Source organism: Haemorhous mexicanus, chromosome 6 (assembly GCF_027477595.1).
Source record: "Haemorhous mexicanus isolate bHaeMex1 chromosome 6, bHaeMex1.pri, whole genome shotgun sequence".
NCBI lineage: Eukaryota > Metazoa > Chordata > Aves > Passeriformes > Fringillidae > Haemorhous > Haemorhous mexicanus.
This window is the reverse complement of record NC_082346.1, coordinates 40,746,954-40,818,169: the sequence shown is the minus strand read 5'-3', so window position 1 is coordinate 40,818,169 and position 71,216 is coordinate 40,746,954. Positions and strand designations below refer to the sequence as shown.

Genomic DNA, 71,216 nt, shown 5'->3' with positions numbered 1-71,216 from the left:
CATCCTGTCAAAGAAAAGGGAAGGGTTGGCTGTCAAACAGTATCTTTCAGATTTAGATTTTTTTTTTTTTTTTGGTAGGGGGGAGGCAGGTAAGCAAACCAAAACACAAATAAATACAAATTTGTATTTGTTTGTCTATGTAGTTTTGAGTACCATAGTACTTTCCATTAACCTTAAAATTAAAAAAAAAAAAAACTGAAAAAAACCCCAACATTGATAAAATAAGAGCTGCTGGGATTACTAGGAAAAATTAGTAGGAAGAATTTTGTGACAGGTGACTTCCTGCTAATAACCCCTTGCACACAATGCTGTGGAAGAGAGAGAGGTGAAAAAACACTGCTATGAGCACTAAGGCCATTTAATCCTTAACATGGGAATGTATTTCTGCTCTTTTTCCCTCCCTAGATTCATTTTATGTTCCCATCAGAAGGTTAATTGTGTTAACAGGAGTTACAGCCACAGGGGAAAGATGTGATTGAATGCTGAGTGCAGTTTTAGCTGATAACCTCCGAGTGAGTGAAAGGGCACAAAGAGGGGTTGATCTCCTCTAAAGGGGTTGTCAGTCATTCAGGAAAAAGTGCAGCTCTGGGAGAAACAGCCTTATCTCCCAGGACACGAAGAAGAGAAGCTATCAAAATAATCATGGAGCTACACTCATCCCAGGCTCTGTGGCTGTGGCTCTGACACTGGAGTTAAGTGAGAATAACAGGCTTTTTTGTGTATTTGAACAAGCAGACCCTGACTTGATGCACATTCTTGAAGACTGATTAGATTGCATGAATATGTATAATTAACAACAGACCCCAAATAATTATAGTTCTAAAAAGGTGGCATGAAATCTTGACATCTTTTAGCTTGATAGCACAACTCCTGTTTGCTGGATTGAAGATATGATTGCTTGCCAAGGTTTTAGGTAAGACTACCTGGGAAATCTTTCAGACACATTTACACTTAATCAAAAAGGTCCCTAAAAGGGTCCTTTGTATGAAAAGCAAGGCATTCTCTCCATGCCCATGTCTGAACTGATCCTGCTAGGATTTACAGGAAGTAGCTTGGAGAAGAAGGGCTAGTGGTTTTTAAGATTAAATATTTGCATAAGCTGTAGTCGATGAGAGTGGACATTTGTGGAAATGTTTGCCCTCATAGAGACAGGACAAAGGACCAAGGTATATTTCAGTGCTAGAATACAAGCAGTGAAGTTTGTGTCTGATTTCTCAAAGGTGCACTGGAAAGTCCAGACACAGAAAGCCTTCTCCTCCTTTGCACTCCAGGTTTACCTTAGAAATGTCTTGTGAGCACTCCAGAAATTGTTTTAGCAGCTGTTACCAGCTGAATTGCAGTTGTCCTTTTCCACCTCGTCAAAAATGCAGCTGCTTGTCCAGTTAAAGCCATAATGTAGCAATGCAGACCTGCAACAGAGAAATAAGCAGTAGGAAAAAAAAAAACTTAGATTTTTGTTTAAGATGCCCAAGTATAATCCTGACCATCTTTTCCCCCAAAGCATTTAAGTGCAAAAAAGTTCTGTAATATTAACATCCACAGTGCAACTTGAACAAAACAACTAAAAGGCTTATTGACTTGGTAGCAGGGAAAGCCAGTTTGAAATATTTGATCCTATCACCAGCTAAGCAAGTATGTGTAAAGTGTAAAGCCTGCACTTGTTGATTTCTGAGATAAAAATCAATAAAACTGTCCATAACCTATAACTCTTTGGTTTACCTCTCCATAGAGATCAAAAGAGAGTAATTAGATTTCTGCCTGACTAGCAGGGGTAGAAAACTGTTTCATTTTGGATCAAAACCTTCCCAGTGGATTACACCTTCTATCCACTGCCTATCAACACTTAACAATTGCTTCTGTATTTGACTTTGACAGAACTACCAGAATGTTACTATCTAATTTTCAGTGTAGTTGACAGAGGGCTTGGATGCTTTATTCTAGTGTCAGATTATAAAATTAATTCTTCTCACTTCGTATTTTACATTTTTACTCTGCCTGGTGCTTTGTAAAAGCCAGCCTTGCTAATGTGATTAATAATTAAAAAACAAAACTACAATACCCATCCTACCTCTAATTTACAACAACCAAAAAACCCTTTATCTATTATTGATGATCCAGCCTTTATATTCAGATATCACTCTAAACAAGCAGTTGTCTGCCTTGGATTGTCTTTGCATTTCATATTCAAATGAGGTGGACGCTATTGCATATATTTTCATTTGATGACATTTTAATATCACCAGATGCTATTGCCTGCCCAGGAGATAACTGTTCCAAATACAGCCTTCTTCCCCCTCTAAGCACAGGTGATATTAGGTGATGAGCAGGAAGCAGGTCATCCTTTAAAATAACATTTTATAACACTTGTTACTATCACGGTGTTCTTGCATCTTAACTGTGTTCTTGCATCTTAACGGTCCAAGAGTCCCTGTAATAATGTTTTTTTAAAGAGAAATGTCACTTTGCATTTTGATCTTTCTTAACTAAGCAGCTTTTTGTACAGGCTGAGAGCATGAAATATAACAAATAGCACTCACAACAACTTCATGTCCTAGCTAGAGATAAAATATGCTGGAAAATGTGTGACAGTTGATGTTGCCTGTAATGAGCTGTGGTGATGGACAGATGCAATAAATTCATGCCCTGATGCAGAGGGCCTTGTCAGATGAAGTCCAGACCACAGTTACCTGAAGACTTCCAACACCTCCAAGTCTACTCAGAATAAGCTTTTGAGGACATTTTGCTTACTTATTTGCTTACAAGATTATTAAACCTCCAATTCTCACAGCTCTGAGCCTTTGGAAAATAAAAACTAGCCTCATTTTTAAGGAAGAACTGAAGCTTGCAGTATTTGAACCTGGCCACAAGACATGCTTGTACAAAAGTATTACACAAAGTTTGACCTCACCCTGAGTGTATGGATTTAGACTGAAGCTCCCAGGAGCTGGAACATCTTTTACTATATCTTGAGCAGGAAAAAGCACCCTAACCTCTAAAAAGGAAGGTACAACTAACGTTTTGGGGCTTTTTGCTGCCTGTGGTTTCTGTGTCCCTGCACAATGCTAGGACACAGAGAGAGCTGTTTGCAGTCTTGGAAGGCTTTTTTGTGCCACTACATCCTGACACCAAGAAAATCTTCAAATGGTGGCAGAACTGGAGTTAAGGTGGGTGCATTCTGGCACTCTTCTTCCAGCGCCCACTATAGAGAAATCTATGACAACTTCTATGAAAACAGTCTGCCTGACCCCTCCAGGGGTAGGACTCCTCCAGGCTATGGAGGAGGGTGGTGCAGTCAACTAGCTAGTCCAGGACATGTCTTGACATGCCCCATGGCCTTCTGAATGATGAAATCTCCTCTTGCTTGATCAAAACAGTTAAAAAGAGCACATGTCCCATCAGGGTTCACCCAGAGCAGAGCACAAGGGCAGAGACATCCCAAGCCTCAGACCTTACATCTACATTGCACGACGGGCTGGCATTGTGTTCATGTTCAGCAGCAAAACAGACATTTTCCTCTCCCTGGAAGACACACAAGTTAGAGCCCAGACCCCTGCTGATGTGGCTGTACTACTGCACTTCAGCTCAATCACACAGCCCAGGCTCAGGCAGATTTGGCACTGTGCCCCCCAGTATGAGACTAATAGATCCAGGACAGACCCAGCATCTCCACTGAGGGAGCTCTTTCCACTGCAAAAGTTTTGGGCGTTTCCACAGAGGGCATGCCTGCTCTCTGCCATGCCTGAAACGGGGACAAACGTCAGGGCTCACCCCCAAAGGCAGAGAAAGGGCTGCACTCTGTGCTCGGTGAGAATCGTGCTCAGCATGCTGTGTAACACCACCAAGCAGCAGGGAAATGCTCTGGGTTTGCAAATTCATACACAAGATGGTACAAATTGCCCCACTTGCTTTGTCCCTGCCCAGACTCACATCTGATCTCCAAATCCCAGCAGTTCTCACTGCAAAGGCCAGACAACACCCCGTCTGCCAAAGTGCTGTTCGTACACCTGAGCAGTGGGACCTGGTGGCTTTGAGTAGAGATGTGATTGTGAAATGTGGCAGCAAATATTGCTAACTTAAACAAACAGTTTTGAGAGTCTTTTCTTTAACCTCAGCATTGTCAACTGCTTTCCCTCCACTCTTCTCCATTTTAAATCAGATTCAATTCTATCCATGGTTTTATTTTTCCTTTAGCAAAATACCTCTTTATCCAATCTTTATCCTTCATCAGTTTCCATTAAATCCTGATGATATCCATTAGCATGAAAAAGAGTCATGCTCTATGCTATGCTATTTCTATGCTATATCCATTGAAGTGTTACACAGGTAGAAACAACATTATGTGCAGGCCCACAAAACAATTTCCAAGTGATAAAGCTGATTTAAGGTAGTCCCACCCTTCATGATGCAATTCACTGGTTTGACCCACTCGAGTGACAAAACTACCAAATCAAATGTTCATTAAATTGCTCCTATTAAAAAATGATACAGGTCTCAAAAAATAATATTTTTAGAGAGTTACCTCTTCATCTTAAATGTTATACTATCAGAATGGCTCAGGTGGTTAAACTGAACAAGGAACTCTTTGTCTATGTTCACCACTTAAGAAATCATTACACAAAACAAAGCTGCATTTTGCCGCAACGTAGATGTGCCAGAGGGATCCGGTCCTTAACTGCACACAAAGCCCAAGCCTTCATTCTGACCTTTTGAAGGGCATAAAATAGATACTTGAGGATGGGGGAAAGACAAAGCCCTTGTCCTCATGCCTAGTTTTAAGCAGTAGCTTCCATGTTTTGCTGAATTGGGAGCAGTGACTTAATTGTGAAATTATTTGTATTTGAAGGCAGTCATTTCATTAGGTAACCTTAGCACCTGAGGAGGACAGCTAAGTTAGAAGTGGCACTATATTAGCACAAAGCCATTATTCACCTGACATCTCTGGAAAGATGTTTGGGCACTTCATGTTCTCCCCATTGATTCCAATTTTGCTGGTGAGAGGACTATTCTGGGTCCTCATCAGTGCCCCCTGTTTTTCCCCTGCCTCATTCTGCTTTCTGCTCTAGAAAGGAGGCAGCTTTCTGTCTTTATTAAAGTCACACCAGTCAAGAAGCACTCCCTTGACATAACAGGCTGCAACATAACAGACTTGGAAGAGTTAGCAATTGCACCTTGTTCTGCAGTGCACCTTGCTCTCCCTCTGGCCAGCAGCTCATTGTGTGACAGGGACACACTGTTCCTTTCCATGGGTACCCAGCCTGGTGCTGCTGTCTGTCTGCCTCAGCCTCGCAGGCATAGGAATTGCACACAAGCTATTTCCAGGCAGGCAGTGTTCTTAGACCTTTCTCTATAGATGCCAATTAGAAGATTAGCGTCTTTTCTCTCCCCCTCTTTGCTATTAAATAGTCACACAAAAGCTGAGCTGACAAATTGCTCTCTCTATGGTGTGGGACAAAGACAGACAATAGATCAACATCATTTACTATACTCAAATCCTATTAATCAGAGATTAATGAGAACATGTCTGGGGGGGAGAAATTACCCAAACGCGGGCATATTGTCTTGTTACTCATGTAACATCTGCCGTGGCTTTACCTTTAGTGTCATGTCATCCTTTATCACATTGAAATAATGTTTGTTCCAGAAACATAATTATGATAATGGGTCCTTCCTTTAACAATTACTGAGGTACAGTAGGATTATATTTCTTAGCCACTTGGTTTAAAAAATAGATATCTCTTAACTATTTTCTGAATGCTTCTATTAGTCATTATCTGATTAGGGAAGATATGTTTATAGGCATTAATAGAAACTTGTTATTCTCATTATTATTAATTATAATTTTATTCATTACTTCTCTGAAAAAAAAATCTCATGTGCAGAAGTAAAGCTAGAGTTTAGCTTTTAGTTTTTACGCTTAGAAAATTATATCTGTTTTGGCTCCTAAACTACTGCTAATTTTTCATTAATTCACATTACAACAGTATTGGACCACGATGTTTGTTTTGAAAAATGTGCACTTTTCTAGCTATCTTCTTAAAATAATTCTATTGCTGAATTGCTTATCAATTTGTTCCCATATTTTCTCATCTATTGTTGCCATTGATAAGGAATATTGTTCAGGCCAGCAGCTTAGCATGTATAATTGCCTCAGAGCATTTCACTACTCAGCAAATCCAAAGTTTTGGGTTTATCTAATTAGAATTCTTTGCAACGATTCCTAATGTTATCCTCAATATGGAGCAGGATGTTTCACAGATAAATAGCAAAGCAATTACAGCTGTAATCAGCGGGCAGATAAAGAGGAACTGCATTCGACACGTGTGACCGTGTATTTCAAGAAATTATTTGGCCCTTGTTCGTCACGTCCCGAGCACTTGCCGGTCCCTGCCGGGCAGCCGTGCTGAGCAGGGCGGGCCGGGATGAGCCGGCACTGCGGCGCTTGCGGCTGTTTCAGCACCGCGGGGCGGGACAGCTCCGCACGGCAGCCGCGGGCTGCGCCGCCGCCCCGCCCGGATCGGAGCCGGCACGGGAACGGCCTCGGCATGGGCACGGGCATCGGCATGGGCTCCGGCATGGGAACGGGCATGGGCACGGGCATCGGCATGGGCTCCGGCATGGGCACGGGCATCGGCATGGGCTCCGGCATGGGCACGGGCATCGGCATGGGCGCGAGCCTCGCCGCCCTTCCCCGAGCCCCTGTAGCCGCCCCGCCAAGGCGGGCGGCGCGGGTCCCAGGGCCCCCCCGGCTGTTTCCCCTACGGAGGTCAGGAGCTGACCAGAGCGGGGAGGGCCCGGCAGCCCGCTAGATAAACACGATCTATATCTTGCAGCGCCAAAACGCCTTTTAAATGTGCTTCTTAATTAATCCCGGGATCTGCTGGTGCCACCACTGGGCTGGCTGCTGGCTGCAGCACCCAGCTCACAGGTGCCAGGCTCCCCTGGCAGGTGCCACAGCCATCGCCTGAGCGCCCAGCATCACCTGCAGAGCCGAGGACCATTCACAGCTGGGGTCACAGCTGCTGATACAGGGAGCAGAGAAACACCTCAGGGGGCCAGTGAACATTGTTAGGGCTCCTAAGGTAACTTCCAACCTTCCCTAGGACTTGGGCATTCTGGCGCAGCACTGCACATAACTGCCACTGCTCACCTGTGATTCAGAGACCTGCACCCTCTTCCTAAGGTAGGCTCATAGCCATGTGTTTGGAAAAACAAAAAAGGGATTATGAGCTTCTGTAATGCACTACACCATATTTTACACCCTCACACAACAGTTTATCACGTGCACCCAAGACACCCAAGAAAACCCCAAATGCTTTTATCTGTCCAAGGAGTGTCCACTCATCCCCCTTGTAAGTATCCCTCACCATCTGATGAGAGTTAGTTGTATTGGGGTACTCTCCAATCCTTCCGTAGGAATGAGGTCATGTTCTTGAATTATTAAAATACTCACTGAGAAGGGAAAAGAGTGTCATGAACTTTGTTGCCTGGTGTCTAAGACAACCAGAGGAAAATCTAAGCACCTGTTCCAGTCCCTGCTCCAAGAGTGCCTCATACAACTTCATTCAATAGCTGTTATGTACAGCTACAGCTTGGCAGCCTACAGGAATATTTTACCTGGACTACAATCTAGCATGAATATATATAATTCTTACCCATCTATGAAGAAACAAGCTCAGTAGAGTGGCCTGGATCCACCAAAGTGGATGCATGTGGAAACAGAGGAGATGCACAGCACCTTCACCAGGCCTCAGTGAAATTAGTGGATCACAGTAAATCGGGAAGTCCTACTTTTTAGCTCCTGGTGTGGGCAGTTAACTGAAAGCAGACACAGAGAGAGCTGAATCCTCCCAAATCCTCCTCTCTCACCTACATCCTGTATGACTGATTCAATTACCAAATATAAGACCAGTGATAAGGTTGCCAGAGCTTTCTGTGTCTGGCTAAAGAAAAAAAAAAGTTTACTCCAGTGGTGTTAAATGTGCAACCTGCCTTGAGGACTTCAGCAGACTAAGTACATGGTGGCAGATTGATTGCCATCTTATTGCAGGGGTTCCAGACTGTTGTCTCCTTATCACAAAAGTTACAAGTTTCACACCTTCTGGGTGTTTCTTGTGGGCAGCTCCTCAGAGCACTAACTCTTTCTTCTTTACAAAGTGGCCAACTGACTCCAGTTCCTTTTCAACCAGCCAACCCACTCTTTTATAGCACTCTTCTTCTCATTGGTTACAGCTGTGGCCTGTTAAAGTCAGGCCTGTTCCTAATCTTTGATAATTGGCCCAGCTGCAACACCTTAGGGGTAAGATTACACAGATTCACCCTCCTGTGGAGAGAATCCTGCTGAGGTCACCTTTCTGATAGAGCAAGGCTTAGAACAGGTAGATGCTATGACCTGACAAGATCAGGGTCCTTCAGGGTATGGTCAAAAAAAGAAAAATCTTCAGGCATGGGGGATCCACAACAGAACCATCTTCAAAGTAGGGAGACTTTGGGTAGCAGCTGCTGAAAATGGTCTTAAGGGTTTCACTGGGATTTAGGCACCTTATTTCTGTCCAAATTCTGCTTCCTTTTGTGGCTTTGGTCTGTAATGTGGATACATAGCCTTTCCAAGTGACTGTGAGGATAAAAGTATTCATGGTTTTGAGGTAATGGTGCTAAAATTCTGGTAATGGGGATCCAGAGATAGCTGAGGGCTGCTTACTCACACTGTGCTTCCTTTCTCAATAACTAATAGCATGTCTGGGCTTTGATGTTGATGGGTAGGCAGAAGAGTGGTCTTGATTAAAAGCATTAATTTACCTCTCGCAGATAACAGATTCATATACACAGATCTAAATCAGGAGTAACTGCATCAAAATAAACAGCCCTTGGGTAAAACAGGTGTAAAAGAGAAGAGAACCAGACCCTGCATCTAGCAGATATATGACAAGGTAAATGGGCAAACACAAGAAAAGTGAATTATTGTTATTATATGTGCGCTTTACATTCAGTACCATTAAAATCTAACGCGACAAAGAAAATACATTTCAAGCCTGCAAAGTATAGGCAACAGGGGCTGTCAAGAACTCATCAGAACCTGTGAATGTTTCCTTTGTTTATGTTGCTTTCATTGCAGCATTGATATGAATCAGGAGCAGCTTCAGTCGCTGAAAACTGGCAGAAAAAAAAAATCAGGTCCTTTAGCTTTAAAGAAATTAAATGAGATCTATTGACTCAAGAAAACCCTTAAAATTTTTTGAATTACATCTTAAATGAACATTTAATTTTATAATTTGTCAACTTAGATAATAATATTAAGAAATCTATGCTGATACAAACAATTGTGTTAATTACAGTAAAAGCCATCAAATTAAATTCAGTTCCTGGAATCGATAGCATTTCTTCAAGTACCATTTCTAATTATGGCCATACCTTCCATTTGGGCTTTTATTAATGCATATGTTATATCTGTCACCTTCTTCAGTTGTGAGCAAACTCACTGTATGTTAATTCACACCTGATAACAATCGTTTTCCTGGTACTTACCTTCTAAACCTGATGATAGGATGTGTCAACACCTATAGGATTTTTTGTTTTCTTTGAGAACTTTGTGAAAGTTATGGTTTTTATTTTAAATTTGCTGCTAAATGACAGTCTCCAATTCTAATTATAAAAATGGACAATGAAAATGAAGAGTAAAAGGCTTTACTCTCTTTGTTGCAGTCTCTAAGCTCTAGACATGCTGGGAAGTTACAAAATCTGAGATTATACTTTAGAAACTGTTACTTTAGAAATTTCTCTTCTCACTTCAAGGAGAAGTTCTTTCATGCTTCCACACAGATAAAGGATGCCAGTAGTTATTTAGTGACACTTCCCCCTGCCCCCAGTAATCTGTTTATAGTAAGTTTAGACCAAATACTCTAGAAAATTCCCCATCACACCTGCCTTCCTGTTCAACACACATTTTCACGTTGTGTATCACAGTCAAAGCATCACCATTACAGAGACTCTCTCATGACAAACTGCCAGGACACTAAAGATTGATGTGAGTACATAATACCTCTTGCTAATTTCCAGCATATTTCATCTCAACAGGCTTGCCTCCCTTTACCCACATGTCCTCCAAAGTGACATAACCTTAATTACACTTCAACTTCATCCCAGAGGAAAGTGATAAGTTGGTTAACTGTTGGGAGGCAATTTTCAGGCTGAGCTGCAGGTGTATTTTTTCACAGACTGTTGTTCTCAGGCAAGGCACAACTATGACAACATGTTAGAAAAATACAGTCTTCTCTTTAGCTCTCAGTCGTCTCTTAATAGATTATGAAAACAGTGAGGTTTTTGTTGTTTGGAGGTTTTTGGGGGGGGTAAAAGCACCTTTCATGTGACAATAACTCAGGGGCAACTCACCATAGCCTAAATGAGACATTTTGGACAGCTTGTTTTGGTGTCTCTGTGGCCCTTGAAAGACTCAGCCCGAGCATGACAAACCCACCCTCAGTCTCCATGGTTTGTCCCACATTATCAGGGTCCCTAGGGAAACTCTTATTTTTACTGTGTGCCAAGAATTCTGTACAGGCCTAGTGACATTTGGCATTCCTAACACACCCCTAAGCCCTAACACCACCCCAGAGAACAACAGTGCCACCAGTGGGAAACTGCCTGAGCAGAAGAGATGGAGATGGGAAATGCTGACAAATGGGAACCTCAACAGAAAAAACAAGGTTACATTTGAAGCAGAAAGACAACACTAAGGTAAGTGGAAGTGTTACCAGAGACAAAAAAAGAACTGAAAAAATTATGAGAGATAACAGGAAGAAGAAAACATTGTGGCTCATGAAAATTTTGGGGTTAAGGAAGAGCAGATTTCACTTTCAAGTGCTAAGATCTGCCAGAACATCTGCCCAGCAGGCTGGGGAGGTCCTGGGCAGAGGGATTACACATCACTGCTATCGTTGCAGTATTAAACACCCCAAATAGTGCTCATTTGTTAAAGGAGAGACCATCTTTGTATCTGTTGCTGTCTGCTCATGTTTATCAGGTTGCCAGCATGAAAGCTATCTCTATATGCATATCTGATCATAGTGGAAAATTTATTATACCAAAACATCCAATTTTTCACCCTTTACACATACTTGCATGTTAAGCATTAGATAACTTTCTGGTTATCAGTGCTGTTGTCATCAAAGCACTTGCTCTCATGTTATTTTTACAGTAAAGTACTTAACTATAAATGTCTGCATGGACACTGCCTTAAGCAGAAAGATACATTCTTCAAAGTATGTGCTTATGTATACTATCAGCTAATCCTGCTTCCAGTGAAAAAGAAATTTAGAACTAGGCCCTGAAATAGAAATTTCACAAGTATTAAGTGGAGCTGTCAGGCATGCACAGCTTTAGCTGACTGGAGGTGAGGTGGGACAAACACTTCTACAGCAAAGCAGCAGGTGACCTCAGTCAGCATCCAGAATGAGCAGCCATCTGAACCCTCTGTTGAAAAATGTGATTTCACTGAAGACATCCACCACCACACTGGCAGGCTCTCAGGGGCACTGGGTGACCATCTCATAGCACTGGATGACTACAGTCAGTGTTCACCAGCAGCTCCTCTCTCTGCCCATGGGCTTCTGCAGGTGGGAGGAGGAGTGAGGACTCTGCAGGCTGCTCCCTCCTTCACCCTGTGCTCTCATTCAAAGCTGGTCACTCTCCACACTGGGATACAAACCAGGGAGGGAGCCTATGTTAAAAACAGAGTATTACAGTGTAGAGCAATTCTATCTCCTGGTACACACAGCAGGACATCAGACTGGGAATTTTCAAAAAAATTACAATCCTAAGAGTACAAGTCCCTTTATTTTGGCATTTTCTTCCTTCTAAGTGCTTAACTTTGCAACCTTAATGTTATTCTCAATGTCATGACTTTGTTACTGTTTTATTTTAGGCTTTCTGATACAGCTAGAATCACCACCCAAAATTCATTCACAAAAAAAACTTGGGATTTTGTAAAATGCTACCAAGAAGACAGTACAGAAAGTCCTGTGTAGCTTTGTAAATATACATGCATGTTATATTTTATATTTTATATTTCTTATTTAATATTTTATATTTTATATTTTATATTTCTTATTTTATAGAAATATTTTTATAAAAATATCCTGCTTACTTGCTGAAAGTCAATCTAATCTCATATTTTGTCTCCTGCAATGGCCAAAAGCAGGTGCTTGGAGAAAAATGTAAGAACAGGAAAGCATAAAGTGGTACTGTCTCTAAATATTCTCTCAACAGCCCTCTTTGGTTCAGACAATTTCTGAGTGGTGTCAATTTTATTTAATAGATTTAATAGATTGGCCTTTCCATCCATCCACTTTTGAACTACTGCAAACAATCAGCATCCTCAGGAGATTGTGAAAGATGGTGAAGGGATGGGAGTGCTCACCTGGAGAGCCGGACATCCAGGGCTTCAGGCCATGCTCCAACAAGAGCTTATCTTTCCCAGGAAATAGCCACTGAGTAGCTGTGTCCAGGGACTAGAGTTGACACCACCTCTTCTGCAGAAATCTTTCCCCAGTTGCTCTTTTTTCTGCAACATAAGAGATTTTGAAGAGTCTACATGAAGCAGCACCTTGCCAAAGGTGTGTGATGAGCTCACTGGCCTAGGTGCTTCCAAGACACATTGGGAGGAAGGGATGCAAGGTCCTCAGTGCAATAACCACTGAGTTGGTGAAAAAATGAGCAGGGGTTGTTTCCAAGGAAAGCACCAGAACACCAAGCCAAATCCAGGCAGGCCCTGTAGGATGATGGGCTGAGGATCCCCAGGACTGTGGGTCTGCATGGGGGCAGAAACACTGGACATTCAGCAGCTGCAGTCCTTCACCACACAGCAGTGTGGCACCCACAGCCTTCAGGCCAGGGTCAGACAATCACTGAGGAGCAGCTCTCATTGTCACAGCTCTGAACTGAAGTGTCTGAGCCCCATGAGTGCATCTCTCCCAGAGCTGGATGCACACCCACAGTCATTGCTCTGCTGTTCCCACTGCTGGTGCTTTGCCTTAACTAAAAGCCCATGAAGAGCCTTTAAAGCTGTTCCAACAAGACAATGTAATAATAATAATATTTAAAAGATATAATGTTATTGAGCATGAATTAACTATTAACATTACTACTTCAACACACTAATAACATTTTAAAGTACCCTTAATAGCTTATTCATTTTAAGGGCAATAATCAGAAGAATCACCTGCTTCCCCTACCAGACATCAAGGAAAAATATGTTTCCTTTTCTCGTTACAAGACCCACTTAGGATGAGAAGAGGGCAGCCCTGTAATGGCTTCTAGCAGCTGCTGCTGAAGGAACTGAGAGGGAGGAAGATAACAGGTTAGCAGGAAAATACATGGAGGAAGCAAGGCCAACAGCAGTGCTGGAGAATCCAAGTGATTTTGACAGCATGCTAAGATGATCAAATGTGGGTCAACAACAGGTAGCATTGCCTCATCAGTCTTACCTGTCTCAGAAGAGAATGTGCAGTCAGATTGAGCCAGGGGGAAGAGGTTTACCCTGAAACACAGTGGCATAAGGGCACAAGGTAATGATGCAATGCAGACAGGCCTGAAGGCTTGGGTCAGCAGGTCCTGCACTTTACTCCTCCCAGGTGTTTGGTTCGGTTAATTGTGCACAGGACAGGTTAAAAATATCTGCATCAAGCTTTCTAGCATTCACAGTCAATGGCAGTGAGGAGCAAGCATGATGTTTGCTCAGAGTAACTACAGGAAGGTGGGCACAGGGTACCCCATCCTTGGGCAGGACATCCTGCAGGCAAGCCCCGCCTTTGGGCTCAAGCCAGCATGCTCCATATTGCCCTGAGCTGTTGCCATCAAGGATCTCTACAATTCACTCACTGATGCCATTGATGCTAGAGCTAAGGGGGCTGGAGTATTTAGTTACCCACTTGCAACTGCCTTGAGACATGGGGTTTTTTTCAAGTAATCTGAAAATCCCATACCCTGCCCAGGATATCTTGAGAAAAGTTGAAGGTCCTGCAAGTAGCTGTGGAGAAGGAGATTACTATATGTTCATGCAGTGGCTAAAGATTAAAAGTTGGACTCAATGATCCTTGTGGGTCACCTCCAACTCAGAATATTCTGTGATAAACTGTGAATATCTCTGGACACTATTTGTGAAGAGTTTCTTATCCATACAAGGCTTTTTACTTCAGTTCTCATATGTGTGATGCTTTGTTTTCTGAAGGCCTATAGTATGGCCGTTTTTAACAATTCTACTGTTACTTTCACCAATTTCTGCCTGTTGCTTGTAATAGCAAATAGCAAATCAGTGAGAAAGTCACACAGTCTGACATGGACTTCCCCAAAGAGGCATCAGGTAACAAGCCCGATGCTTCAGCATCCTAACTCATGCAGGTACAGATTCCCAGAAACAAGCTTTTAAACTGTGCCATGCATGCTGTGCCAAATGCCACCAGACTCGGACTGCACCAAACAGCGCCGTTATTGAACAAGAATGCAACAAGAACACTGACTCCACACGGGCAAGGAGAGAAGAGTCCTTCGCAAAGGCATCCCTTGGGAGCCAAAGGAGGAAGCACGGCTGTACTGTTTTTGCTGTAAGGCAGAGCAGCTCGCCCGGAGACATGTCGCCGTCTCCAGGGACCGGGTACCGCTGGAAAGGTGAGCTTGGCGGGCTCCGAACCCAGCCTTTCCTGCCGAGCAGCGACGGCCCCTTGGAAGGGACGGCGCGTCCTCCTGCAGGGCTCAGGCACCGCTAGAGGGAAGCCCAGCACCGCCCTGAGCCCGGCCCTGCGCTCACACGGGAGGGGACAGCGGCCGGACAGCGGCGGCGGGAGAGCTCCTCCCGCCGGGCTGCGGCGGCGGGCACGGGCGCCTTTTCCTTCCCCTCCTGCCCTTTCCCTTCTCCCCCTCCCCTCCGCCTTCCTCTTTTTCCGTGCTCCACCATCGCCAAAGGAGCGGCACGGAGAGGGGTATCGCACTAAAACCTTGGGGGGAATAAACAGGAAAGGACGGGGGACGTAATCATAAACTAAACTAAACTAAACTAAACTAAAATTTGTTAATTGAAATTAAATACCGCCATAGTAAACTGAGGAGCGGTTGCTGGGAGGGATGCTAGAGTTTCTGGCGATCCCTTGTGTCTCTCAGAGCAGTAGTCACAACTAATTTTAATATAAGCCAAAAATCGCTTCCTCCTGCTTCTCTTCATCTTACCAGTACAGACATCTGTCCTGCTGGCAGAAAGCCCTTGACCCGTTTAGGTCCTAAGAAGATAGCACTGCTCCAAACAGCTATGAATTGTTTGTTAGCAACAAGATAAGTATCAAAGGACAGAGCAATGCCAAAGAAGGTTATGAGAATTATCATTACCATAATCATCATTGTAACATACTTCACTAGCTTGTGTAACAGGCATGTTTCCTCCCCCAGATCTTAAAAGAAAATAATGCCAAATAATGCCGTACCACATGATCTAAGGAAACAAAGCGAAGGGCAAAGTAGCAAAGGCTTCAGTTGATGAAGAATTATTCAGAAAAGATTAAACCATAGCTAAAAAGTACAGAAATATTTCAGAATGCAATTTCATAATGCACAGCATTAAGAAGTTAGATTTTGCATTAAATTCCACATGAACAAATGCACTATGCAGTACCTGACGGGGAAAATCTATATGTGTCACAGACTTTAAATGAACTGGTTTTTACTAGGAAATTAATTTCAGAGCCACGATGGATACTTGAGATCAGGGCTCCATTGGGGCGAAAGCACCCAGAATTAACAGTATTAATAGGTCTAAACAGAGAAAATAACAGAAAACATCTCTTTACCTTTCTATAAATTCTTCTTAATTACAGTTTGCATTCTGTATTAAAAAGATAGTCAGAAAAAAAATAGGTTCTGCAAAAGGTAACCAGGTATGGAAATGTTCTCATTTGAGGAAAAAATAACCAAGATAGAAGCAGGACTAACTGAAGTTTGGAAAGGAGACAGCAGAGGGGGGGAGTGACAGCTCAGTCACATCACAGGTGCCCTAAAAAGGTGAAGAACAAAATCTCACTCCCTGTTTTTCTGAACGGAAGTATTGATTTTTCTCAATTGAAATATCGCCTAGTAGTTCTAAAACAACACTGGGGATTTTTTGGTGCAGGTTTCTGTTCAGCATCATTGTCACAGGATGTCATGGAGATCTAAGATGTGGCAAAGTCCAGCAAGAGATTAGGGAAATTCAATTGCAGCTTCTAAACAAAGGTGCATGGAAAAGCTCCTAAAGCTCTGGAAGCTGGATGCACAATCCAGGAGTGGGATCATTACATATTTGTTTGCATAAATTTTTCTTCTCTAAGTGTCTTCAGCTGGCCAGTGTCAGGGAGGGAGTGCTGGACTGCGTGACCCAGCATGGTGCAGACAAGTAGGAAAGGTGGATCACAGCAAGTCTGTGATTTTCGGAAGTGCATATGAAATTTAGGTTGGAGCTGGGAACTGACTTCACACCTACAAACCATCATATCAGGAATACAGCAATATATAACCACAGGGGCAGTTTCCCTGCACAATTGTGTGCCAGAGTTTCACTTGCTGGTCTGGAAATGAACCAGGCAGTAAAAGCGATTAGCAGTGGAAAGACACTAGACAGCTATAATGATCTAAATGCCTTCCTATTAACCATGTGAGAAACTAAATCCTCACAATCACATTCATTAGTAAATGCTAAGGACAAACTAACTACATGACGTTTCATTTGATTAGGCAGAAGAATTCTACTCTAATATGATTATGTTACACAGAATGACCTAAAAAAAAAATAAACCAAGTCTGTTTCAGAGAGCAAATGAATGTTGATACTAGCAGACAAGCAAAGAAGCCCAGTCCTTGTGGTGCAAGGGCTGCTCCTACCAACAGCATGGCCAGGCTCCCTCAGCTGATGGCAAAGGCTCCCAGCTCCCTGCTGTGGCTCTGGCTCCTGTTCCCTCTGCCGGAGCTGCGGATGGTGAGTGCAGCAGGGACAGAGCCAGACCTGCTGCAGCACACTGTAGTGACTCACCTGCATGTTAACCCCACTTGGGAAACCCTTCAATGCCATAGCAAGAACGGATTGCAGGCAGCAGGAGAAATTCACCTTCTTGATACCTGCACTGTTTTTCACCTGAGGTACAAATGTGGTTCAGTGGACAGAGCATCAGCGTGAGCAGCCTGAGTGCAGCCTGACAGCTGCTCACCTCAGAGCTGCTGGGTTTTAGCCACCCCAGCACACCATGGTGCAAAAGTGTGTCACTGGCTCCTGTGCCAGACACATTCACTCCTTCCTGTGTTAGCAGAGCATGAGGAGAGATAAACAAAACAATTTCTACAGATATGTGAAAATAGTATGGCAGGCATCAGTTTTCAGGGCAGGCTGCTTTCTTGGTATCTTTGCTGATTTCTTTCTTGAAAAACTGATAAAGAACAAACTTTTCTTAAGAATTAACCTCTTCCAAGAACTTACTAGTATGGACTAAGAAGGCTTGGTGTGCTGGCAGAGGGGATGGAGAAGCTCACTGCACCTTTAAGGGAAGCGTGAGGGAAATTCCAGCACCAAGCTGAATCCCACTGGATCTATAACATCCATAATTTCTAGCTATTGAGGTGGCAAGCATCATACCAGCGTCTAGACACAACAAAACAACATCCATGCATAAAAAAATGAACGATGATCACAGTCCATCCAGAGCATAAAGCACTTCAGGGAACACCTGTGTCTCCAGAGCCTAGGTACCAGTGACTGGGACAGGAGGAGAGAGTAAAAACCTGAGCCAGAGGGTCAGTTTCCAACCTGCATTACAAGTGTGATTTGTTCTTGACTGAAACTGTCAGTTTTAAGCATGAGTTCCCTCCATACCCCTCTACTCCCAGGCAGAGCACATGGATACCTGATGTTTGTGTGACTTTATCCAGTCATTCCAGTTTAGGAGATTCAGAGCCCTGTGAGACCCTTCAGGCAAGGGGGCAGGAAGGAGAATGTAGCCTCTCCTGAGAGTCTTTACCACATTTCTGTGTAGGCATAAGTCTCTCTGAAGTCCACGAGAGCTGCCTGCCCAGATGAAGGGTACCTAGACATCATCTAAGCACTCTTCTACTGCTCCGCAAGCTGTGTAGGGAGCACTGCTATGTGCTGCTGGCAGGTTACCCATTCACAGAGTCCACAGGACAGGCAGGTGACCAAGCTTCTCGCTGGTCTGCCACCTCATCCTGTCCAAACACTGCAGGTAAATTTTTTATACATGATCAAATAAACCAGAAAGTTATTAGATTTGAATTAGCATTCATTAACACAATTGATTGTGTTGATTTAGTCATCTAAATGGTCAATGCTAGGACATTTGGATAATTATTACTGTTTAGTGATATTTCCTCAGCTAATTGTTTTTATTGAATGACTCACTTTGATGATGCAGCTGAAACTAATGTGCAGATGGGCTCCCCAGGAGAAGGCTTTTATCTGCCCAATCCACCTCCCAGGGGCTCCATCCTTCCTGTAAGACAATGCATTTTGGTGCCTCTGGATGGTCCTTAGGGAAGAAACCATTTGGGAAATGTTCCCATCTCTGCCAATGCATGCTTGATCATTTGTGGTGTGATTTCTCACAGCAGCTCACCCCAACAGGATTTTAAAAGCCTGAGCTAAACTAAGCTGAAATGGGTTCATTCCAAGCTCTGCTTTAGTGGGTGCCACCTATGAGAGCAGCAGGGCAACAGCCCAGTAAGCTATTTCCTACTCCACCCTCTCAAGCACACCCCACCCTTGCCCCATGAGCTGAGACCCTGCTGATGCTGCCCTCCTGCCCCTCCTGCACAGAGAGGCTCCCCCTGCTCCCCCAAAGCCAGGCTGAGCCCCTGCCCTGCAGCCGTGCCTGCCCACATGGGAGGGCAATGCAGTGGTCAGGCTCTGGGCTTGACCACAGGTATCTTTCCACAGGTGTCCTTCACCACATTCAGAAGGTCACAGGTAGGGTTCTGCCTGCACAGCATCATGACAATGTAGAGAGAGCAGAGCTGATGTGAAAGTTTTCTCACCTGGAGCTCTCTGGAAAAGCCCAAATGGGCAGACCACTGCTACAGCAGCAAGAGTTCCTGGGACACAAGGACACTTGGACTATGGTGGCTTCTGTCTCCCAGGTCTGCAGGGCCAAAGAACTGCCAGCTGGTGAGGATACAGGAGGTAGCTGCAATGGCCACAGTGGGATGCTGGGCTTTAGCAGGCAGAGGATGCAGCCAAAAAAAGGATTTGTGTCTGTGAATGCAGGCAGAAGAATTAAATAGCGTGACAGTCAAACAGTTGTTTCAAAGAGGGGTTGATATGGATTTTCTTTAGTGCTCTGGGGAAAATCACTTCCTCCCACCTCACTTCCCTTGCTGGCTTTCCCACAAATGTGTTTCAGAGCCTCCACGAATCTTCCTGACTTAAACATAAAACCAAACCCGTGACCCTAAGCCTGTTACCAGAGGTCAGTGTTTTCCCAAGCAAGTTATATTTTTGCCTGCTCAGAAATTTGGTCTGGGAAGAACTCAAGGACTAGTTTCAACATTTGTACAGGATTCCTGAACATGTAGGGATAGCCAGCAACATGTGCCCTTAGGGCTATGCCATGGGCAGGCCCTCCAGACATCACCACAGCAGGTGCTCAGGATGGGGTGTTCTCAGAAGACCTGAATAAACTGCTGTGCATGAACTATCTATCCAGGAAAGGCAGGGGCTGATCCTGGAGAGGCATTTCTGTCTAGGAAACACCACAACCATAAGTTAGTGCATAACTTCCATGAAATCCGAAGAAATCAAAGCCCTAAAAGGCTTAGGCTAAATGAAAAGTTACCCCAGGAATGGATATAGCCTTGGAGAGAGATAAATTTAAACTCCTTAGAGGCTAGAAAATCTCCATTGCAATCTCCATCTGCTCCCTCTTCCTTCCCAATACAGCTTCAATAATGAAGCACTGATCCCAGCCCACTCTGTTAGATGCAGCATTATTTCCAATTCCTATTTTTTACATGCAGCTCGGGAACCCGAGGACCGGCAGGAAGAGCCACCTTCCGACCACCGGCTGGGCAGCAGAGCTGAAGCCGCACCACAGGATGGCACTGCTCATTTCCTAGTTCCCACGTGTGGTGGTGGCCCCGAACTTACCGCCAGTCATCACCTGGGAGAGGTCATGCTCAGAGTACATAGCTGGCTGCATGAAAATAAGAGAGAACGAGAGCTATGTGAGAAAAAGAGGATTTTATTATAACCTATGTCCTGGGACTGCAGGCAATACTCAGAGCATGCAGAACATGAGACGTATTTAACCTGTCTCAGCCCGCCTTTAGCCTCTCTGTGTGTAAATCAGAATTCACCTATCACTCCTCCAAATGCAGTCTAGCTCTTTGCTGTCCCTTGGAGATCTTCTCCCAGCTTACTCTCCTGCAAAGAATAACTATGATAACCCAGGTGCTGCAGCCCCACTTCCATCAACAGCCATTTGTTTACCTAGAAGAAGGATGGGCTGGACCAGGACATGGCACCAGAAGCACATCCAGCCCTTGGACAATGCTGTATGCTCCCTGCTGACACAGCCAATGATCCAGCTCTGAGCAGAGCTCACAGCTCTGCCAGAAAAAACAGGTTAAAACCTTGGGAACTTTCCGAGCAGAGCACCAGAACACCCAGATGGGAGTTTTGCACTGAAGTATCTAAAAGCCAAGCCCCCTAAGAGCTATTTTAGCAGCAGCTGCTGCCGACACCCCCCGCCAGCCTCAGGCAAATTGTGGATGGCAGATTGGGGTTACCACACCCGGAGCCATGCAGTCTGCCAGGCTTTGTGACTCCAGAGGACTTTCACCAGAAGGAGCAGAGAGCAAAGAGCCTGCCTTCCTCTGAAGAGGGTGTGCACAGGAGGAGCTGACCTCGACAGACCCTTGGCTGGCGGTCCCTGGGCTTTTTCAGGAAGAACACAGCCCAAAGTTCATCTTCTGTTCTTGTGGGTTTTTCCTCTCAGGGCTATGCCGTTAGTATTGTCTCGTATTTCCTGCTTCCTCTCCTGGCAGCTCCTCTGCTAGCTCAGACACACAGCTAGAGCACTCAGCTCATTAGCCCCTGTGTTTGCCACATCCGTCCCCAGGGAAATCCCTGGGCCCAAATGCAGCTGAGCTTCTAATTGAGGTTTGCTGTGTGCCTGTCTGCTGCACTGGGCTCCCACTGTGCACACAGGAGCAGTGTGCTGGCTTTTTCTGTTTATCCAGGATTATTTGCACCCACCAACTTTAGGCACAGAGGTTGCATGGGAACATTAGAGGTTCAGAGCAAACTATGTGCTGAAATAGACATCTCTCACTGCCCACAGGCAGCCAGGCTCTGGCAGCCCCAGAGTAACTCAGTTAAGTCCCTAGTTTGCTCAAAATATCATCTAGTACCACAGAGAAATTTATATCCAGATCCATTTTTAACTTTCTCTGTAATCCAAACAGAAAGAAAAGTAGCTCCCTGCTTTGCACAGCCCTGTCCACTCTGCCAGGCTTAGCTATCTCTCCCAAATGCTCACCAGCTCAGTTTTCTGCATGGTCCCACTGTTCCACCCTCTCCACCTTTGCAATATCCCTACTTGCTGGGAAGAACAAGAGACTGCAACATTACCAAATGTCACAGCTGTCTGCAGGGGGAAAGTCCCTTTTTAATTATTAGAATGCTCCCAGTTCATATTTTCCCCATGAGTGATTGCTTCCACTCTATCTGCAATCACATAGGGGGCTGTACTGATGGGCAACAACATTATTGCTGGAGGGAAAGTAGTAAAACAAGCTCAAGAGACCTGCCTTCTCCCTCCCCAGGATTCTTTTTCCCTACATGAAACAAGTGTGGCAGCAAGCTTTGCTGCATCAGGCAGTGAGCATCAGCTTAAAGTTTTTTGAGCAACATGCTTTAACAAAGATTCCACATGAAAAATGGGAATGACACCAGAGAAAACTTGTCTTCCAAGTGGTAGCAAATTTCAAATTACTTGACTTGTATTTACCCTTAAGGCATAACAATACAAGCAGTTTAAATTGATATAGTACATCTCATCCCTAAGGATCCTCAGAAATGCAACCAATTGATAAAGAGGCCACTGTTCATGCAGAGAAATACAGACCTTCCCAGGGATGCAATGCATCGGTTTAAGACTTGCCAAAAATAAGCTGCAGTCAAAAAATAAAAGCAGACTAGTGTAGCCAACCAGAGCTCTAGATCCATCAGACTCTGGTCAGGACACTGCAGCTAATTATATTTTTGTGTCCATGGCACATGGGTAGGACTTTAAATGCCCTAATTTGGACCTTGGCTTTATGTGCCTAAAATTACCCTGCAGACTCTTTGCTTGGATATTATACCAGCTTAAATAAGGTGCAGAAACGCTTGCTACTGCATCCACCATTCTGCTCTTTGGCATATATGACCAACCTAAAAAAACCTCTGATGAAAAGGTCTGAGAAGATAGGAATACAGGCCACATGGCACATGTGACTACCTTTAGCCTTCATCCTGGCTGACAAAAATGGACTTTGCATAACTTTCCTTTCTCTTATTTGGCTGGATTTTTTTAAGCTTTCAAATTAGTTACTTATATTATTATTAGAAACCAGGAGGGAAATAAGATTTCCTTGTTTACCACTGGACTAATTCTTTGGAGCTGCCTGGTTCTTATCTCTGTAGCACCTGTAAATGGGAAACTGAGATATGTAGATTTTATCAACAGAATATTATCAAAATGACAATATCAAGTGTCCCCTGGCTTCCCTTGCACCAGCTAAGTCCATAGACTTTTAAAGCAACAAACCAGAGTCCTATTCCAAGAGGTATCTGCATGTACACATACATGTACAGACAGCAGGTCTGCTTCACTGATTTGTTTTACTTTTGGCTTTAACATCCTGGGCCAAGATCTTGCTGGATGTGTTAACTGATATATTTCCTGATATATTTCTCGGGAGCCACCTACAGTCTTCACCTTCACGATTAAATGAGAGGAAACAGTTAATGAGTATCTGCAGCAGCAGTCAGAAAAGGATGAAGTTGTGGGACCAACTCTGGTAAATTAACAACACTAGACAGTTGTCATGATTAGTGTGGCAATCAGGAAATTACAATTTAATGTGTTTGTTGGAGGAGGCAGCACAAGAATTCTTCATGTACTTTTAAAACTGATTAAAACCCTACTGCCCCTTTTCAGTATTCAGACACTTGAAGCTGCTTCTAGGAGTCCTGCCAGCTGCTTTCTGCAAGGTAGAATAAAAACAAACATCACATCCCTACAGCACCGCAGCCTTGCCAACTGAGTGCTCAGGGCGCCTGAAGTGGAGGATGATTTTGCAAAACCTAGCTCTTAGATATCAGGTGCAAAACCACCTCCCGTGGTTACAATTTTTACATTGTTAAAGTAACTTTTAGGTAGTTCTTTGGCCTTGAAGTGTCTGCTGAACCAGGCAGCAGAGACTGCTAACATAATCCCAAATTAGAAATGCAGAGAATGTTAATCTCCTCTCAAAATGACAAGCACAGAAAACACTTCAGTGAAATCAATGCAGACATAGCAGAGGTATTAAACCAGAATACACAAGCAGACAAAGAAGGTTCAGGTTGGCACAGATGACTGCAGTGTTGTTGAAGTAGTGCTCCTGTTTCAGCAGGGCCAACCCCTGCCCCTGGATAGGTACAGCTGCTCCATCCCCTGGGGGCCTGTCTGAACTTCCCAGAACTGCAACACTTGGGTGAGAGGCCACACAGGAAACTAGGGTTGTGATAGGCTCCACCCTATATCCAAAAAGCTGAGTTTGTTTCTTTCTATTCTTTTTCTCTTGTGGACCATATATAAAATAGCATAGAAAAACTGCTTGAACTGGATAATTAAATAAATAAATACATGAAAAGGATGGTACTTCAACAGCACAAAGCAGCACCGATGACCTTCACCACTCCAAGAACTTTGCTTTATGCTGTCTTCTACTGTGTCATCCCTTCAGGCAAACGTTGTACCACTGTGCTAACTGTGAGGAGTTACAGCAAAGACATAGCCTTGCTTGCTTAATTGTTAATGAGGGCTCCACTGGCCCCTGCATCCGCAGCTAGCTAGTGCTTTACATATGGGTTTAGGGCTAAATCCCTTCTCCAGCCATGCTTTTTGTGCCCTAATACCCAGAGTTACTGGCCCATGTGTGGGGCCCCCCATGATGCCTAGGGCCAGGCTGCAGAGCATCTCCCTGGGGCAGGAAGTGGGCTGGCCTCAGCATGACTTTCCATCCAGAAAACATTTTCCACCACCTTTCCACCACCTACCACTGGCTTCAGTACTGCCAAGTTAAAACACACAAAATAAAAGCATCTCATGTCAGAGGCTGCTTGCAAATGCTTGCTAAAAATAGTCCTGCGATGGCCTGTGAGGGCAGCTGGAGGTCTCTCATAGAAGGAGGCAAAGAATTCCCTTGGCTGAAGTCAGTTTACAGCCATCACCAGCTAGGACAGGAATTTTCAAGTTTAATGTCTGTTTGGTTCTAGCAAAATCTCAACTGCAGAGAGCAAGGTCCTTGCTGGGCTCAATTCCCCTGCTAGTCAGAGCAGGAGCTTGCTTTTCAACTCCCATCTTCTTTTTTTGAAGAGATGCAGATAGGAGGAGATTCATTTGTTAATTAAATTTCCCCTGCCAATTTACATTAAAAAGGGGGAACTGTTTCAAAAAGCTCATGAAACTTTCATAACCTTTAACTTCAAAAAGACAGAGTTTTATGGCTTTTTTCTAAACCTGCCCAAAAGCACCACTGGATTGTCCCAGGCCAAGTGATGAATACTGAAAAGAAGTCCAGGAATGGCACAGCTGGGCTGAAAATTAAAAACATTTGCTGACAGAAAGCCAGGCGTTCTTCCTCTCCTCTGGCTTTTCCTTTTATCTTTGGATTTTCCCATAAGTTCTTGTTCAAAGGGATGCCATCCCATGGGAAACTGACAAAAGGAAAAAAAGTACAGACACTGTTACTCAGTGAGGCCAGCAATAGTTGCAAGAGAAGAAAAATTCTTCATGGGAATCCCCTACATCTGAGAAGCAGAAGCAAAAATTCACCAGGAAAAAAATCAGTGCTGCCAGCTCTGCAGACAGACAATGCCTTTTATCCGTGTGGGATCCTGCATTTATCCAGTTTTTACTACCCACAGATGGCATTACAGCAGTAAAAAGAAAGCAGAGAAGAGTCACTAGGAATGGCCAGAGAAAGTAAGAAGAGAGGCTGAAGATGTAATTTCTTCTTTAAAAGATTTGTTCTGTTGTGGAGTGAAAACTTACATGGCAGAGATGCAAAATCCTCTAAATGCTGAGGCAACACCAGCACACTTGCAGGCATGGCAGCGTCACATCCATCACGCGCAATCCTGCCCGAGTGTCTCCAAGAAGGGACACTCCTCAAGCAGGGCAGACACAGTGCACCGATGCAGCAGCTCCAGTGGTGTTTGATTCCCTGACATTTTACTATGACTTTGCTGCCCCGGGCTTGCTAAAAAAGCTTGTTCCTAATCGTTAGATAAGTGGTCCTAAGGTGGTCCCTCTCATCAGACCTCAAAGGGATCCTCACAGGCTCAGGGATCTGTCATTGCGCAGACCGTGCAGGAACGAGGAGCCATGCTACACTGTACTTCGGGGGTGATGGAGCTTCTAAGAGCGTTCATGCTCACGGCCTGGCCCTCTGGCCAGAGACTCCTGGGAGGACCATTCTGCAGCCTTGAAGAGCTTGAGGGCAGCCTATAAAAACAGATGGAGACAGGCTTTGTAGCCCAGCCTGCTGCCATAGGACAAAGGGCAAGGGTTTAAAACACAAGGAAGGTCAATTTAGATTAGATATAAGGAAGAAGATTTTTTAGAATCAGGGTGGTGAACCCTCTGGGCAACCCAGAGGTTCCCAGAAACGTGGTGGATGCCCATCCCTGGAAAAATTAAAGGTCAGATTGGATGGGGGGGTCTTATCCAGTTGAAGATGTCCCTGCTCATGGCAGGGGGGTTGGTCTAGATGGGCCTTTATTTTCTCCTAAGTTGTCGTTCAAAGGAATGCCACCCCACGGGAAAATGACAAAACGGAAACAAAAGCACAGACACTCGGTGATGCCAAAAATAGTCGCAAGACACGGGAAAAAAAACTTTTTTATAGAACCCTTCCAACTCAAATTATTCTATGATCCCGCAGCCCCTCTTACGAAAGTGACGGAGTGTCGGGAGGTGCGGGGCGCCATCAGGGCCAGCAGTGCCCGACACTGAGGCGCTCCTCGGCCTCCAGGGGCCCCGCAGCAGGCGCAGTGGGAGAGGCATCGGGAGCCCCAGGATCGGGCAGGGAAATCCCCGCGGGGCGCGGCAGGGAAGTACCGACGGGGACGCCGGAGAGGCGAGTACTTCCCCCCTGGAAAAACGCCAAGCTCCCTCTGGGCCCGGCCTCTTCCCGCCCCTCCGACGCCCCTTCTGGGCGGCCCGAGCCGCTGCGCCCTCCTACTAGCGCCGGCGGCGCCGAGCAGGACCGGACCCGTCGGTCGGGCTTTGACTGGCTGGAAATTCCCGTCCTCCGCGGCTCCTCCCCCGCAGAAATCCCCCGGCCGCGCTGTATATGCGAGGCGCCGCCGCCGCCGCCGCTCACTCGCAGTGCCCGCAGCTCCGCCGCCATGATCGCTGCTCGCCGCGCCGCCGAGCCGCCCGCCATGGACGGCTACGAGCACCCCAAGAAGGAGCGTCAGGGCGCCTTTGCGCTCGACGACCGCCACGATAGTGGCCTGGACTCCATGAAAGAGGAGGAGTACCGGCAGCTGGTGAAGGAGCTGGAGGACATACGGCTGCAGCCCCGCGAGCCGCCCGCCTGGGCACAGCAGCTGACGGAGGACGGGGACACGTAAGTGGGGGTCGAGGCCGGGGCAGGGGTGGCTCGGACACGGTGGGGAGCTCGGCACGACCAGTTGGGGACAGGATGTGCTTGCCGGCGGGGCGGCGCCGCGCTGGGCCGCGCCGGGAGGGAAGGGAGGGGGTGCGGAAAGTCCCTGGAGCGGCGCCAGGGAGAGGCGGCTCCCGCGGCCGCGGAAAGCCCCGGCCATGCCGAAAGCCCCGGCTTGCGACACCGCGCGTGACCCGGCCCGGTCCGGTCCGCCGAGCTTAGCGTGGCGTCGGGGGGGTCAACGCGCGTTGCTTAATTACTCCTTTTTTCCTCCTGCAGTTTTCTGCACTTGGCCATTATTCACGAGGAAAAAGCCCTGAGCCTGGAGGTGATCCAGCAGGCAGCCGGTGACCGGGCTTTCTTGAACTTCCAGAACAACCTCAGCCAGGTACTTTCACCTCGATAGCCCCAAATCTGGATCAGCCCCTGCCACACCCACACACTCCCTCTGGGGAATTCCCCCCAAAAAGTCCCTTTAATTTTTTTTTGTTTTAATTGATGGAATCAATTGAATCAAAGCCTACGTTCAGGAAAGTCCCCTGCTGGCTCCAGCCAGGGTTGGTACAATGCTTCCTCTCCCCTGAGAGAGTGGCATTTAACACCCACATTTTTCAAATATGATGCCATGGGTTGCATCCCTGTTTATGGATGTGTTAATGATACCCTTCATACCAGCTGGTGGTTGGTTTATCCAAAGAGCTCAAAGTTCATCACTTCCAGATGAATGGGCAGCTATACAACAACTTGGGAAGCATAAAGAACTGAGTTTATGGGGTGTGTTTTCATGCTTTTATTTGTTGGCAGAAATCACCAAGTGAACAAGAGGTCTGCTTGCCTAGATGCTGGTGCCAAGTTTGTGGTGTAACTTACAGTGCTTTTGCTCTTATGCTTGCAGACTCCTCTTCACCTGGCAGTGATAACTGATCAGCCTGAAATTGCTGAGCATCTTCTGAAGGCCGGATGCGACCTGGAAATCAGGGACTTCCGAGGAAACACCCCCCTGCACATCGCCTGCCAGCAGGGCTCCCTCATGAGCGTCAGCGTGCTCACGCAGTACTGCCAGCCACACCACCTCCTGGCTGTCCTGCAGGCAGCCAACTACAACGGTACGGACACACTCCTCATCCTGAACACTTCCTCTTGGTGGGCTGCGCTCAGGGCAGGGTCGGTCTCCTGTGGATCTCAGAGATCTCTGGAGAGGTGGAGAAGGATTATTTTGTCCCAGTTGAGGAGCCCAAAGCATACAGCAGTGTCTGACTTTTTTGAAATGTGCTGTCTTGTAGGCCTTCTCACTGTCGATTATAGTCTCTCATGGCTTTGAATTTTGCATTTTTAGTGAGTGCCTTTGCTGTTCTCCTCCTTTTTTTGTTTGTAATAAGTTGCACTCAAACACTGGAATAAAGCCTCCAAGAAATCTTTTCAAAATCCAACCCTTTTATTTATACTGGAAGCTGGAAAGCTCTTCTGCAAAACACCCTTTGGCCGTGAATGACTTGCAAATTTAGATACCATCCTGGCATATCATCTTGATTTTTAAGTAATGATGAGGCATTGAGTTAGACTTAGTCAAGTTTTCCTTTTGTTCCTGTTTTCCAGGACATACGTGTCTTCATTTAGCATCTATCCAGGGGTACCTGGGTATTGTGGAGTATCTGCTGTCCTTGGGAGCAGATGTAAATGCACAGGTATGTAATGTGTACCATGAATCTACCCGTGGGGGGCTCTTAAAGAGTCAGTAGATTAGAATCAACAGTAGTCTTTAGAATCAACAGATCTGACAGTGGCTCTGCCTCTCCTGACATGCCAAACCTTTTGCTGTTTTCACACAGGAGCCATGCAATGGCAGAACAGCACTACATTTGGCAGTGGATCTGCAGAATTCAGAACTGGTGTCACTTTTGGTGAAACATGGGGCAGACGTGAACAAAGTGACCTATCAGGGCTATTCCCCATATCAACTCACATGGGGAAGAGACAACTCCAGCATACAGGAACAGCTGAAGCAGCTGACCACAGCTGACCTGCAGATGCTGCCAGAAAGTGAGGATGAAGAGAGCAGTGAATCGGAGCCTGAGTTCACGGAGGATGAAGTAAGTAGCTGTTTTCATTTTTACAAGAGAAAGGGGAAAATCCTGTTCTGTGCAGGGTATTTTTTGGTGTCACTGATAGCATGCCCCAGTGACCTCTTGCTGTGTAACAGATAGGTATACCAAAGATTATGCAATCAGCAAAATGGCAGATGAGGCAAGCATGTAAACAGAGTAAGAATAAAATGTAAAAAATAACATGAGGGAATGGAGGTTAACTTCATGCAGCATGGTTCTCTGAACACAGTTCTGTTGCTTACACAGAACCTCATGAGAGAAAATTCCAGTTAGTGGGTGGTTTTTTCCTCCCTAGGATTTGTTTTTCTGACATTCTGAGTGCTGCCTTAAATGGCATATGTAACCATTTTGGTTTAGAAATTTTATACACTGCTAAAGAATTTGTATGTAGAATTTGGCTGTTATCCCAGAGTGGATATGATACTTTAAGTAAGATTTTTGCATTAACAGCATTTTTGGTTTTTTTCCTTGCAGCTTATATATGATGACTGCCTTATTGGAGGACGACAGCTGGCATTTTAAAGCAGAGCTTTCTCTGAAAAGAAGTGACTGTATACATATGTATAGAAAAAGGAGTGACTTTCTTCACCTGAAAAGAAAGTCACAATGTGGAGAGAAAAAAGAGCAGGGAAATACTACACTGCCCAGCAAGGAGAAGGAGCACGTTATTGTAACAGGACAGTTCCAGGATCTCCCTTGTGTTTAAATAAGGAGTGGGATGTGTAACATCAGTACAGATCTGTGATTATTCACACCACCTGATAAAGAGCCACATAGCCAATGTTCTCAGCCCTGCAAAGGTAACAGACTACACATCCAACCTGCTCGTTACAGGGACCTTTCTTGTGGTATCAAGTACTACAGGGAACAAGTGACCTTTCGTGGCAGGGTGGCCTCATGCCAACACCCCTTTTCAGAGACTCTACGTTCATTTGTGCTGGGCAGGTGGCAGTCCCTGTCCTTTCTGACTGACCTCAGCTGCTCTCAGTGAGGCTTCACAGGTGGAGGAGTCAGACCAAGGGACTGGTGCCATCTTGTCTCTTAGGCAAAAGTAGCAATAATGTTAACTGTGGGCATTGGAAAAGTGTGTTTCACACTGTGTGTGTCATAATTGCTACACTTTTTAGCAACTGTATATTGTGTAAATACTGTAAATTTTTTGTTTATAATTATTTTGGTACATGTGAGATATGTATTTATTAAAAAAAGTCAGCTTACCATACCTAGTCTGTAAAACAGTTCATTGCCCACCTCCCTGAGATCGTGGGAATCTGCCTGGTTTGCTTTTTAAGAAACATTTCAGCACCTAGTAGCCCATTGGGGTCACATTCTCAGGGATTTTAGGTGATTCACCTCAGCAGTGGTAAGCCATCTAAGCAGCTTGCAGCTCTCAGCCCTTCTACTGCAGCTAATTTTGGAAGCAGACGTAGGTGTTGTTTCCTGCACCCACTGCAGCAGGCAGATCGTGGGGCTGGGATTCCCCCTCTCCCAGCACTAGGCTGCCAGCCCACTAGAGAGGGGGTTTTAGGCTGCTTTTGGCAGCACCCGCCCACCTGCCCTCATGGCACCTTCTGTTCCAGCTCACATACTTTGCAGCTCTTGCCAGGGGAAGCTGGGGGTTTGTAGCACAGCCCTGTGTCTGTTCACTGCCATAATCTTACAATAATTCTGCAGTGACCTCTTGTTTATCACCTGGCCCAGCTTCAGTTTGAACTCTGACCCCTTTGGAAATTCCAAAGGGGATTTCCGTGGGAAGAGGGAACACATCCTGGGAACGTGTGCCGCTGCCTTGCATCCCTGAAATTCAGGTGTCCCCCCCCATCCCCACTGCTGGAGCTACAGCTCTTGTCCAGCTCATAGCACTGGAGGATGTGGCTTTAATGGCTTCAGTTATTCCTCAAGTTTCTCTCCAGCATTCAGGCAGACAGAATCACTTTGCCCAGATCCTCTGTTCCACCTCATTACCTGCTGGCAGTGCATCACAATACTGGACTACTTTCAGCAGCAGACTTTCAGCCTGTTGTGTGTCCAAGTAAAGGATGAGTTGTGTAAAAGGTGACCGTGCCCTGTTTGTGCTGTAGCCTCTGCATGGAAACAGGGAGCAGCAAACCTGCTGACGCAGGACGATGGAGCTCTGCCAAGAGCTGGCCAGGGGAATTCTGTGCTGCTGGCACCCAGCCCAGCTCAGGCTGTTGGAGAATGCTATGGCCCCAGGTTGCACAGGGATACCCATTCCTTTTTCTGTTCTGCTCTTCCCAAAGGGTTCCTGACACACAACCTGCTCTAAGGAGAGTTTGCTGGTATGAGGAAGAACACCACAGTTGGCTGTGTGCTTCCTAATTTGCATGGGAGCCAAAGGCCACTGTGGAAAGGATTGTAAAAAATTGTCATCCTGAGTCATTTTTATTTCCCTTCCACTCTCATTGCACAAGCATAACCCAGGTATATGCACCGAAACTTCCTTCTGGCAGTCATGGCTACATCTGCACTGCTAACCTGCATTTTCCAGGTGTGGGGCTGCATAAGAATCTGCCAAAAGTTTCTTCTTGTTGGGAATTCACCCTGCACTCTTACCAGCCATTAGCTCTGAGCTGGGAGTGTTGACTGTGGGAGTTTGCTCACTTGCTGCTACAGCTTTTTCACTAGCAGAGAGCCCCAAGTGATTCCACACTGGAAACAGAAACGGCGGTGTTCCACTTGCTGCATTTCCACTTCCCCTTGTGAAACAGGAGCTGGAAATGTTGTTAAGGCCCTGCAGAGGCAATGGTCTAAAAGTCCTTGGGTGCATGGCTGGACCAGGTATGCAAATATTTAAATAGATACCATCTGAAGGCAAATACTTCTCATTTGAAGGCCGGAGGGATGGAGAAAAATGCAGTTATCAGTAGTACCAGGCTGGCCGAGTAGTTTCGGAGGCAGTGGTACATTCTCGGCTGCCCATTGCAATATTTAGACAAAGAGTATCTAGAAAGGTACTGCTATAATCTTACAATAATTCTGCAATGACTTAATAAATTAAGCAAATGTTTTACTGTACGAGGAAGTTTTGCAGCTAAACAGATTATTGTTGAAATACCACATGCTGGTGTTGCTACTGTTTGCCTCCACTTGTCATGCAAAAGTAACCATGCAACATATGCAGAGGAACCATGGGTAAAGCAAGTAGGACAGAGATTAATGTGAGAACATGTGCTTGTTAGCACAATAGGTTGGGACATGTTGTGTATTTGTGCATTGCTAATGCAGAGTTACTCACTGGAGAGCTTTGCCTGTTCACTTGATGATATGGGAAGATTGTCCACTGCAGAACACCCTCCTGCCACCCCCCAGTTTTAAATATATGCCCTTTAACTGCTGCATGTCCACCCTGTCTCTGCCCTTTTCACATCTATGCCTTTAGAAAGATTCTCTGAGAGTGGTTTTGGTGATGAGCTGCCTTAATGCTGTCTTCTTGGATTCTGGCAGATGCATAGCATGGTCCCATTTGTAGGATATAGAGCAATAAGTCCTTATGCATTTATTCTTCCAGCATCTCTTTTTCCTCATTCAGACAGCATGGCTGCTATTTGCAGAGCACACTAGCTTGTTCTTGCTTCTACTGCCAGTGCCTTCCCACCCTGGTCCAGGGTTCAAAATTCTGTCCAGCACCTTTTCCACATGGCCTGTGTGGCTCTGCAAGCTTCAAGAGCATCCATGCCAGTGCAGATCGAGATCCTGTGTAGTTCATATTTGGTTTCCTACCTGGCCCTTTCTGCATTAGCCTCCTCACTTTCCTCAGCCCATGCCCTGCCTGTGTCCTCTGCTTCATTGCCTTTGGCACTCATATCTGCCTCTGCTTGCTCTTTTTTCCCTTCCTCCCTTTCCTCATGCCCCCCCCACCCTTTTCACCTGCAACACCAGCTCATTCACCTGTCATTACATTACACAGCATGAGGTGACATTTTTGTCTCCAGCCTTTCCCTGCCCATTCTTGTAAATCTCTTTGATAATCCCACAGGGATATTCCCATATTTCCTTATATTCCACACAAAGAACAAAACTCTTCATTTCCTCCCACACCCTCCTCTTCCTCCTTGCATTCCTGCTCACTGTAGGCCTTTCTCACCCAAACCACAACCAAGATGCCTCCTTCAGTGCCTTTCAGCTTTCTCAGCATCTGCCCTGGACTTCTCAAGAGCCTTATGGTGGTGACAAATAAAGTACAGACTGCCAGGGTGGCAACGTCGGACAGCAGAGCCCCAAGGCCTGATTTTTCCCCCCATACTTTAGAGCCCTTTTCTTCCATTCCCTGCAGCTTTGGAAAGCATAAAAGGCAACCTTGCACCTGGAGAGGTGCACAGGGAGGCTCTGTGCTCCCACTGGCTGCAGTTCCAGCCTGACACCTGCAGCCATGAGCAGACCCCTTTCACCATCCCCCCCAGCCGCTTGTTCTGCCACTCCCACGTTATGGTGCAGCACACTCCTTGCACACAGCTTGGGCTGTGTGAGCTGGCTGACACGTAGATGTGGGTGTCTCTGCTCCCCAGAGAGAGGTCTAACTTAGAGACCTCAGCCTTACTATCTTCTCCTCCTCCAGCCTTTTTTGACATTAGGAAGTGGTCCCTATTGGCTGCTTAGCATTTTACACACTGAGAACCACAGGTCGAAGCAGAGCCAACAGTGTTTACCAACCGTGTGTCCTGCATGCACATCTACCTGCCTTCCTGGCAAGGACTTCATGCACCAGAAGGCAGTGAGGCCACCAGGACTCTTAACCTGTCCCAAAGAGTGGCAGCCTCACTGCTGCTGGCCTTGCCCCACAGCTTCAGTTCAGATTTGGTTGAGCAAGATGGTTGAGTGAGTAAAGGAAAAGGTGAAACCAGAAAAACACCCAAGGAAAGACACTGTGATCTCCAGGAGGAGGACAAGTATTGTTTGTGATTTGTTTTAATGGGAAATCTTCAATGATGGTGGATTCTGGGCCAGGCACATATCATTTTTCTGTGGAAGCTGAGCTTTGAAAATAATTAAGCATCTGGTTGTTCCTAGAAGTAAGAATTGCAAAACAGAGTGCAGGGGTGGCAGGGAAGAATCTCTCCCTGGACAAATGGCTACCCTCATTTCAGGGGGTGGAGGAAGGGCTCTTCCCAGAATTGCTGTGCTCCCAGCACCAGAGCTTTGCTGAGGAGTGAGAACTGCACAGTAACCCGAGGGATGGGGGAACAGGAAAGTCCTGTCTCCTCATGCCAACCTGGACAGCTGCTGCATAGCCTCTCCCCTTCTCCAGCAGCTGTCTGTCACAGCTCTGGCATCTCTCACCTTCTTGTCCCTTCTCTGAAGCATTAATAGGAACAAAATGTTTCCTTTAAATGCTGGCATATTTATTGGGTCATAATCCAAGAAGTTTAAGTCCAGAGAGATTGGAACAGAAACTCCCCCTAATACCCTGGAGGTCTGCCTGCCCTTGCCATGATCCAGTGCTCAGATTTTCCCAGGACTGCCTCCTCATCCAATTTTCCAAACAGGACTTTCCAGTCCTGTCAGAAGAGAGCTGGGATTTTCCCCACTCATTCCTTTCTGCAGTTCTGCCCTGTTACAGCAGCCATGAACCACGGCACCAGGCTCCATTGCCTCTCCAGATGAAGAGTGCAGCCTCTTGCCTGTCCTCCACCAGCCCCTGGGGCTTCCTCGTTCTGAAGGAACAAGCCTCCACCCCTTTAATTTAAATTCTTTTCCCATTCACAGTTTTAGTTCAGATTAATTTTCCTGTGCATCTTTCAAGGTAAGATTTTCATCTCTGCAGCTGAAAGCACCATGTGAGCAAATGTATGGTTCAAGAAAGAGCCTTAAAACACAAATATCTTTAACATGTATGCACACCTTGAAGGGCACAGAGCTACAATTAGGGTGCAACACTTAGCTTGGTTAATTATTATTCCTGGATTTCAGTAGCTTGAAGGAGAGGGAGTTTCCCGAGGCCCTGTAGAGGACTCTGAGTGCTGCTGCTCTGCCTCAGCAGCGCTCTGTTCTCACCGTGGAGTGCCCAGGGGTCAAGTGAGAGGCAGCCTCCCCCCACCCCCCCAGGAGCACGGAGCAGTTGGAAAAGAGAACCGGGCTGTGCTGTTTGCTCCTGCAGTGTGGGAGGACCCGAGTGGTGTTTTTCCTCTCTGTATGGGAAAAGGCTGCCCAGCCTGTGAAAAAAACCCTTTTCTTTCCATTTTTTCTAAGTGGATGGGCTTCCATTCCAGCATGCGTAGAGGGTGATGATTCTGGATTTCTTCCAAAACCTTAGATCTGACCCCTGGCAGCACCTTCTCTGAGATGTTCTGCTGTAGCAAACAAACAAACAAGCCCTCCTCCAAGCTGCATGGAGGCTCCTTACCCCAGGCTGTGCTGAGCCTAGCTTGGGGGAAACACTCCCAAGGCAGGGGATTCAAATCCCCCTCACCCTTGAGCACACTTGATCTCCACCTCCTCTCTAACAGTCTATGAATGAGGCTGCTGGAGTTAAAAAAAATAATTACTAGACCACCCAACATCTTCCATCTGTCCATCCACCCACACCTCTTAATGCTTCTTCCTGTGCAGCCCTGTTCCCTGGTAGTAGCAAGATGAAGCACCTGGTGCTGGGCTGCTGGGCTACCCCACCGAGGCAGGGGCCAGCTCTCAAGCTGCACTTGATAACCACTCCTGCAGGGCAGCACTCAAACTCATGGGAACTGAAATAACGAGGTGGAAACAGGCCTATAGCTGTGTGGGAGGCTGGCAGGCTTCAGCTGCAGTCAGCCAAGTTCAAACAGGGGATAAAACACAACAAGGGCGTGTTCAGCAACTGAAATGGCAAAAAGGCAACAGTGCCACCAGGATGGAAAACCTAGGTGGGACCCACCAAGAACAGCAGATAAGGCCCACTGCTGAGGGGATCTACCCTCCACAGCTCAGCCCAGCTGTAACATTTCTCATGCAGAAATGCTTAAGGTTTGCCCACAGCATCCTCTCCTCTGACTGTGTCCCAGTGGGAGGGAGGTGAGCAGGTCCAGGGAAGGCCAGGACCCTTCCTGCCCTGGGTGATGACACAAAAAGCCAGTTTCTCTTCTCCACACAGCTGGACTGCCAAGGTGATGCGATCACCCAGTTCCCTCCACAAGACACCCCTGTATCTGAGGGACTCGGAAAGTAAGGAACTGATAATTCTGTTTCCTTTTTCAGAGAAGTCCACAGAAAGCAGAAAAGGGAAACCACCATCTTTTTAATGTCTTCTTTTTATTGTGGCACCCCAAACTGCCCCCAGCACTGGAGGTGAGGCTGCCCCAGTGCAGAGCAGAGCAGGACAATGCCCTCCCTTGCCCAGCTGGCCATGCTGTGCCTGATGTCCCCAGGACAGGGCTGGCCCTCCTGGCTGCCAGGGCACTGCTGGCCCATATTGAACTTGCTCCTTCCAGGTCCCTTTCCATGGCACTGCTCTCCAGCTTCTCATTCCCCAGTCTATACACACATCCAGGGTTGCCCCATCCCAGGTGCAGAATCCAGCACTTTCCCTTGCTGAACTTCATTCAGTTGGTGATTGCCTAGCCCTCTAATTTGCCAAGGTCTCTCTGCAGGGCCTCCCTACCTTTGAGGGAGTTCAACAGCCCCTCCCAGTTTTGTATCATCTGCAAACTTGCTCTGTATCCCTTCCAGTCCTGCATCCAAGTCACTTATGAAGGTTTTGAAGAGCACAGGGTTGAGGATGGAGCTCTATGGAACTCCCCTAGTGACAGGTCACCAGTCTGATGTCACCCCATTGACTGCCATCCTTTGTGCCTGACCCATGAGCCAGTTGCTCACCCATCCCATGATGTGTTGATCCAGCTGTGAGCTGGAAATTTTGTCCAGAAGGTTCCTGTGAGAGACAGTATCAAAAGCTTTACTGAAATCCAAAAGAATTACGTCAACTGGCTTCCCCTGGGTGGGTTACCTCGTCATAAAAGGAAATCAGCTGTGACAAGCAGGGCTTTCCTCTCACAAAGCCGTGCTGGCTGTGACCAGTGACCAATGCATTGTCATTGAGGTGGTTTCTAATGGCTCCCAGAACAATCTCCATGACTTTGCCAGGCACTGAAGTGAGACTGACAAGCCTGTGTTTTACAGGATCCTCCATCTTGCCCTCCAAAGTCAGGACAACATTCACCAGATTCCAGTCAGCTGGGACCTCTCCTGATTCCCAAGGCTGCTCAAAAATCATTGAGAGAGGTTTTGTGATGACATCAGCTAGCTCTTTGAGGATTCTCAGGGGAATCCCATCAGGCCCCATAGATTTGTATGGATCCAACCAGAGCAGCAGATCCCACACAATTTCAGAGTTGACTGGGAGGTGATCATTCTCACAGCCATGGTCCCTCAGCTCAGGACACTGAGACCCCTTTAATCTGTCATCTGTTTTGAAGACAGAGGCAAAGAATGCATTAAACACCTCTGCTGTGTCCATGTCTCTGTTTGTGAGGTGACCATCCTCATCCTGGAACGGGCTGATGTTATTTCTATGCTGCTTTTTGCCATTAACAGATTTGAAAAAACTCTTTTTATTGCTCCCCACAGTTCTGGCTTCAACTCTAGCTGATCTTTGTCTGCATGAATTTTTTCCCCACAGTGGCAAGCAATATCTCTGTATCCTTCCCATGTCACCTGACCTTGCTTCCACTTCCAAGGGCATACACCTTCCTTTTTTGCCTTATTTTCAAGGGAAGATTCCTGTTCAGCCAGGCTGGACTTCTGTCCTACCTCCTCAACTTCTGACATTGCCTGCTTCTGTGCCTTAAGGAGGAGATGTTTAAAAAGTGATCAGGACTTATAGACCCTGGCATCTGCAAAAACATTTTCCCAGGGAACTTTACCTGCTAATTCTCTGAGCAGCCTGAAGTCTGCTCTGCTCATGTTGAAGTTTTGCTGGCACTTTTCCTCCTGTCAAATGTTTTGCTCTGCTTTGTTTCAGTTAGAAACAATTAATTTTTTTAAAAATATGCAAGATTAAAACCATATTGAGAACTTCCCAAGTGAAACAGATTACTTCTTTACTCAGAAAATAATTTATTTCACTTTTTTTCCTTACTCATTGGAAACTTCAGATGTTTGTTTTCTCACTCACCTGAAAAATGTTTTCTCCCAAGCTTTTCTGATTGCAACATAGTAGAATTTCCTTCCTCTCCCACTCTTTTCCTGAGTCATGTGAACTAGGCATACCTCCATCCTGGGGCTTAACATGCCATCTCTGAAAAGGCAGCCCTCAAATTTGCATCCAATTATCCTCCATATAATGGCTGTTAAACTCCTCCTGCTTGCACAGGGGCAGGTCTTCATTTAGCCTGAGAGCTAGCAGCCCTCCATCAGGTCTGCTTGGCTCTGCTTTCTCTCACCCTCATAGCACCTGGCCCCCTTCACACACACACACATACACACACACACACACACACACACACACACACACACACATCCTATTCCCTCTAACCACTGACTCCATCTTTTGGCTGCTCTAAATACACCAGGAAGAAAACCCAGCTCATTGGAGGTGATATTTTCAAAACTGATCCTGAGGACACTTTCATACTGAAGGTTTTGGGGCTGCAATCCGTGTCAAGTGTACAGCTTTTGGGTGGTGAACTGATGCTGATTCTGACACCCACCAGTGTCCTGCCACTGGATATTTTGCCCATGACTTAGACCATATCTGGAGACTGAATCAGCCCACGGTGTGATGCCAATGTACATCACCCAGGGAGTGTTAGGTATTTCCCATGCAGATGCTTTCATTCAGCAGCAAAGCAAACATAGCTCAGTGTGTCCTCTTCCTGGAGGCAAGTCCCTGGTGTTGTGAGCACATTCATCCTGAAACACCACCACAGATGGTTTCTCGACATGGCCGTAAGAAAAATGTTCTCTCTGTAGCTATTCTGTTTCACTGAATTCACAGCTGGGCCCTTGAACGCGGTCAGGAGAAATTGCATGTTCCTTGCAAGCACAGGATAAAGGCATGTCTGTGTGGACTTATTAATAGTTTTGCTAAATGGCACATGAAATATCATCTTCATCTCCAATCCGAGGTTCTGAGTCCTGTCTCTGAGGACACCAAGAAAACAACTTGGGACCAGTCTCCCTCTAGGCTGTGGCTGGCCTTCCACCTGAGCTGAGGTGTGCAGTGAGGCTGCTGCTGCTGCTGGCAGGGTGCTGGCAGTGGCACAGGTGGTCCTGCCTCTCAGTGTCCCCTCCTTCCCACGTGCCTGCCCACTGGGAGATGGAGAGCTTTTAACCCAGGCTGGGTCTGACCCTGTGCCAGCCAGAGGTGAAGATGGAGACATGCTGCTGTGTGCCATCACAAAGGGGCCTTTTCAGAGTGAACGGAGAAGCAAGTATGCCCTAGTGACAGGGCACATTTCAATCACTACTGAGCCCAAAGAGCAGTGCTGTGACACATGCTTCACTGAATTTGCAGCTGGGCTCAGTTGCTCTTTGCTCCTGGTGGCAGCTGAGTCTTTATACAGGACCAGGCATTGGATACAAGTGCTCCTGACATCAAAGCCAGTGGTCAGGGGAGGATATGTCCCCTCCAGTGCCTGGTATTCCAAGCCCTATTCCATTAGCTGTTGAGTAGCAGCCTCGGTAAACCAGAGTAGGAAGCCAAAGACAAGATCTGTGAGATCAGTGAAATGTGCAGAGTATGGCCCCACTCAGCCTCATCAGTCTGCCACTGGAATGTGGAAATCCAGAGTTAGGGCACGATGCACCTACAGTGGATGTAAACAGTCATGACATCCAGAAGCAAGTAAGCTACAAAATGAGAGCAAGCCCTGCGAAACATCCCTCTTTAAAGGATTAAAGCAGAGAGGCTCCTCGTGCTTTGAACCTCCAGTGAACAGAGTAGCTCACCTCCCCTGAACTGAGCCTCCAAGAGCTCTGCAGACAGGAAAGTGCAAGCTGGTGCAGTGGTGGAGCTGCTTTGCATGGAATTTCATTTTAACTCTTTTTTTTTTCTTTTTTTTTTTTTTTAATGAAGCAGAGGTTAGAAAAAGAAGCAGTGGTGATACATGCAAATATCTGCAAGGCATCAAAGCTTTAGTGGGGAACATGCTTAGCCCTGTGGTCCCTGAAATGTATGGCTGTGACTTGTGATTGACATAAATTTTGCTGCAATGACTGGCTGTCCCCCTGGATGCAAAGTTAAATGCCTTTATCCCATCAACACCAGTTGAATTTTTTTGACTCCTGCTCAGACAGGATCGAAATATGTACTGAAGATCTGTCCTTGAAAGTGAGAGCTCGACACGCCTGGCTGCCTTACAAGAAATGTAGAAGCAAGAGGAAATTGTTTGAGCTCTATGTGTGTGGCATGAGCTGCATCAAGCTGCACACAGGATGATGCTTCTCATATGTGGTGCAGCAGCTTCATCAGTGTCTCTCTCCCTCTTACAGCTGATAGCTAAATCATTTCTTGCAGAGCTGTAATCACGTACCTAATGAACTGGCTCCTGCATAAACCCAGAGCATCTCCCTTTTGCTAACTAGCAACCTGCTGTGCCCTCTGTCCGTGCACAGCACCTCACAGAACTCATGCAGAATGCCAGACACGCTGCTGGCACAGTTTTGAGAGTCCCCAGAAGGGGCCTCTGTGAGAGCTGCCTGCCTCCAGCATCTGCCAACTGGGGCCGCAGAAGTCTGAAGAGAAAACCTCCCTTTGAGAAGCCAGGACAGAACAGGCTGATCAATACCAAAGGAATGAGGGAAAGGGAAAGAAATGTTTTTGCTAGCAAACAGCCAGTAATTTAAATTAGGAATTGCAATAACAGCAGTGAGTCTGACTGAATGTGGTATTAGCCACTTAAAATACTCACAGTGCAAATGTTCTAAGTCCCCAGTGGGAAAAATTAGGTACAGATAGTCAGTGATTTATGCTGTAGCATAGAAGGATTCAGTCTGCTCCTTAACACCACTGAGGACAAAGAGAAAGATGTAAAACATAACCTGTCCTCTGAAGCACCTTCTAGTAGCAAGTGGCACAAACAGGCAGAGACCAGGTCTGGCTCCATCTCTGCCGTTCATCACGGGTGTGACTGGGGCAAAGCCACTGCCACCCCATCCAGCTCTGCTGCTCCTCACCCAGGCAGGCTGCATGTGCATCGTAGGGCACCACAAACCAGCAGACACAAAATGTTGCTGTGGGACATGGAGTCACAGCCCACACAGGCTTCTGCCTGCACCTTCTCTGCCCCAGCTTTGAGCTGCAAACTCCCCAGGGCAGGGACTGCCTGTAAATAGGTGTTTGCAGAGGAGGTATTTCCCAGGGCAGGCTGGCTGGAGTGTATGTGCTACCTGTCCTCTCCTCTGCAGAGCCATGAGGAACATGAACTGGTAAAACAATCGGCTATGGTGTTGAAGCAGCTGCAAACATACCTGCTTTGATTTCTGCTGGGACTGGCAAGATTTGGGCTGTTGTCTGTGCCCTGGGCCTCCCTTGTGTGCTCTAGGCTCTACTAAACTAGCAGACTTCCTCCAGCAGTGTGCAATAAGGCAAGGTGAAAGGCTGTGAACCAGACCTATGTGGAAATTCAGGAGGATTTCTTGCTGGCAGGGGCCCTGTGATATGATGGGTTTCACCTTTGCTCATCTTTGTTGGCAGAGGCACCCCATGCAAATGCTGTTCTCTAAGCTTTCACACACCGGACTTTCAAAGGCTCATGCTCTTCAGAAAAAAATGTATAGGATCAGATTTTCCTATGGCCCCCCAAGTAATTTTATTAATCACTGGGACGAATCTCAAATGTCTTTCAACATTGAGAAATTCCACTTAATCACAATCTGCCCTGCTACGACCTTCTCGGCATCAGATGGAGAAAGAAATGATGCAGCAAGGACCTTAGTCACACTAATGCTGCTTCAAGGCTGAGCTGGGGAATGGGACATGAATCATCTTTGCCTTTTCTTTCTTTTAAGGGAAGTACAGAAGACGGCTGCTGCTCTGAGAGCAGCACATAAAGAGGTGACAGGTCTTCCTGTTTCCTTTCCATCTCAGGTCCCTGCTGTGCTCTCCTTCCCTGCACTTAGCTGTATCTACTGAAAAAGCCCATCTCTCTTTCAAGATACTCCTTGGAGATTTGTTGACCACATCCACATCTTAGCAAGTGCAGAGCCACAAAGAGCAGCTGCTCAGAACCAGTTGGCAGAGTGAATTGCAGGATATTTTCCAGACAATCCAGTTCCTCCTTACAGAGAACTTTTCTGTGTGTACAGAGGCAAAAGGGCAGTAGGATGTGGACCTGGGAGATAAAAGACCAGTTCCTTGGAAAGGTGTAAGCATGGCAATGATAAGCATTGCATCACCTCACTTTTGTGTGCCTGCCAGCTTGCAGGAGTCCACTGGGCACATCTGCTGCCCAAGAAATAGAGCAAGGGCTGCCTACACATGCAGAGGGGGATGTCAAGGCCAGAGTTGCACGCCCAAGCCTCAGGCTGGCCAGCACAGCAGGGCGAAAGAGGAGACCCAGGATCAGAGGTCATGGCAGATCTGTACTGTGAAAAGTGTTTTCTGGCCTCTGCTTTTGTCCCTCTGATGTGAGGCACGCAGAAAGAAGCACACCCTCGGACAGCAGACTGTCCTTTTCCCACAACAGAATAACTGAGCAAGGCTTGCTCCAAGGTACTGTAGTACAGGGAGCAGAAACCCATACTGCATAGAAGGACAGAGAGCAGGGGGAAGCAGGTGAAATACTTTGCCCCTCTCTTCTCTACTGGAAAATGCATAACCATAATTCCCCATGCATGCAGCCCCTTAGGAGAGGAATATATATCTTGCTAGAAGAATCCAGCATTTTTAATCTAGATACTCTTGGAGCAAGACTTAGGGAACACTCAGATGAAGAGCTGGAGCTGAACTCTACACTAACACTCCCCCCACCACTTCAGCTTGCTCCTGCCTGAGGAAACACGAAGATCTTGCAGGGCAGGCTGCCCAGCACGTCAGCCATGGCTCCGTGCCCAAGCATCCCGCAGCTGGCAGCCAGGCACGCTGCTGGGCCTGCCTCTACAGGCTGCTGGGAGGCTGGATCCCACTCAGGGCTTGGCCTCTGGGGCCAAGCAAAGCACGTGACATGTTGCAAGCAAGCTGGGTCACGGCTTGCTGCAAAAAGCCCACAGTGCCTTGCTATGGAGAAATCCCAGCACGCTGCTTGGGCAGGCAGGGGTTGCCCTATTTCTGTTTGGGGTTTCCTGGCCTGACATAAAGGTTCCTGTGCTGAGAGAAGCTGCATGCATGCGGTAAGTTTGGCAGGTTATACTCTTGGGATCGTGGCACAGGAGGGGACAGTCTGCCCAGTACAGCCAGGGCACGTCAGCTGTACTTTGTGCAATCCAGAGTCGACGATTTCCAAACACTCCGCTGACTGGACACAGCTGCTGTTTTGCTGGGGTTGCTCAATGTCAGCTCAGGGTTACTGGACTGTGCTCAGTGGATCTCATGCTGGGAAAAGGCCAGAGGAATCCTTCCCTGCAGATTGCCTGTCAAGGACAGACTGAGCCCTGGTTTGGATAGAAACTTGCAGCTAATTCAGCAGCATGGCCTGCATGTGGAATAGCTTGTCATTAATTTTGGCACAGCTTTCCTTGTCAAAAGTTTGCAGCCCTCCAAACTCAGATAACATGAAAAGCTGGGAATTCCCCTGCCCCAAAACCTTTCTATCATCAGAATAAAGCACCTCCCTACACCACAGACCATCAGGCTAGTTACAGCTCTTGGAAGGACCCCTATAGGGACACACTCCAGCCACAGAGTAATGCCAATGCTTGGAGACAGGCATCCATCCAGCCTGCAGAGTTACCTACAAGGAGACACAGCTTCCAGGGTATGCTTTGGCTGTTTCGATCCCAGTGATCCCCCTCTTTCTCCCAGCCCACTATCACCCTGGAGCAGCCAGTCATGTCCAGTCCTGGCTTCTGACAGCTGGCACTCTGATCACACAAGTTCCCGTGCAAAGCAGGTTTCTCAGCTCACTGAACTCTTATGTGTTTTTTGATTAGATTTAACAACTTGGAGGTGACAAACTGGTCTGTTCCTTGAAGCCTTGCCACAGGAGCTGGCAGCCTCCACTGCCACCAGAGACAGCTCTGCAGGAAGGGGCTGCCAGAAGTTACCCGAGCAGGGGAGCCCCTGGCAGGAGGCACAGAAACAACATGCTCAGCACCCAGGATGTGGTGACAGGCTCCAAGGTGGCTCACCATCAGCCCCAGCACGTTTCCCTGTCAGGCACTGCAGCAGCCACACGTGCTCTCCCAGCGCTTGCTCAATGAGAGAATCAAAGCTGTGCTTGGGGCCATCTGAGCTCATGTGATTATACTGAAAAACAGAGGCCTCATCCTCGGGGTTGGGCAAACCCATAATTAATGTCAGGGATGATCAACCTTGGGCACACATGGAGCCACTGAAGGTGCTGCTCACATTGCTCTCCCTGCTGCAATTGATTTTCCAGCCAGGCTATTGCAAGATGTGTCAGGGTTACATGAAGAAAACGCTGGGTTACATAAAGAAAACAGCTCGTTGAGGAACAGGCTGAGTTTGACACTTAATAAGGCCACCCCAATCACAAGCCCAGAGGTCTTTCCAGTCTGGTGTGTTGTCTTCAGTCATGACCAATGCTGGAAAGGCTGGGATATAAATAACCTGACCATCACTTGGCCTCTTAGCAATTAGTAGTTCAGGCCTGTGCAGGGTGATGCTTCTGCCCATGTTGGTGTCTATATTAACTACCCAACAGAAGGACAACTAGGAGCAATATAATCCAGTCCCAGTTGGGGCTCATGCTGCAGGGCCTGCAAAAGGGCATTCTAAAGTGCCACAGGAATACAGCAACTATTTCATCCCTGCTTCAGGAGAAAATACTTTCTGTGCAGTAGTGGAAACTGGCACTTGGGCATGGATCCCAAAAGAGATTTCAAACCCTGAATCAGGATGCTGTTAGGCTGTGAAAGCCTGTATCCAAAGCCAGCAGCTGGAAAGCCTGTGCTCAGCAGCTCCATACTCCTGCAGAATGTACAACTCACTAGTGGCTTCTCTCTTGGCATGGAAGCACCTGAACAGCCAGGGGTCTGCATGGGTGTATCAGTGCAGGATGACCTCCAGCCAGCCAGGGAATAAAGTGCAATGACTCCAATGACTTCAGAAGGCTGAAGAGATGCTTTATTAAGCTATACTATATTATACTATATTACCACTATACTAAATTAAAGAAAAACCCGTGACCCTTTCAGTCAGTCATGAGACAGCTTTTGACCTAATTGGTCAATCAATCAAAACAATTATCACCAGAGTCCAATTAACAAATCACTTTTGGTAAACAATCTCCATAACACATTCCACACATGCCAAACAACAGCAGCAACAAATAGAGATAAGAATTGTTTTCTTTCTCTGAGCTTACCCCCTTCCTTCCCCAGGAGAAATCCTGGGAAGGTTGTTCCTGCTGCTCTCTGTGAAGAGAGCTGTGGCCACATGGGTGCATGCCTCACCCAGGTGGGACCTTTCAGTGGGCCCACTCAAGGACTGCTAGATCTTTATTGCCTCCTGGCCAAGCAAGCTGATCCCGTACTCTGGCACTCTGTTCCTGACCCTATGCCACTGTCCTGAACCTCTGGCATTAGGGAAGAAAAGGAGACAGCGTGGCCCCTCCTCTCACTCTCTCTCCTACATGGAGGTCAGGCCTCATGTCCATGGAAATGTGGTCTTTGCACTGCAGGACAAGACACCCCTTTCCCATGTGGATTCCTTAACTGGAAGTTTATTACGTTCACCTGGAAGAGTGTTACCTTTGGCATATTTCAGGAGGAAAAGAGGAAGGCTTTGAGAGCCAGTGCTGTTCACACCAGAGCTGAGGAAAGAGCCAGCACCAGCCTCTCAGGAGTGTGGATGTTAGGATAGGGAGATCTTCTAGCAGCACCTGTGACTAGTGCTTCCCACTAACCTCCTTGGTTAACCAGCTCAGCCCCTCTGCTTAGCACACAGGTGGTTTGGTTTTTCTCCTTGTGGAGAAGTGCAACACAGGACACAGCCTGCTGAGCCCCAGCTTTGCAGGTGGAAGAGCTGATGACCCTGGTCTGCCTGGCTGCCACAGCACTCCTATCACAGCTGGCAGAGAGGACTGCATGAGTTTTCCCCTAGTTCAGTTCAGGCAGGACCAGCCAGGGGGCCTTAATTTAAATTAACCTGTGTAATTTTGCCCAAAGCAAGCAGAGGGAACTGCACTCTAATTACTCCACCAGCCATCCAAGGGGAATCAACCTCCAGTGGGAGGTGAAAGGGAGAGCAGGGAGACCGAAAACCTCTTTCACAAGTGGGTCTAGAAGAATGAGTCTTTGTGGCCCAAACCTTGCAGGAAAACCCTCCTAGAAATCCACCAAATTGCCAGGAGAGGAAGGAGCAGCAATTCTTCCTAGCAGCAGGCAGAGGCTTTTGCTGAGCCTAGAAGAAAGGAGAGGTGGAGTTTGTGCACTTTCCATACAAAAAGACAGAGAGGACCTTGAAGGCTTATCATGGGAATGAGCAAGAGAAGCCAGCAGGAGAAGTTGGGAGCACAGAGCAGGCTGGAGGTAGGAGAGGGGCCCCCTCAGATGAGCAATCAAGGTCAGGAGGACACCAGGGAAATAGATGTTGGCCATGCTCTGAGATGGGGCTGCCACGAGAAACCACCAGGGAAAATGGCAACTTGCATGACCAAGTGTATGTCCTATTGAAATAGAAAAAATGAGAAGAGTCTGCTGGCTCTCAGTGCTTTACCATGGCAAACAGAAGCATCAATTTTCAGTCCCCTGCAGGCTCTGAGGCCACCCAGCATCAGGGAGGAGAGGCGCAGAGCAGCAAAGCTGTGCCAGTGCATGGCTGTTGTTTCTGCTCACGTACAAAGGCTCTCCTTGCAAACAGGCACGGCTCCAGGGAGGCAGGCACTGAGCTCCAGGGCTGGCCCTGAGCCACAGGAGCCACAGCTGCCCTCAGCCTGCAAGCAAGCAAGGCTGCAGAGGAGAAGGTGGGGCACTGGAAAGAATGCCAGCTGCTTGATGGAAATGCAAACACTTAAACCTGCTGTTCTTACCTTGGGAAATTCCATGTTCCTTCCACAAATGAAATGTTCCTTTTGCAAGCTTGTTTTGGTGGGGTTCCTGCCTCCACCCAGGCTGTATAAACAAAACCAGCACTGAAAGTAAAAGTACCTGTTCTGCACTGTGTGCAGGGCTCCCTTCACTTCTTATGTTAACTGTGGTGTGACAGCCACCTTCCATCTCCTCAGTGACATGCACAGCTGAGCCTCTGCAAGGTGAGCAGCACGTGCCATCCCACGTGGGTCCTCTGGGAGATGGCAGACATGTCCCAGATCACCTGCTGACAGGTAGGTGTCCTGGTGACTCAGCTCTCATGACTTGTTGCTGCTCATCAAGGAGAGCTTCACCACTTCCCCTCTATCTAAGCCAGCAAGGCAGGTGTTCAAGCTGATCTTTCTTCTCTGCTTCATGGACACTTTGTGTCACAGCTGAGCTGCCAGTGCCCTCTTTTATTCCATTTCCTTTGGATGCAGAGAGCTACAGGGTGGATGTGCCATGAAGTCACTGTAAATGTTAACATGCTGAACTGAACACAGGCATGGCAGACGAGCAGTGAGGAGGAAAATCCAAATACTGAAATGGGACAGGATCCCGCTTTGAAGGACCAAAATCAGGTGCCAGTGTGGAATTGCCCACAACAGCTGTGAGAACCCAGGAGAGCTTCCCAATGAGGGTCAGGGTTGGGGGCAGAAACTGAGCATGAGGAAAGGCAATTGTCAGGCAGCCAAAGCAAAACAGGCAGAGAGGTACAGCTGAAGACTTTGCCTGAAATGGCTATCATCACAGCAAAACTACACCTGGATCAAGCTGATGCAATTTCTAGTTGGATGAACTGGATTTCAGTGTAAATGTGTGTGCCACACAAACAATTTGTTTGTTTGTTTGCTTTTGGTGGGGGTTTTTCCTTTGTTTTGTTTTAGGGTTTTTTGCTAGTTTTTTGTTTGTTTGCTTGCTTTTAGGTGTTTGGGTTTTTTTTCTCAGAAAGTGGAGTGTTTCCTATGGTCATTTGCAACTCCTGCTCTTGGGTTTGGAAGGAAAAGACTCGGGATAAGGCAGGACTTTCTCTTGGGCCTGGGAACAGAAAGAAGGATCATCTTTCTGTCTTCACTCTCTTTCTTTTTTTTTTTTTTTTTTTTGCTTTGTGTGTGCCTGGCTGCTGCAGGAGTTGCTGTTGCAGCTCCCATGGAAGACTACAGCAGGGGAGCTGTGCCAGAGCCGGCGCCAAGCCACTCCTTTGGCCTGGACTGTGGTTTTCTGGGGAATCACCCAGACCAAAGAAAACACAGTGCACCTGACAGCTCTTATTAAAGAGTTTCTCACTTCCCTAGTGCAGGCAGGCAGTGTCCTCCACTGCTCTCAGTCCGAGCTGGACCCAAGCTGCCTGGCCAGGAGGAGGATGCTCCCATGCCCACGGCATTGAGGCGTCTCCAGGCGGTGAGAGGAAAATCACTCGCTGCTTAACAGGGCACATAAGGTGCCTTATGCCATTTTCTGCTTCATGTGAACTTTGCTAATGCTGCTCTCATCCACTTTCATAGTGAATTCAAGTGGAAAACACTGTTGGGACCCGAGTTCCACCGAGTGTGCAGCCTCAGAGGGCCACATGCTGATTGGAGTCAGTGACAATCAGCTGCGCTCCCCATCCTGGTCCCATGTAACCCCCTGTAGCACTGTGCTGCTCTGAAACACTGCAGAAACAGAAGGTTGGGTCCGTGAGCTGAGCTGAGATGTCTTCCCCGAGTCCAAGTATCAGTTGGGATCTCTCCCACTCATTTGCCTGGAGAAGGAAACACTCGAGGATGTTTCCAACAAGCCTGCAGGACCTGGGCAGAAAACACACACGTCTGTAAGTCAGATTGGCTATTTAGGAAAAAAGGATCCTATGGGAACTGGAAGACAGTTGCACTCCTTATGTGAAAACAAGGCACATTCCTCCCATTTTTTCAGCCAGATTTGCCTTGCAGTTGAACACAGCAAGAGACCTTTACTAACATAACATTTCCCTGGGCACATTTCCCTTCCCTTCCTTTTCTTTAAATATTTTTTTGTTTGGTCCGTTGCTTGCCTTTTTTGTCCTTTTTTTCCTCTGACTGGTTGTATGTGGCAACAGCTGCTTATGGAGGAAAATATTGCCATGGCCTCAGCATCCCATGGTTCAGCTTACTCAGCTTCTCCTCAGGGGGATTTCTAGAGGAAGGCAATCGGCTCTGTGGCTAAAGCAGCTTCCCTTCAGCAGTGAACAAATAATCCCTGACCTCCACAAGAGGGGCAAAGGCACTTTGCTAGAATGAGCTCTTTCACACAGTCCTTGGTAATGCCTGGTCCCTGTCCTGCTGAAAGCAGGGGGAGGAGAACCGAGGCTTCCAGTCCAATGTGTTCATAGCCCCTAATTCTCCAGATCCCATCAGGCTTGAGGGGTTTTGTGGGATTTAAAGGGATTTTCCTCTTAGTGAAAGTTGTATTTCAACTAAAGTTAAAAGCGCTGTTAAGTGCTGGTTGTACAGCACCTCTCCATTTACATGCTGAGTTTGTTTTCCCTGACTCACTATCTGCTTAAAATCAAGAACGTTTTGGCCAAAAATTTGCAATGTTGTGGGTTTTACGAGCTGCCTGTGCCAGGAGCACTGTCCTGATGGAATGGTGGAGGATAAAAGGAGAATTCCTCCCTCCTCCTCACACCAGAAGGGTCTCCCGGGGAGGCGAGTCTGCAGAGACGATGGTGAATGGAGCTCACAGCGAGTGCTCTCCCTTTGCTGCTCAGAGGGCACCGTGAGGTTGTGGGATGACAAAGGCACCGCGTTTCAGGAAGAAGAAAAGCGGAAGGAAACTCTGCAAGACAGGGGGTTCCCAGCCCATGACACTGCCTTTAAACACGGTACTTTTGAATGGAGGAGAAGTTTGGGAACAGGGAAACCGGGAGGGGGTTTTGGTACCTTTCCTTCTTGCTGAGCCAGTAGCTGAGATCCCGGCTGAGGCTGTGGCCATTTCCCCACCGCAGGCAGCCCAGGGCAATCGCCGGGCAGGGCCCCGCAAGCCAGGCGGGATCCTGCGAGCTGCGGGAGGCACGCAAGGCGCACAAACCCACCTCCCGCCCCCCTTGCTTCTGGACCACTCAGCTTGTATCACCCGCAGGGGGTTTGCCATTTCACTGCAGTGTGTGAAACAAACGCAATCAGGTCTGAGGGGCGGGTGCAGGGATGTCACTGCCCGTCTGACCACAAGAGGTAGACGCATGGACCCGACCGCTTTAGTCTTACCAGGGGAAACCCCATTATTCACTGTTCGGCAGGGAAAAAAAAAAAAAAAAAAGAACACAACCACTGTCTCAGGCAGCTGCAAAGGCCTTGATAGTTCTTTGCGCTGAGGAGATAGAGCTTGGCTGGGCTGCTGGAGAAAAGCGCCAGCACAGAAAATCCTCGGAGGGGGAAGGACTGCGAAAAGGCCGTGCACAGTCGTGAAGATTTCTACTGCATTTACAGGATCTGGAGCCAAGCTCGACCCGGAGGTTGCCGAATGTTTGCTGGCATTCTGCGCCCTGCAATTACCGGGCGTGGGAATTCCCTCCGGGGTGGAGCCCGGTGCCCTGGGTGTGGCACCAATAAACACAAGCCGAGCTTTTCCCTGCTTCTTTCAGGGTGGGCCTCGGAGCAGCTGGGGTGGGGAAAATTACCTTAAAATATTTCTCTCTGGGTCCGTAGAGAGGACGAGATTAGGACCAGAAGCGATTTAACAAATTTCAAATTAACCTTATTCCGAAATTTTGTAACTTACTTCCAGCAGAACTTCTCATCCTTTTTGTCTCCAAAAAAGAGAACTGATCCATTCTCTCAGATCCAAAAATATGAGCATGGAAGGTTTTTAATGACAACTGAAAATTGTTTATAGAACTTGTTCACTTGCAGAGTCTGCGCCATAATCATGTCAAAAATTGTTGGAATAATCATAATTTATAATTAAGAAGAGGAAAGAAGGAAAGGTGGCAATATTTCTCATTGTTAACCGTGGCAAAGGTCTCCAGAAACCACCCGTGATGAGAGGATGTAGCTGTAGGGGATCTAACAAACCAGCAAGCCCAGTGGAGGCTGCTGCTGCAGGGTGAGCAGCCGGGGCTGGGGGCTGCTGCAGACACGTCATTGCTATGGTTAGCGAGACTGCACCGTGCAAGGGCACTCACAATGAACATTTCAGAGCACAGATCCACGAGGAACTAGCCAGGCAGGTTCTGCTGCAACTATATTTAATGCTGTTCTGAGTCCTCTCCCACAGCCTGTGGCAGAAAGCTCGTGAGAGCACAGCAGTGCTTGGGTTGGCTTCCTTTCTGTGAGCTATCCTCATATGACCCTGCTTACTGAGGACAAGGCTGCTTTCTCTCCCAGCTCTAAAAATCAACAGATGTGCAAAACTGAGTGCCCATGTTTTGATCACGGTTTCTGTAAATATTAGTTGTGTTAAATGCCTATCTTTCAGCATTCGTGTACTTTAAGAGTTTGCTGTATTTTATTTATTTATTTTCAACAGACATGAAAAATCCAAGTCAGAACTTTATGGAAAAGCAGAAAACAACACACTAGCCAGCACAGCTAACCTGTCACAGCAGCTCCACTGTATTTGTCAAGACCAGAGGGAGGGAGCTGGAGCCTTTCACCAGCTGGAGCAATTCCAGGCAGCAGCCACAGCCCTTGAATGCAGCCCTTTCAAACGCCCATTTTGTGCAAACTGAGCCAAGCACAGGCATAAGGAGCTTCAGGCTCTTTGTATGGCTGTGAAAGGGGCGGCACCTACAGAGCCCGCTCGAGGACCCTCTGGAGGATTGCACTTCAGCGCTGGAGAGCGCCCTGAGCTAGCCACGTGCGTGATGCTGGCAGGCAAAAAGCAGTTGTTTATTCTCCTAGGAAACGATCCATCTGAAAACGTTTCAAATGCCACCAGCACAATATAGCCGTAGCAACCCACAGTGTGTGACACAACCAAAGGCAGGGGCGTGCTTTTTGCACTCTGACGGGATGGTGAAACAGCCGCCTGTGCTAGCTGGGTCCTACCCCTCCCTGTTTCCTCAAGATCTTATCCCTCTCCACAAGCACTGCAGCCCATGCAACTGTGCGATGAGCCAGCGGGCTGGGCCAGACAAAAGCTAATCCTTTTGCAGGATCCCTTTGCAGCAAAGGGATGGGCCTTAGAGCCCAGATGGGCTCCCTGAACAGTGCCAGCGTGCAGTGACAGGGCTGCCAGCGCGGGCCCAGCGTGGCACCCAGCAGGGACTGAAGGCAGCTGTTTCTGACTCTGGGCCTGTGCCCTCGCCTGCTCACACTGAGAGGAATGACGAGTTTGTCTTCACAAACAAGCCGTGGGTCTGCTGGTAGATAAAACTAGCACTGAGAGATAAAAGAAACAATGGGAAGGATTCCACTGATTGATGAATGGAAAAAGATATTTGCCTTTACAAACAAACTGTAGGTTTGCTGATAAATGAAATTGGATATTGAAAGATGAAAGAAACAGTGGGGAAAACCCCTAAATTCCATAAGAATTAAAAATTAAAAAGGAGGGTTATACATTAGTGGGAAATCTTCGGTATCAGGGGTTCTGGGAAGTCTGTACCTCTCAAGTACCTCAGCCAATGGGGAAAGAGAAGGGAAATGTGCTCAGGAAATCAGGATAAAAAGGAGGCTACGTCCTCCAAAAATTTGAGAGACCCCAGGGGAATGCCCCATGGCCTCTCCCTTTATTCAAAAAAAGTAAAAGAACTCCGCTGTCTCCTTTTTGGACATAAACCTCTGATGTTTGTGCATTAATTTTCCTGACAACAGCCTAATGTCATGCACCTGAGCACAGAAGCTCAAAGAAGGCCCTGTGCCCGCTCTGCCCTCGCAGCACATCTCGGTCTTTCCAGCGCTTTTGAAAGCTCCATGTTCCAGCAGAGCAGGATTGCAGCATGGATCTATCCTCACAAGTCGATTCTTGTTACAAAGCACAAGTGCTCAGGTACTGTTTGGCATGTGTTTTGATTTGCCACCAAAGTGGGAAAGCATCACACACTTGCACTTGTTATTATCTGTATTTGAAATAAAGACTGTAACATCACTTTGCAAATACGCACTTCATCAACAGAAGCAGTTTCTCTATCATCCTGCTGGACTAATTGCACATGCTTTTATTTATCAGTATGTCCAGCATCAGTGAGCAGGAAAATCCAATCTATTCTCTTTTTCTCTGTTAGTAACTGAATTCCCCTCTTGAGATTGACCTTTGCTACTTCATTCCTGCAATGCAGACTGCTTGTAATGCTACTTATCATTAATTTGTTTTGTTATCTTCCTTTTTTTGACAACTCTGTTCTCTTTTCCTCACCTGCATACCAGGACATTCACACCATCTGGGTCTGCTTTTTTTCTTTCCCCTCCAGACTTATTTTGCAGCCCATCTCTGTACTGTAACTTCTGACTTTGAACCTATGGACCATTAATGCACTCTATACAGATGTCCCCTGATGAGCTACCTTCACAAGAGCCCATGTCTGTTTCCTGCGTTGGAGTGAGAAAGATGTGGGTGTCAGTGCAAAGTACTCAAAGTAGGAAAAAAAGTTTACAAAATTACTTCCTTGTAAGCACTCTTGTCACCTATGGGATATAACTATTTTTGCACTTCCAAAGCCAATTCTACACTATTTAGTACTTTATTTACTTGCTCTGTTACTAGGTAAGAGAGGTTAGTAATGGAAACTTCTCCTGGAGATAGGAATGGGAAACATCACCACCTAATCTTCTAACAAGTAGTCAACAAACATTTCATGTGTGCAGACACCCACCAGGTGAAGAAACCAGGAGCTACAGGCTGAAAAAATCCACTGGAGACTGAGGTTTTGGGCAACTTGCCATGACCTTGTGGCAAGTCAGGCAGCCTTCCTGGTCACCACTAAATATCCTTTCTCTCCCATCCTTTCTGCTAACAACTTTGACTCCAGCAATCCTCAGCTTGCTTCCTGCTGCCTTCAGGGGCAGTGAGTAGCTAAGCTAACCTGGTAGCCTGTTTTCAAGGTTCACCACATCCTTAGATGAGAAACATTTTTTGTGTTTTTTTTCTGTCAGCAGGCATTTCCAAATACTGTTAACTGAAACTAGGCTAACATTCAATGCAAATAAATTTCTTCACAACGCCCTAAAGGCATGCAAGGCTACAAGCGGTTTAAGAGACAGAGACAGAAAAGGAAAAGAAAGAAAGGCTGCCCATCCCACTTGAGCTAAAACCCAATGCAAGGCAGCTGCTGTCCCCTCTGGCAGCCAACTTGCTGCAGGTTTTCTTGATACCTTGTTGAAAGTTCTGGCTTCCTAAGTGCACCTAACAGTGCACTGCCCAGAGAGCGCCCCTGCCTAGCCCAGCACGCCAGCCTGCAGTTAGATTCCATGAAGGAAGTTTCCATGGATTATGACAACTAATATCCTGTGTTTCCCTGAGGAAAATATTTACCTACAAGGGAGGATTTTGACTGTCACTCCTGTCAGGTGTGCCACCAGTGTAACCAGCCCCTCCTCATGTATCCTGTGCTGCACTGCCCCCTGTGCTGGCACTACTACTGCAGCACCAGCATCAAGGTTAAACCAGTGTCCACACTAAGCTGTTGTTCTGGCTGGATTTTGTTGCTTTGGCTTTTTTAAACATAAGCTTGTTTCCATATCAGGTTCCCTGGGTAGCCCTGGAAATTGCTGGGCTATGCAGTGGTGGCAGGAACAGAGGAACTGAGAAGGAGCTGCTATAACAGCACTGTCCCCAAAGAAACCTTCCTCAGAGGAGATGGAACTGGTCTTCATGCTGCCCAAGCGAAGGCTCGAGTCACCTGCTGACAAAGGCAAACACAACTCTGGTGAGCCAGGTCTCATCATACAGGCTTAAGTCAAAGACTAGCCAAGGGGATAAGGAGCTATGGAAACTCCTGTTCTTTGGTGATGCAGGCTGTGGTTTCACAGTGGATTAAAGCAGAGGCAGTGCAATCCCATTTCCCTCTTCCCTCTTTTACACCTGCACCACAGCCAATTTGGACCCAAAGTAAGATGACTCAGGTCACTTATGCAACAGAGAACTGAACCAAAACCCCCAATGTTTTCCATCAATTAAGTAAAGAGAATGGCTCTTTACAAATACAAAAGAGCACCACTGCTTGCTGAAGGATGAGCGAGGAAAAAACCCAGGGAGACTGAGCACACCTGCAAACATCACAGCAACATCACATGGCAATGAGTGGCATCCCTAGTCCTTCTCATGCAATCCTGGTCCACGCACATTCATGCTCTTTCTCCATCAGCTGGTAAATTTGACTCTCTAATTTGAGAGAGGGTTGCTTTCTAGTCTGAGGAATCTCATCAAGGATTAAATACTGTATGTTCAGAACTCTTCATGCCACTGGGTATCACAAGAGTCAGTTTTTTGGAAGAGGAAAGAAACACAATTTGCTGGCAAAAAATTGAAGTCTTGGCTTGTGCATGCTAATCTGCACTGCATACTATGCTGCTAGAGGCTCAGAGAAAAATCTCCATTCCAGAGGTTTGTGGTTCAATTAACGCATCAGCTAAGCCACAGTGACAGGTAGGAGACAGCCATGAAGTGCCTCTGCAGTGCCAGGAACCTCAGCCATGGCTGGCATGTTCTAAAAAGAACCAGGAGAAAAACACTATCCCCAAAAAGTGGAAGCACACACTACTTGGAAGATGACTCAGTTCTGCCAAGCAGTTAGCTGGATTTTGATTTAGTGATAGGCTGGCTCTATTTATTCATCAGGTTTATAGTAAAGTGCCCAAGACTTACCATATTTAACATTGCAGCACAGAATTTTCATAGAAGATGGTGACATGGGTAAGACCATTACTTCAGAAAAGATGAGTATGCTAAGAAGATCTTAGTGAAGGGCAGCATATACTGCAAATAACTGAGAGGTTTGTCAGTCACTTAAAAATGCAAGTTTATCTATATAGATATACTACAAAGGACTGGTTAAAATGTTTCATGGGGTTTTCTAAAATATGAGAACTACAATAAACAAAGTCCAGACTATTTTAAACAGCTTTGCATAAGCATGTGATGATCCTTGTTTTACTTTGGGCATGAGAGCTTTAGTGTTCCAACAGATCCTGAACTACAGGATGTCTTGCATTGTTTCCAAGTAGTTTGGGTTACAGCAAAACAACAGAACAGAACAAATTGTTACTGCAAGAACTGGCTGGAACAAGCTGTGACAATTTAAAAATTTCCCATCTGAAAAAGCAAAAATTCACTGATTATAAAATGAAAAGCAATGTCCCCACCATTACTACCCTGGCAGCATTTTTTCCTAGAGGAAAACATGAATACTGCTATGGATATGCTTCACAAAACTTGATCTCATGACCCAGTAAGGCTGCTGTTTTACAGAACTCAAAATAGCAGGCTTTACTTCTGTGCCAGGGGAAAAAAAATGGGAAAGTTATGTATTTTTTTTTCTTCAGATACTAGAAAATGACGGATATAGTTCTTTGATTTTACTTCCAACGTGTCCTGAACCAAAATACTTCTTATTTGGTAAACCTGGACATTGATTTAATACAAAACAGGATAGAGAAGGTAAAAAAGAATGCTACATATAATTCCACGTCATTAAAATTGTTGTGATCTACCTGTATGTACTGGCCCTATCTGAACTCCCCATTTACCGGGTCCTTAGACTCTCATCAGCTTTACAGTGAAAATATACAGCCAAACATTGTGCATTACACAGCAGCACATATTGCTCTTAAGATGAACCTGAAATCCTACAGAAGTTCACTACTGCCTGCCTTATCAGGATTGTTGTGTGTTAAGAGAGGGTCTCATGAGTGGAGATTGGCCACGGTGACCATGAAGTGATTGAGTCTAAAATCTGTGTTGACAGGAGGAAAAGTGCCAGCAAAACTTCAGCTCTAGGCATGAGGAGAGCAGACTTCAGGCTGCTCGGGAAGCTAATTAGTAAAATGGGAAAATGCTTTTGAATACCTTAAGAATGTGGTCATAGATCACAGCCAGGACAGCATGGCTTTGTGAGAGGAAAGTCCTGCTTATCAAACCTGATTTCCTTTTATGACAAGCTAACCTACCCAGTTGATCAGGGGAAGCCAGCTGACCTAATCCTTTTGGATTTCAGTAAAGCTTTCCATACTGTCTCTCACAGGATCCTTCTGGACAAAATGTCCAGCACACAGCTGGATAAACACATCATGGGATGGGTGAGCAACTGGCTCCCCATTGAGCTACTTCCGTTTATAATACATACCACTACTGTCTTTGGTGCTCCATTTGCATGGAGGGAGGGAGGTTACTCATCAGAAATCCAGATGATTTTCAGAGTTCAGTAAATACTGATTTATCTAAGCTGACTGCATATACTTGGCATTTGAATCCTTACACTACACCAGAGATAAAGAGCGCTGGTAATGTCATGTGGACAGTTACAATACGGTGTGGAGCCTGTACAGGTAGCACCGATGTGGGTCTGGTATGCAAATAAAACTTGATCTTATTCCTGTTTAACTACTTGTGCATTCACACTGTAACTGCATCTGCTGGTCTTCAGCACTGGCACAACAAACCACAAACACACGGAGCAATCCCAAGTCTGGTATCACTCTATATAAGCTCTACCCAAACTAGCAGCACCCACATTGTACCACACATACTCCAGTTTCTTTTGAAGTGCCAGGTTTGAAACAGCAGGTGATACTAGCTACAGCTCAGCACCAGCCACAGCTGTACACTTGGTTGCAGGTGATACTTGCTCCAGGGTGTGAAGAATGTAATTATGTGTTATGTGTGTAATACATGGGGGTTTCCCATTTGGTCAGGTAACCCCACCTGCATTGCTGCCTTATCTTCAGAAGCAAAAAGCTTTGACTAAAAAGAAAAATCCCCATTATTAATATGAAAAGAGAACCACGAATTTTCTCTACAAGGAAAAATACTAGCAAAAATGTAATAAAAAAAAGGCAATGTTCACCATTGCCTTTATAAAAAAATAGGCAACGTTCACAGTTAATACATTGTAGTCAGCTTATTTCATCATCTCTGAATATAAGATGGGATGTTCTGCATTACAAACAGGAAAGGTATGAACACCCACTGCTCTCAGAACCACCACCTGAGTTATACAATCCCATACAAGCTCCAAAATTCAGAATTAAAGGACTTGCTGGGAATTTTGGTACTGAATACTATGGAAATGTGCTCTAGTCATATCCCTGATTACCATCTTCCCTTTAATTTTTGTTCAAGAAATCATTAGTGACGTTTTCCATATATTCTTAAAGCTGATCGAGAACAAACTATCGATGGATGATATTTTGTGGCAGACTAAATAATGATTTAAGCCTACTCAAATTCCAGGTTGTTATACAACTGGAGTATTAGGAAGAAAGGCCCTAGGGGTTTTTAGAAACTGAGCTATCACTGGCAACTGAAATAACACAGACCTTTCTAAATGTGCCATTAGCTGCACAAATGTGCTGATTGTTGCACAAACCCACACAGAATTCTCAGATAACCAACCCAAAACCAGAAGCAGAGGTGCTTATCTACACTACACTAACTGACACGAGGGAAGCTGAAATGTGGAGGCACGAACAGAGAAGCTTTGTGAACTTCACAATTCACTATACATCTGATTCTCCTCAACTCAGTTATCACATAAGGTTAGCATTATCTTTTATTGAAGCCACCTAACACAGAATTGCAGCTTCTTTACTACAATGAACTTGAAAAATACATATTCAAGGATCTTTAACTGCAACGCACAAAGAAAAAAATTAACCAATCTCAGTTTCTTATGAGGCCTTTCCCAAACATCTTGAAAAAGAATCAAAGAGAATTTCGGAATAATTAAAGCCAATATGAGAAGTCCACAGCAGAGGAATGAAGGTAAGGAGTTACGCTGCATTAACTTGGCATTCTTTCAAGGAGACTTGTGTGCAACAACTAAAACTGCCTGGTAATCTCCCCTTTCTCCTCAGTGCCTCCTTCCTCACAACTTCATCATCTCCCTGTTTAGTGCTGAGGCTAAAACCTCTTCAACTGAAGCAAAAAAAAAAGGTTTTTTTTTTCACCTTCAAGTTTTTGCAGTCTCATCTCCAAACCCAAAACCTCTGAAGGAGCAAGAATTGCTTCCCAGAGATCTTCCTGTTCAAGGACTTTGTCTATTGGCCCAGCCCTGTCTAGCCCCACCACTGCCCAAAGCCCCAAAACCTGGTAGGTGACTAAGCCAAAATCCCAAAGTACATTACAGAGAGAGTATTTTCCCTAAATAAATGTCAGCTTCAGAGCTGTTTAATTATAGAAGACACCTCTTAAATCCACTACATGCACCGCAAATAAATCAGTCCAAAGGACTGGACTCGGACTCACAGCTCAAGTTTTTTCCTCCTGCTTTTGCCCTATATCCTTACATAAACCTGAGCAAATAAGGTCTTCCTAACTTCCCCACAATTAAACCAATAATGTTGTAAGGCTTTCAACATCAGGCCATGGAGAGAATGAACATGAATGTAGGAATTATCTCAAGACACACACACCACAAAAACTGATATTAACTTTACACAAAGAGCCAAATAGCTCAGATGAAAAATACAGCTCAGAGCATAAAATTTCTCTTAAAATACAATTAAAAGGCAGGCAATTACCACAGAAACACTGAAAGTTATCAAGCATTTTGATGACAATGTCACAGAATTGGAAGTTTAAAAAATATTAAAAGGAGACGCCAAGAATTTCAAAAACCTCTGTTTTATTTGTACAGAGTAAAATACATCATATAGTGAACACTGTTTCCCACCCATAATCTAAAACCATTATTAAGTGTTTTCTTTTCACCAAACACCCTGGCCAGAAGCACGGACAATGGAAATGGGAACGCTAATTAGTCTCTCTCTGCCAGAGCTACAAGGTGCACATCAATCTCTGCTTCTGTAAGGATCCTGAAAGAATAAAAAGAAATCTTAAATAGCTTAAATGATTCTTCCCCTTAAGCTCCAATATTACAAACTAATATCTATAGGAATAAGTTTTACAGCAATGCATCTTTCTGCCCTTTAAAGCCTTGCTGCCAGTGCCACAGACTGACATTCCAATTCTCTTGAAAAATAAAGGAAGAATCAAAGGCACTAGAGAGAAAGGAGGTAACAAATGATAGAAAAATAACAGGTAATTCTTCATGAGTCATGCATTTGCAAGTTGAGACCTAGTCAGAAGGTAGCTTGATCCCTTGAGTGGCAGGAGAAAAGGGGTCATGCAGCTCCTCTATGCTTTCTCATAAGCACTGTGCTGCTCTGTTGTCCTCAGCACACACACCTAAATACAAAACCACCCACCATCACCATGTCCACCTTAAAAACATTAGGAAGGAAGCATTTAAAAGACTGAACCTGTAGGACCCAAAGGTTTAAAGACTCTCTTCAGTCCCCACTTACACCAAGTAGTTAGACTAAAGTAACAGCAGACTTTGTTCCCAGTTTTACTGTTCCTCTCTTCTTTTTAAATAAAAAACTCAAAAAACCCCTCAATTAAAGACTAAAGCAGAAATAACTGAATCCCTCTGCAGCAAGCCAGACTTACCTAAATTTTAGGTAAGCCATACCAGGAGGGTTCTTTTGCATTATAAAAAGTCCCCCAAAGTTTTTCTCCCACATTTCATGCATACTCCTGCAGCTATACACTGTGCTGTGAGCAGGCTGTCAGGTACACTGTATCCCACGTAAAGCTTTCCTGCCCTCAGCAGGAAGACTTCCAGGCGTTGCCTAGCTACACTGGCTAGGTGATCTTGGTGCACACAGTGTGCTGCAGGCAATAACGGAGGAGAGAAGAAATAGGTGCCCTGCTCTCATGCTAGATGGGACTGCAGAGTACTTGGAAAGCAGATAGTTCAGCCCATTTCAAATCACTAGTGATTTTTTAAATCCATGATCTTTTAATCTTACCAAATTTAAATATAGTTTTTCAAACTATACAAGTCCATAATATATTAACTACATATTTTAGATGTTAAGAAATGCTAACAATTAAAAGATGAGCAAGAATAATTTAAAGATTCATTTTAGAAAAAGAATAAAGAATTTAAGGGACTTGTAGATATTCTATAATATAAACCAGACTTTACTGCATTAGTTAATATGACTATGATTTGGAAGTGGACTCCAGATATCATTACTATGAAAAATATTTATGCTTCTAAGCATGAAAACCCGTCTAGACCAGATGTAACTACATTTGAATCATCACAGAAAGCAATACCCTTTTAAGAGAGGAAATAGATCGCGTTTCTCTGCTAAATCCCTTAACCATGTCACACATTTTAAAACTGCATTACTCTTTTTACACAACGTTTTCTACCCCTACACATTTTGAAGAGTTACAAGTAAAAAACCCTTCAAAACTTCAATCTCTTAAATTTATCTTTTTTTCTCAATTTACGATTTACACAAGAAGGTACAACTAATTGCACATAATCAGAGAAACACAACAAGTTTTATCAATATTGATTGCTTACCTGAACTTAGGATTTTCCACTGTAACTACACCAACTTCTATTTCTGAAGGTTTGAAATCAATGGATAGTACAGTAGACAGGCATGTTATTGCTGTCTGAAAGATGACAAAACCCTCTATCATTAGAAGGAAAGCACAAATTCTTTTTTTTTTTTTTCCCCTTAATAGCCATAGCATTAACAACTATCCTTCCTTCTGGTTTAAAGTTACTTCCTCTCACTTCAAAATCTCAGCTTAGAAATTCCAAATAGTTTCCCCTTGCTACAGAATACAGCTACTTTCTAATATGAAGATTGTTTCAAATGTCACTAAAAGTCAAGTCATACTGGTATCCCCAAAATCAAGCACTGTAGTAACTAAACACCAGCTACAGTGGGAGTACTACAATTATAGAATCTGCTTCAGCTAACATAAAGCAAAAAAAAGCAGATTAGATGATCATTCAAATACTTGCAGAACAGCTTTAAATGATTTTCTGGTTGGAATAGCTGTATTTGCCCTGGCAGCAATACAGAAAGAGGGAACGCCTAACAACATTTCTCTGCATTGCAAGCCTACATGCAGCACATTCATTAAAAATACTTTAAACAAATTTTAATTTCCTTCTGTTGGCCTACCTCTACTGTTTGTTCATACGTCCAGTCAAATTTCTTCTTTACTTTCTTTTCAAGAAAACTGGTTGACTCTGTCTGTTTAACTCCTGCAGCTGTGGCCTTGAATCCACAATAGTAACCTGCTGGATCACACTTGTATACCTGAGGGCCGTGTTCTTCATCAATACCAATCAAAATCATACCTTGAAGAGAAAATTTGTTAATTGATTTATTTTCCCCATTTTAGCAATTTAATTCAACTGAAGAACAGAATGGATAGTCCTCTTTGTGAAAAAACATGCATGCACAGCAGTACATCTTTGGGAATCACTCCCATACGTGAAGCTGTGATTTCCTTTTTATCTCTAATTTGCCATTTCTTACCAGCATCTCATTACCAGGTGTGCAACTCAGTTTAGCAGAAACTATATTTCTGTCATTCCCAAAGAAGGCATTCTCATTAAACATACAAACATTTTTGCCATGCTCAGTGTGTAGAGAACCACAAAGTTGGGAAATACAAAAGTTTTATCCTGATGGAAAGTTTGCCATGCCACAGCTCACACCCTCTGCTATATGACACAAAAGTGTAAACAATAGTTCAATTACCATTTGCCTTTTACTAAAAAACAACTCTACAAACATACTGAAATGAATGGAAATATTAAAAGATCAAATTTAGATTTCTTGTTTGTAACCCAGAAAAATAGTGCATTACATACCTTTTCCTCTTTAAATTAAAAACAAAATCTGAAATGAAAAGTGGAAATATCAGGACATAACTGAGTCCTTGAAGATCATCCAAGTGTTTTGAAGCTGGATAGTTTTCAAGTAACACAAACTGACCACACCACTGAAATTCATGTGTTCACCCTCACTTCTTTGCTGCATTGTCTCACTATGCATATTAAAAAAAAAAGTCAAAAGCAATACTTGCAATAAAAACCCAAAACAGAACAAGGTCATGGTTTTCAATTATTTTCACTTTACATTTCAGTAACTTTTAACTAGTAGTTAGAGATTATAAACTTCTGAGCAGCTATTACTAAAACATAAAAACAAAATCCCCTCATATTTTCAAAAAGGCTAAGGGAAGTAAAAAAAAAAAAAGCATTTTTATGAATGTATTTTAAAAAAGGAATTTCCAACAGCATCAAGGCATGGGAAATGCCAAGGGAAGAAAGAAACAATCTTTCCTGAAAATTACAAGCACACAAGCATAGAAGAATTGCCCCATCATGGAAACTGTGGTGCAACTCTGAATGTTGCTTCTTCAGTGAGAAGTCTTAGTGTCTACTATGATTACGAGAAGTGATTCATCAATTCTGAAACTATTCTCCTTAAAAAAAAAAAAAACAAAACAAAACCCAAAACCCAACCAATCAAAAAGAAACTCAGACAGAATGTTTAATGAAAAAGCAATTGAGGAAACTTGTTGAGTCTTTTACCTCAGTTCCTGAACAGAATAACAGTATGTTTATAATTTGCTTATGGCCAAACGTAAGAGAAAAAACAAGTCAGAACCAACCCCAGAACACACAGATGACCAGGAACACCTACAAAAAATGACTCAACACACAACGTCTTTTTAAGCTGCATTTGCTGTTATAAAACAAGCCATGTAGAAATATTTGCAAGGGAAATATTTTAGACACTTTTTCCTCTACATTGTATATATACGATAGCTAAGTTAGCAGAAAAAATTTTGTAACTCTGTCCTATACCTACTACTTAGATAAAAAAGCCACAAAACCTGCACAAAGATAACTGCACTCTCCATCTCTCTCTTTTACAGTGCTGTTTACCCAGACACAGTGCACTGGGCTTGCATGGCAAGGTTTTGGTAGTGAGAGGGCTGCAGGGCTGGCTGCTGTAAGAAGCTGCCAGAAGCTTCCCCTGTGTCCAAAGGAGCTGAAGCCAGCTGGCTCCAAGACCAACCTGCTGCTGGCTGAGGCCAAGCCCATCCACAATGGCGGTAGTGCCTCTGGGATAGTATATTTAAGAAAATAAAGAAGGAAATTGCAGACAGAGGAGAGAGGAGTGAGAATATGTGAGAGGGACAACTTGGCAGGCACTGAGGCAAATGACAGAGGGAAGGAGCTGCCAGAGCTGAGAGTCCCCTGCAGTCTGTGGTGAAGACCATGGTGAGGCAGCTATGGCCCTGCAGCCCATGGACATCCATGGTGGGGAGACATCCACCTGCAGCCCCTGGAGGAGCCCACACTGGAGCATGTGGATGCTTGGAGGAGGCTGTGGCCCCACATGGAGCCCATGCTGGGGCAGGCTCCTGGCAGGACCAGTGGTGCTGTGGAGAAAGAACACTGGAGCAGCTGTTCCTGCAGGACTGCACCCTACATAAGGTGGGCTTCTTGCTGGAGCAGTTTGTGAAGAACTGCAGCCTGTGAGAAGGACTCACTTTGGAGAAGTTCCTGGAGCTGAGAGACACACTGGAGCACGGGAAGAGTGTGAGGACTCCTCCCCCTGAGGAAGATGTAGCAGCAGAAACAATGTACTATGTACTGACCACAGACCCCCTTCCTATCTCCCTGTGCCACTGTGGGAGAGGTAGAGAACCAGGAATACAGTTAAATCTGTGAAGGAGGTAGGGGGCAAGTGTTTTGAAGATTTGGTTTTACTACTCAGTATCCTATTTTTATTTGCTTGTTAATAATTCAGTTAATTTCCCCAAGGTGGATCTGTTTTGCCCATGGTGGTAATTGGTGAGTGATCCCTCCCTGACCTTATCTTGACTCAGAAGCTTCCATGGTATTTTTTCTCTTCTGTGTCTAGCTGAGGAAAGGAGTGATGGAGAGACTTTTGCAGACACTTCGCATCCATCCAGGGTCAAACCACCATAAACAGACACAGTTACAAAGAGCATCTCCTGCTCACAGATATCACTGCACAGGGCAAACAGACCAGGCCCCCCAAAATAAGGTAATATAGTATCAGAGAGGCTACATTATTTCAAATGCTGAGTTAGAGGTAAAATCAGGGCTCCAGTTCAAGACCCACAACACTGCTCTTTCATTCAGCCGTTCATCCCCCTTACACCCTCAGTTACTCATTTTGAAAATGGGTGAGAATTTCTTACACACGAATTTTCAAACTTAGACAAGAAAGAGTAAAGATCATTTTCATACACTGTACTTACAGCAACCAAGGGGCCTCATTTCAGCATTCTGTGTATAGACCTGAGAAATATCTGCAATCCTTTTACACAGCATATCCACAGGGATGTCATATCCATACTTGTACTTCCAGTTAGCAGCCTCATAGCGGGCTCTCTGCACCTGGGATCTGCTGTCAGCTAGACAAAAAGAACTAATATTAATTCCACTGAATATGTACCATCTTTATTTCTAGCACTGCCTAAGAATATAAATTCCAGGTCCAACTTTACATTGTCTTTAAATATACCCATGAGAACTAGGTAAGTTCTCCAAAAGCAGACTGGTGAATTAAATACCTGTCATTCCTGTCATAACACAACCAATATTTTCAGTAATCTTGAATAAATGAGTCACTGTGTTGGAGTCCAGTAACTTGTCCTAAAGAGGAAACAGAAATAATGTAATAGCAAACACTGTCCTCAAAGTAAAAAGAAAACAAACAAACAAAAAAAAACCCCAAACTCTGAATCCTCTGGTTTTTACAGAAGAGCCCAAAAGGACCCATAACAGCTAAAAACTGTCTTTCAGGCTTTCCAATTTTTACTGCTGTAGGCATGCAAAGGAAGAAACTGGAGAACAGGGAAGAATAAAACCACAGATTCTGGAGGAGAACAAGAAGAACAGGATCAACATCAGACTCCTTTTCCCTCTGAAGAAACTTAGAGAATCCACATACAAAAGCTTGCTCTCTTATTGCATGCTGCCTTTCAAACATAAAAGAATTTCCCCCTTTTTCCAACAGTACATCACCACTGAGCTGAAACACTCACAAAAATCTATGAAAAGCATGCTCTACGTGCTATTGGTATAATATTTTCTCAGGAGAAATTCAAGGAATCAGGGAACTGGTTATAGACAACTCAGCCTTTACAAGCCAGAGCAATGAATGCATGCTCAATACAGCAGGGTCAACTTATATTTAAGATTTATCCCTTCAACAACTACAGAGAAAACCAATATAGCAATACTTAGTGAGAAAATGTACAGTTGAGCACTGCATGGAGCTAGAACTTGTAATAAGCAGAATGACAATTACATGTTCAGTTCAAATAGCAATTTATGTCAGTGCTAATAAGTATAATATCAATATTGCTGAGTCTCACCCCATCTTTTTTTCTCCTCTCCTTCCAGACCTCCCCTCAAAAACAGACTACTTACAGGTACTTTCTTCTGTGTGACAATTACTGCAGAATCTTTCCCACGAACAGCTACAGATGTAAGTCCACCTTGGTTTATGGCCTTAAATGCATATTCTAGAAAAATATACAAATGTTAATAGAAAACTTGTGTAAGCGACACGAGTACAAGTAACAATTCCCCCAACACATGAATCTCACCAATTTCTGGCCTTTTAATACTTTAATATTTGTGCAACACTTTATGTCCTTAAGATCTTTAGTATAATGTGCATTGGCTCTCTTCACAAAACCACTGTCACTGCTTCCTTCAAATGTTTCTTCTAATTTGACTTTTTGTTCAGTTCAAGCTTAACAGCAACAAAGTAAATTTTAGAACAAAAAGGCTGTTCTGAACTTGACCAAAATTGTCCAACCTTAATCTACAGTACCATAAATTCTTACAGAAAAATTCTTGACATGAATTTTAGTATTTTAAAGGATGTAAGCTTCTTTTCTAATTTTTTACTGATATAGACAAAAACTGATGACACAGGAGGCACAGGAGACGGGTTTTAACTATCATATTTTCTGACCTGACATTCAAACACTGCAATGCTTTTCTTCACTTTTTATAGTGAAAGCTACACAGATGCCAATTAAACAGTGTTATTCATGTAAGTACAATGGATTAAGAAGCAAACACTAAAGTAACAGTAATGAAATTATCCATGAAATAAATTTCTCCTGATTGATGGCTTCAAAAGCCTTAGGCACAAGAACTTTAAAAACTGTTTACCTGGCAATATTTGATAAACATTCAGAAATTCTTAATATCTGGCCGAGTGGTAAGTTTCAGACAGCAGCTAAATGTAGGTGAGTTTTTTTGTTAGCCATGCATGTGAACCAAGAATTTAGAACATGTCTACAAACAGCATAGTAAATTGCTAAAACTATCTCTTAAAATAACAGGAGCAAGAAACTTGGCTATTTTAAAAGCTGCACGCAGATCTATAGAAGAGATTGCTTAGCAGAGGAGTAATAATCTGAAGAGAAAAAAAATAAATCAAACCTTGCCTATTAATGTTCAATCAGCAGAGTCATTGCTAAGAAAGGGCTCATTGTGGTGTATTTATGGCACTGTTTACTGCTCTCAGACATCAGAGCATTTACTGGTTGCCCAAATGTGCCATAAAGGATGTTCCCCCTTTCCCTCTGTACAACTCTGCCCACCTGGGATGATCAGTACCAGCCTGCAGCAGAGCACAAACCCCAGGAAGATATGAGCCAGCACTGCCTGCAAACTGGCCATGCTTGAAGCCCCAAGCACAGGCTTTGCACCACTTGTCTATTTATCTGTACAACCACCTGAAGGCAGGGTGTAAAGCAAATGGACAGAGACAGCCTTTTTTCACTGATGCCCAGTGACAGGACCAAATTAGAGGTGACTGGAACACGAGGGTCCAATACCTGAAAACATGTTTTACTGTGATGGTGAGTGAGCTCTGGAACAGGTTGCCTGTAAAACCCATCTGGAAACACTCCTGGGCATCCAGCTCTAAGTGGGCCTCCTTGGGCAGGGGCTTGGGGCTAGACAATCTCCAGAGGGGCCCACCTAATCTCAGCCATTCTGTGGTTCTGTGACACTTAGGTGGCAGTAGGAATAGATGCCTACCACAAACTAGCTTTTGCTCATAACCCCCAACAACCAGGCTTGTGGAACTGCAGCCCCTTATTACCACCTCCATTGCTCAGTTTTCAAGGAAACAAGCCAAAAGGTGAAGTGGCTCTTACAATGTAACAAATCCGAGTTGCTAGTGCTGTTTTAAGTCTGTTTACTGCTATGTATTTCAGCAGCACTGCAGACATTCTCTCTGAAAACAGCAGCCCCTTGCTGTTCCCTGAATACAAGGCAACAACCAGAAATTTTACTGTAGTAATTTTGTTCACCTCCCAAAACTCCACTCAGAAGAAACATCACCTTTGAAGATTGAAACTAATAGGTAGCAAGAGAACACTGATGCTCTGAGGGATTTTAACCACAGTAAGGTGAAATAACTGTTAAATTTTCTAATATGAGATCAAAGGCACATGAGTTCTCTGAGCTTTGGAAGCAGAAGACAGACCTAAGACGAAGAATAGGCATTTCAGTCCAATATCACTACGCTGGAAATCTCTGTTCCCATACAGCCAAATTCCAGAAAAACCTCAAGTCTTAAGGCAATCTTAGAGCAACACATGTCCATGTTAATCCTTGACAGCCCCTAGGTAACCTTAATCCAGCAAAGAGACTAAGATAAAACAAAACCGCCTAGATGTGGACATTTGATTGCAAGCAAACATGAGATTTCTGCCCATGTGCTCTGGCTAGGTGCTGGCAAACAGAGACACCCACGTGGCACCATGCCCGAGTTACCAGCCTGGCTGTGAGTAAAGTGAGCTCATTCTTGCTTGAAGTTAACATGTACATATTTTTCTTCCTATAGCACATTGGTACTTAAAATAGCTTTAAGACAGCTTCAGGCATCAGAAGCTCTCCAATATACACGCAGACACTTGTTTCTAAGACACTGTTAAAAGGTATGGAGGTACAAAACATTTCTCATACATTAACCTACTGGCTAAATATACCCCAGCGGCAGAAAACCAAGGCTCAGTTTCTTCTCTGCTACAGAATGCAGAAACCATTCCTAACAAGCAGCACTGTGACAGAGACAGTGGGAAGTGATGCAGACCAACCAGCCTGTTCTAATAGCAGCTGAAGGTGGGAGCCCAGGACTCCTCTGCCACAGAACCACTGAAACCCTGTGTGAGGAAGCACTGTCCCTACCATCCCTACATATAAGGGACAATAAGCATTGTACATGCTCCAGATATAAGACAGCACCCACATATAGGTATCTAGTACAAGCCCCTTCCTAATTCTTCCTTGAAGAAAGGACTGCTCAAGAGTGGGCTACAGGCCCACAAGGCCTAATCCACACAGGCTTCTTCCTGGGAAAAACTCAAGGGCAGTCACAAAAAAACTATATGGCTGCCACGGGCAATTAATGCAATCTGACCGCAGCAGACTGCGGTCCTTTCCTGAAGAACAGATGGACTTATGGACATAACATGCAGTGGATGTGCAGTGAAGGCACTGCAGCTGGGGAAGGCAGCATCAGGATGATGCTGCAGAACAGTTCATCTGTCCCTGTTGAGAAGCTCCTCCAGGGGCACTCTCAAACTACTGTCCTGTCACACTGTCAGCTGACTGTATCCTGCACAAGGGGCACCAAGATACGCTTCTGCACAATCTGGTGCACTGCAAAAACAGGAATAACAAATCAAGAGGCTTACAGAAGAAGCTGAAGCTCGGCTTCAGATTACTCCAAGAAACCTGAAAACAAAGGATGGTTGCTGCTATCTCACAGGACACAGAACAAGCGCCATTCAGGTGTAACAAGAAAGTGCATGAGTTACACCCATGAACTGACTCTGTCACTCCAGCATGCAGTGTTTGAGGCAGTTCAAATCCCATTTCAAACACCTGTCATAGTTCTCAGATCCCAAAACGCAGCGCTCCGAGGCTTGGCAAGATTCACTCAAAGAAACACTTAAGGGAGACTAAACAGCCTCTGGAGGGCTGCAACTTTGGTCTCCGAGCATCTAAAATGGAAGGCCGAGGGCTCAGAGGAGGCCCTCCCGGTGGCAGGGGACACTCGAGAGAGCCCACCCTGGCTCTACGTTTTCCTTATCTCATGCGAGGATCCCTTCGCCGGGCCCCCATGCCGGCACGACCGGGACGGCCGCCGCTCCACGCTCCCACCGGTTTTTCCCCCACACACCGCGGGACCAGGCAAGGTGGGAGATGGGATTCCCGAGCCAAGAGAGGCGCCGCGTCTCGCCCCTCAGCACAGGCCGCCGGCCTCGGCGGAGCCTTCGCGAGCCGGCCGTGGCCCCGCTCGGCGGGGAGCGCCGGGGGCGCGGGCAGGCCGGGCCCGTGACGGGGCAATTCGGCGGCGGCCCCGCGGGCCCGGACACGCACCGACTTGGTAGAGGCGGCCCTCGGGCGAGAAGATGGTGATGTGCCGGTCGAAGCCGGCGCTGGAGCCGCGGGACATGGCGGGAGCGGCGCGGGAGCGGCGCGCGGCCGGGGGGAGCTGTCCGCGTGCAGGGCCCCACCGCAGCCGCAGGCACCGCCGGAGCGCTTCCGGGTCACGCGCCCACCCCGCGCAGGCGCGGAGGCGCGCGCCGCTCCCGCACCGTCACGGTCCGGCACCGGCGCTGCGCATGCCCGAGCCCCGCGGCCGCCGCTGCGTGACGCGTCACGCAGGTCGCGAGCGGAAGGCTGGGCTCTGCCGCGGCTGTGGCTGTGGGGCTCGGCTCACGGGAACGTGGGAGCGGGGAATGCGCACGGAAGCGGCAGGAAACGGAATAAAAGTGTCATCGCGGCATCCATCAACACTTTATCAAAGTATCACCAGCCAGCCGGGAAAACAAAACCCCTCCTAAAATTCCAAATCGAAGTATTTCCCCGTGTGCTCTCGAATGAGAATAATTTAAAACCAAGTACCTCAAAAAACATGTTTAAGGTATTCATAGGTAATTATTGCCGCAGCTGCGTTATAATGCGATGTTTAAAAGACTTCTCATCGGTGTCCAGTCCAAAGGGAATTTCCCCAAATTAAAACTCGT

At 45.7% G+C, this 71,216-nt stretch overlaps 2 protein-coding genes and 1 long non-coding RNA gene across 3 annotated transcripts; 2 read left to right on the top strand and 1 right to left on the bottom strand.

Moving 5' to 3' along the window:
• Positions 1-26,558: 26,558 nt before the first annotated feature.
• On the top strand, positions 26,559-30,264 carry NFKBIA (NFKB inhibitor alpha). Its single transcript, XM_059849912.1, has 6 exons — positions 26,559-26,898; positions 27,217-27,325; positions 27,833-28,043; positions 28,534-28,622; positions 28,767-29,027; positions 29,517-30,264. Exons 1-6 carry the CDS (start codon positions 26,675-26,677, stop codon positions 29,562-29,564), a joined length of 942 nt encoding a protein of 313 aa, XP_059705895.1. The 5' UTR covers positions 26,559-26,674; the 3' UTR covers positions 29,565-30,264.
• A 16,863-nt stretch (positions 30,265-47,127) lies between these two features.
• LOC132329151 (uncharacterized) lies at positions 47,128-53,221 on the top strand. Its single transcript, XR_009486974.1, has 2 exons — positions 47,128-47,416; positions 51,648-53,221. It is a non-coding gene; the product is annotated as an uncharacterized LOC132329151 (long non-coding RNA).
• Positions 53,222-59,884: 6,663 nt separating this feature from the next.
• Positions 59,885-70,735, bottom strand: PSMA6 (proteasome 20S subunit alpha 6). Its single transcript, XM_059849911.1, has 7 exons — positions 70,567-70,735; positions 66,583-66,677; positions 65,721-65,802; positions 65,406-65,561; positions 62,276-62,454; positions 61,660-61,754; positions 59,885-60,091 (listed from the first exon to the last, which is right to left on the bottom strand). The coding sequence occupies exons 1-7, from the start codon at positions 70,640-70,642 to the stop codon at positions 60,034-60,036; spliced, it is 741 nt and encodes a 246-aa protein (XP_059705894.1). The 5' UTR covers positions 70,643-70,735; the 3' UTR covers positions 59,885-60,033.
• Between the last annotated feature and the right edge of the window lie 481 nt (positions 70,736-71,216).

Excerpts from the sequence above, each read along its gene's own strand:
- NFKBIA (XM_059849912.1), top strand. The coding sequence starts at position 26,675 with ATGATCGCTGCTCGCCGCGCCGCCGAGCCGCCCGCCATGGACGGCTAC. Across the intron at positions 27,326-27,832 it reads TCCAGAACAACCTCAGCCAG|ACTCCTCTTCACCTGGCAGT; the intron begins GTACTTTCACCT and ends TTATGCTTGCAG. Across the intron at positions 28,623-28,766 it reads GAGCAGATGTAAATGCACAG|GAGCCATGCAATGGCAGAAC; the intron begins GTATGTAATGTG and ends GTTTTCACACAG.
- PSMA6 (XM_059849911.1), bottom strand. The coding sequence starts at position 70,642 with ATGTCCCGCGGCTCCAGCGCCGGCTTCGACCGGCACATCACCATCTTC. Across the intron at positions 66,678-70,566 it reads GGGCCGCCTCTACCAAGTCG|AATATGCATTTAAGGCCATA; the intron begins GTGCGTGTCCGG and ends ATATTTTTCTAG. Across the intron at positions 65,803-66,582 it reads TCACACAGAAGAAAGTACCT|GACAAGTTACTGGACTCCAA; the intron begins GTAAGTAGTCTG and ends TTTCCTCTTTAG.